The sequence below is a fragment of the Myodes glareolus genome, chromosome 3 (genome assembly GCF_982192425.1).
Source record: "Myodes glareolus chromosome 3, mMyoGla1.1, whole genome shotgun sequence".
NCBI classification, from domain to species: Eukaryota; Metazoa; Chordata; class Mammalia; order Rodentia; family Cricetidae; genus Myodes; species Myodes glareolus.
In genome coordinates, this window is record NC_142028.1 from 78,211,119 (window position 1) to 78,282,005 (window position 70,887).

General features: G+C 42.9%; 2 protein-coding genes across 3 annotated transcripts; one reads left to right on the top strand and one right to left on the bottom strand.

Annotated features, from left to right (window-relative positions):
* Positions 1-11,464: 11,464 nt before the first annotated feature.
* LOC146895152 (cytochrome P450 4B1) lies at positions 11,465-29,203 on the top strand. 2 transcript variants are annotated; one of them, XM_087904715.1, is made up of 12 exons: positions 11,465-11,709; positions 18,305-18,446; positions 18,633-18,677; positions 19,818-19,945; positions 23,292-23,416; positions 23,650-23,801; positions 23,916-24,022; positions 24,799-24,989; positions 26,660-26,793; positions 27,903-27,967; positions 28,065-28,147; positions 28,501-29,203. In XM_087904715.1, the coding sequence occupies exons 1-12, from the start codon at positions 11,530-11,532 to the stop codon at positions 28,676-28,678; spliced, it is 1,530 nt and encodes a 509-aa protein (XP_087760841.1). In that variant the 5' UTR covers positions 11,465-11,529; the 3' UTR covers positions 28,679-29,203. The 2 variants fall into 2 exon arrangements, with proteins under 2 accessions (XP_087760841.1, XP_087760842.1); XM_087904716.1 differs by lacking the exon at positions 11,465-11,709 and adding an exon at positions 13,741-13,880.
* An 8,660-nt stretch (positions 29,204-37,863) lies between these two features.
* Positions 37,864-48,934, bottom strand: LOC125412557 (cytochrome P450 4A10). The gene is made up of 13 exons (XM_087904717.1): positions 48,651-48,934; positions 47,339-47,483; positions 46,812-46,856; positions 46,298-46,425; positions 44,859-44,983; positions 44,332-44,486; positions 43,812-43,918; positions 43,520-43,710; positions 43,290-43,423; positions 41,459-41,523; positions 41,241-41,317; positions 38,752-38,925; positions 37,864-38,327 (listed from the first exon to the last, which is right to left on the bottom strand). Exons 1-12 carry the CDS (start codon positions 48,837-48,839, stop codon positions 38,757-38,759), a joined length of 1,530 nt encoding a protein of 509 aa, XP_087760843.1. The 5' UTR covers positions 48,840-48,934; the 3' UTR covers positions 37,864-38,327; positions 38,752-38,756.
* Positions 48,935-70,887: the final 21,953 nt, after the last annotated feature.

Here is a 70,887-nt window from a genome sequence, read left to right on the forward strand (position 1 = left end):
ATAGGCCCAGACAGAGTTCTTTATTAACCAATGATATTCACAGCATACAGAGGGCAATCCCACATCATTGTACTATTTCTTGTAAGAAGTCCAAACTCATGATTGTGTTAGTGCTGTAGATATGTAATGGCAACCCATTCTGCTCATCACACGTACAAACAGAAGTTGAATCTTTAAGTGGTATTTTATCCAGATAGCCAGGAATCTGAGAAGATAGTGAGTTATGGTCCAAAAGATCTGTCTTCCATGTCAACTTTAGTCAGCAAATTTTAGAGGAAGGGGAAGCAGAAGCAGTTAATCAATCATCCCAGAGTTTGGTCACCTCTGTGGTCAGGTGCTTTGTTTTATTTCTGAGATTTGTGTTGATGTTTTCCCTTATCATCTCCCCAGAGCAGGAGAAGGTTCACAAACACCAAGGCCATTGAATCTTGAATTCTTCTCATGTCAGTCATTTGGATGCCATCTAGATTAATGGTTAAAGTAGAGCAAACAAACCATTAACAGTGTGTTCACGCAGATCTCTTCTTACAGAATAAAGTGCAAACATGTTCTTAGGTAATTTGCTGTGCCCTTATCATTGTGTTCCCATCAGAGCTGTTATCCTATCGAAATGAAAGCAGAAGCTGAGAACTGGAGAGTTGGCTTGGTTAAGAATGCTTGCTGCTCTTCCAGAATACCTAGTTTTGGTTCCCAGCACCTACTTTGGACAACTTACAGCTGTCTGTGACTCTAGCTCCAGGGGATCTAGTGCCCTTTTTGGCCTCCATGGGCACCTTCACCCACACATACGCATACACATACACATACATACATGTATACACCCAATCTTTAAGAAGTAGAAGCTGAGTTTATTGTTATATTTGTGTGTACGTGTGTGTATGTGTGCACACATGTGTCAGGGTACATGTCAAGGTCAGTGGATAGCTCTGCGGAGTTGGTCCTCTCCTGCCAACCTTACCTAGGTTCTGGGGATAGAACCTAGGTCAACAGGCTTGTGCAGCAAATCCCTTTACTTGTTATTTAGTAGGCTTCTGTGCTGTTCTGTCCAATGATGCTACTCATTATTGCCTTTTAAAATTTGCGTTCATTTCCTTTTTTTGCACAAGCCCCCTAAGATGCAAAGTTTGCTAGAAGACTTTACCAAGCTGGTGTTAGTGGTGCTAACCCTCCAGCCCTTGAGCTCTGATGACAACTCCTATAATATTAACTTGAGATCTCCAAAGATTTTAGCCTCTCCTCTTCCCTCCCTTCCTCTTCTCTCTTTTCCTCTTCCTTCACCCTTTCCACTTCTTGACACTTATTTCTTTAAAGTTCTGGAGGCCAGAATCTGAAATCAAGGTACAGGACTTGAAAAGAAGGACTGGGTCCTTCTAGAAGTTTGGAGGAGACAATGGGCTCCATACCCCTCTCTCAGCTTCTAGCAGGCGCAGGCATTCCTTAGCTTGGACTCTATCAGTTTGATCTTTGCATCTATTGTGAGTTGACTCTTTTTAAACAAATTGTATGAAAACGACTAAATAATAACAACAACATTTATGATGGGATTATCAGAATTTAACAAAGGAACCTCACCAGAAGTGGAGGTACAAGACCAGAAATTTTAGCAAAGCTACATTTGATATAAAGACATTTCTTTACAAAATTTATTTTAAAAATGGGGCATGTAAAGAGAATAATATTTCAGAAAGAGAAAAAAAGAAGAATGAGAATAACTTATAAAAGGAAAATTATGCTTTATAAAACAGAATAAACAAATAAGTAAGTAAAATAAAAAATAAAGTAAACTTTTCAGGACTTTCCCTCAACTCAAAGATAAAAAGTAGCCCACACTAAAATATATTTTAAAATATTTTTATTATTTTAATTATACATATGTGTGTGCCTGCCACCAAAACAGTAACATGTGGGAGGTTCTTACATATTACCAAGCTCTGTTGCTGCTCAAAATGCAGCCTTGCTCCCTTCTGGATCACAGCTTCTATGGGATGACTCTGAGAAAACACCCCCAGAAGACTCCGCTGTATCTAAGAAGGCTAATGGGTTAGTTGCCCAGAAGGAAGGAGTGAGAGCAGCCGTGAATCCTGAGCCTTTGGCGTTCTGGTACCATGTGTCACCTGCTGGTAAAAGACTGAACAAGCTCTCCAACCTCTCATGTATATTTTCCGCTATACTGTGCTAATTCACGAAATCGACTCTCTGGGAATTTTAAGATATCTTGAGAGACTTGTTTAAAATGTCCTAAAATGCTATTTCTTGTGTACATAAGAACGTGTAGCACGACATAGTCAGTCTTATCCCTGCTATGAGAAGAAATACACCACGGTAATAGAGGTCCAATCCATTAAGCTTTCAAGGGGCTAAGCACCCTCCAGCCCCTTCTGTGGGGACACCCACCTGCCCACCTGGATACGAACATGTATCTTTTCCAGTAGTGCCTCACCTACATAGTGATGGGCTTTGCTTCAGGGACGTCACAAAAATCAAGGGCAGTTGGTGATTTTTAGTTCTGTGTTTGTCTTGGTATAAAAGACACTGATTGGGAGAAAAGCACACCCTGATTTTTTGCAGTGATACAAGGAAAGGAGAGGAAAGGTGATTGCAGTCTCTGTAATATTCTGCAGATTTGTGTAGAAAATATTTAAATTTATGATACTTGAAAATGACAAATTTATAACATCAATTCAGCTGCTTTATACAGCCTAATGCAGCTATCTTATATAGTCTAAACCCACCTGTTTAGGTGGGACACTCACACTCACACCCACACACCCACACCCACCCATTCACCCACTTACACACACACACACACACACACACACACACACACGGAGAGAAAGATCTTATGGAATAATAGGTTTTCCTATAAGAATCTTTATTTTTGTTTATTTTATATTTATTTTATTTTTATGGTTTGAATGTTTGACTGCACGTATGTGTGCGCCTGGTTCCCATGGAGGTCAGAGAAGGTGTCAGATCCCTAAAAATGGAGTTGTAGGTGGTTGTGAGCCAACACGTGGGTGCTGAGAACCAAACCTGGGTTCTCTGGAAGAGCAACAAGTTCTCTTAACTGCTGAGTCATGTTTCCAGACCCGAGCCTATGTTTTTTCGGTTTTGTAATGTATTTTTGCAAACTAATGTGAATAGCAAATCAATCTTATTGGTATACCAAAAAGAAGTATCTGATGAAGCAATAAACTAAACTGATTTTATTGGAAGTATTCTTTTGTTACCCAACATGTTATTTTTATTAATTATTTGGGAATTTCATACAAGGCACCCTGATCACACTTGCTTCCCATTCCTTCCAGGTCCACCCTCCCACCCTTGTTCCTCCCAAGACAACCCCCAAACCACTAAGTTCAATTTGTATTGTCCATATACTCATTGGGGCATGGCCAAACTTCCACAACAGCACAGATCAGGATCATCAACATGATTTCCAGAGGGTGCAGGGATTACTGAAGTCTTTCAAGGAGGCTTAACACAGAAAATGAGTCATTCTTCATCTCTGATACCTTGTTTTTCAGAGTCAGGGTGATTGCACAGTGTGCCCTTTGCACTGGCTGCCCTGCCAGTACCTCAGGCATGACCACTGTGTTTGTAGCCCATACTTTCTTCCCTCCAGCAGGGAGAGCAGCTCAAACTGGCAGCAGCAGCAGCGGCTCCATGCTGATGGCTAGGCCTGCAGGCCAAATGACCGCTGCATCTCTTGTTCGGATTCTCTCCACTGATTCATGCCTGCTCCATTTTGTCATCTTTTTTTCTTATTTGAGTCTATATTTTAAACCAATGGTGTTATTGGAAATATGAATACGGATGGAATTTAAAGTAGCTATGATTCACTGGGCAAAAATTCTAAATACTAAAATTCAGGTTTATAGCAATTTTATGAAAAGTAGCAATCATGGAAAATATAAATTGGATTTGCAACCTAAGAATATATATCTGTAAAAATGTTTTTTCTTATTTTTTGATATTCCCAGCATCCATGTAAAATAATCCAGGCTTGATGGTACATATTTGTAAGCCTAGTGCTGGGGAGACAGAGACCTGATAATCTCCAGGCTTGCTTAATAGGGAATCTGGCAAAGCAGGTGAGCACCAGGTACAGGGAGAGACCTTGCCTGATGGAAAGCAATGGAAGAAGACACTGAACATTGGCCTCTGTTCTCTGCATACGTGTACACACACACACACACACACACACACACACACACACACACACACATACCCTCACCCCCACCCCCACCACACCACATCACATGGAAAACATGATCACACCATCCTACACAGAAGGACAGGAAGCTCTGGAGAAGGAGGAATTCTGAGTCTATGTTTTCTCTGTCATGCTACAGTCTTAAAAGGACATAGCAAAGCCATCCTTGTGGTATGTGTGGGGGCGTGGACACATTTTTAAATAAGGCTTGTTTTCTTTGGAGTTTTAACTCTGGATCGGGCCTGTAGAATAATTGACTTGGCCCAGCCCGGCTGCTTCACATTCCTGACTGGTCTCCTGCCCTCACCAGTCCCACTACCCCCTTCTCCCTTCACACTTTCATGACCACGGTACTCATCCAAAGCTGGCTGGGGTTGTCTCTGTGCAAATACAGTCTGAGTGAAAGGGTAAGACATTGGTAGAAAACAAAGATTAGAAAATTCCAGATGCCAGGTTATGGCAGGAATCTCCCCCGTTATTTCACCCACTTCATACACTAATGATCACATCTCACATAATACAGCAGCTTTCCAATGTGCATAGGGGGTTGCCATGGTCACAAGTTCCTTGTAAGAACCAGTGAAGAGGGCTGGGTGACTAAGAGGTGATGGATCAGCAGACAGAGGACAGGGATTTGTAAAGGGTCTGGCATTTCAAAGCTCCTCAAGTGTTTCAGTGTTCACTTCCAGTGGAGAATTCTTCTCCAGCACATCTTTTTTCTGTGAATATTATTTACATCCCTGATGCCTTTGTTAAGAATCTATACCCAGGGCTGAAGAGACAGCTTAGTAGTTAGGAGCATTTATTGCTTTTACAGAGAGGATCCAGGCTTGATTTCCAGCACCCACATGGTGGTTCACACTCATCTGTAACTCCAGTTCTAGGGGATCTTATGCCCTCTCTGACCTCAGTGGCACCAGGCACTCATGTGGTGCACACACATGTATGCAGGCAAAACACACAAACAAAAAATTCACAAACAAAAAAGTCTAAAAAAAAATTCTGTACCCATGACTTCAATTTATCTAACTTCACAGAGAAGCTTGAGTGTCAGTTAAGTGTTCAGAGAGCTGTGGATAGCAGTGGTGTCATATTGTGAGTGGATGCTGGCCCTGTCCTCTCCACTTCTACATCACAGTATAACTTTTGAGGTTGTTTCGTGAATATAGTTCTGGCCCCACCTACTGCATTTATGCTCTGCACAAAACAAGGGAAAGGTGGGTTTGGTCTCTGGAATGCAGCAGGTTGGAAAGATTTGAAGGCTATAATGCACACTCAAATGGCTGCCAGGGAGAAAGTGCACACATTTAAAAGGAGTGTAGATTAAGGTTTGAGTTGGTGTTTTTGGAGAGAAACGCGCTGGCTGGAGGCTTCCTGGAAGACAAAAGCTCCCAGATAAAGGCAGCACCTTTCTCTCTCATCTTTCCTTCCACGTCTACAGCCCCTGTTTTCCTCTGACAACTAACAAGTCTAGATTTCAAATACTCTTTTTGAGGCTCTAAAATGGAGCCTTCCAGTCTTGCTGCAGTCTTGCATCATGTAGGCTCTCAGCCAAGTGCCATTGAATAAGGAATTTAAGCCTGGGATTTGGGCCAATGGCATATTGGAAAATGTTTAACAGCTGGCTTCGCAGGGGAGAAAGTTCTTGTTAAGTTTCACATGTCTGTGGTGTGAACGCTCCTGCAATGGTCAATTTCAAGCTGCCTGTGTGATGTGGCTGAACCTGAAGTTGAGAAGAGATGCTTCTGACTCCTAGTTTTGGTCTGTTATAGCACACCCCTGGATTGTGACTTAGCTCCAAACCTCTTTTCACAACTGTTCTCTATGGTGGCCTTGAGAGGTAGGACAAGGTCAGTGGATGGGCACTTCAGAGAAGTATACATGACTTCCAAGGATCACTATTCATGTGGTAAGGTGTAGGTACCTTTCAGGGTAAAACTAGAAATTAACTGTTATTCAGACTTTGGTTCTGGTCATGTGGCCACTTGTCTTTTGCCTTAGAAGTATGGGTGGTTGCTAGACTTTAGCCAGGGAGTGGGTGTAAGTGTTACAGCTCTGAAGAAAAAGTTATCCCAACAGAAGTGTTACAGCTCTGTTCCAGTGGGGGACGGTTTCCCCAGGGAGTTTGTTACAACTCTGAGCTCTGGTCAGGAGAAATGTTACAGCTCTGCTCAGCTGAGTGTAACTACACTTTGCTACAGCAAGGGAAGGTTTCCCCAGCCAAAGTGTTACAGCTCTGCTCTGCTCCTGCTTCCAGGAGAGCCATTACAGCCCTGTTCTCCTAAGGGAATTTTTCCCACAGAAATGTAGCAGTTTTTCTCCTGCTCAGGTGAAAGTCATGACATTCTCTGCATCCCCTCTGCTCCAGAGAAAGAAACTCGTTACCACAAACCTCACTCAAGAAATTTATTGGGAGGGAGGAATCCAAGAGAGTGACTTGCCTTTGCCAGGGTGGAAAAAGGGAAACCCCAAAATGAACAGATACAGGGTTTATATAGGATTTCTTAGGGGTGGCGCTTTCCAAGATGGAGATTTTTCAGGGTGGTGATTGGTAGGCTCTCAATTCCCTAGCTTGGGACAAGCTCAGAGACTGGTTGGTTTTCATGCTCAGGGATTGGTTGGATTTCAGTTCCTGACTTGGGAAGGGACAGGGTATATTTCTTTGGCTCTAGTCTCAGGGCCAGGGGTTTCTTTCACTGGCCCTTTTTACCCTATGGTGGGGAACAGGGTTTGTGTGATAGATTCATCATGAGTTATGGACCTTGTTTTTAGCATAAAAAGATAAGTAGAATCTCTGAGGCTACCAGAGGTGTCCTCTTTCTAACTTCATCTCCTAGACTGCCAACCTTAGCTGAGCCTCAGGCTTCTCCCAGACCAGTCCAGAATCATACTTTCTTCTACCTCACTACCCAGACTCCTAAAAGAAACAGTGCTTTGACCATTTTGTCTCCCCTCTAAGTGTTTAGCATGCTCTACCTCATACCTTCCAGAGTCAACACACACAAACACACACACACACACACACACACACACACACACACACACTAACACACACACCACACACACACACACACGAAAGAGAGAGAGAAAAAGAGAGAAAGAGAGAGAGAGAAAGAGAGAGAGAGAGAGAGAGAGAGAGAGAGAGAGAGAGAGAGAGAGGTGATCTTTCTGGAACCTCCTTCTGACCACCCCTTATTCTGTGCTCTTCTTATGAGAGCTTTCCCTGGGTCAAACTCACAGTCCTCTGTGACCTCACCTTCAGTGCTGCTCAAAAGAATTTAGGTTAATCCCACATGTTCCTTCTTTTTTAAAATTCATTTTACATACCAACCACAGTTCCCCCTCCCTCCTCACCTCCCCGCAACACCTGCATCTACTCTTCATCTACTTTTCAGAAAGTTTAAGGCCTCCCATGGGGAGTCAACAAGGCCTGGCACATTCATCTGAGGCAGGACCAAGGCTCCCCACATCAAGGCTGAGCAATGCTTTTCACCATACAGAATGGGCTTCAAAAAGCCAAATCATGCACCAGGGATAGACTCTGGTCCCACTGCCAGGGGTCCTACAAACAGACCAGGCTACAAATCTGTCACTCACATGCAGAGGGCCTAGTTTGGTCTCATGCAGGCTTCCCAGTTGTTGTTCTAGAGTCCATGAGCTCCCACAAGTTCAGGTTAACTATCTCTGTGAGCTTTCTGATCATAATCTTGACCCCCCTCCTTACTCATATAATTCCTTCTCCACAAAGAAGCCAAAAACTGTACAATGGAAAAAAAAAGCATCTTCAACAAATGGTGCTGGCATAACTGAATGTCAACATGTAGAATAATTCAAGTTGATCCATATCTATTGCCTGGCACAAAACTAAAGTTCAAGTGAATCAAAGACCTCAACATAAATCCAGGTACACTGAACCTGACCGATGAAAAAGTCTGAGGGAGCATTGGACACACTGGCACAGGAGACCACTTCCTTTTTACGACACCAGCAGCACATGTTACTTCCTAGGTTAATTTCATGTGCCTCAGGCTAATGCTCTAAATAAGTTTTCACCCCATTTAGCAAGACCTCTGCCAATTTCCTGAGTTTTCTCAGATATGTCATGTATGATTCTCAAGGTTATAAGCAATAGAAAACCTAACCTGAGTTCAAGCAATAAAAGAATTTATTGGTTCATATAAGTAAATGGGTTAAAGTCATTTGGAGCTATTGGCAAAGTTTGATCTAGGAGTTCAAGCAATGTAATTAGTGACTATGATTTGAATGTGTTTCCTAGAGGTTTATATATTAGAAGTTACCACGGTGGTCATCTTAAGAGGTAGTGGGACCTTTAAAAGTAGGCTCTAATGGGAAGTTATAGGTTATTAATGGTGATACTCCCGCAAGGAATTGATGTAGTCTTGTGCGATCCCTGGTTAGTTCTTGAAAATGCTTGTTATAAGAGAATGCTAGACTTCTGAATCACACTGGGGTTTACTTTCTTGCAATGTGATTCCTATTTATTATATTGCATTTGCCATAATGCCATCTGACCTGAGGTCCTTCCCAGACCCAAGCTGATGGTAGTGCTGCGCCTTTACACTTCTCAACTGTTAGTGAAACAGTCTCTTCGCTTTACAAATTATACAGCCTTAGGTATATATTTTTTTATAGTAATAGAAAAATGGATGAATACTGTGTCAGTTTGGGTATTTCTCAATTTTCTTACTTAGGTGTTGAGTACATTCTTGTTCAGCTCTTCCCATATCAACAGTATGTGAGATTATATTTTTCCAGATCAAATTCAATGAGACAGACAGACGGAGAGACACACATACTATCCAGACTCCTTAATTTAAGATAGAAGTTAAGCTTTATTAGCTTTGGTTGGATGTTATTGGTTCTGTATTTATCCTGGAGCTAATGAATCTATGGGGAAGATGAACAAATACAGATATCTTTAATTATACTACCAAATGTCCAGGGGTAGGTAGGATCAGGACCTTGCAGTTGACCATGCAGTTGATGCATGATCTAGACCATGATTTTGGCCACAGAATGACCTGCCTTTTGCTCTAGAAGGATAACTAGCTGTCAGACTGTAGCAGGAAGTAGACAGCAGGGTGAGACAAACTGACTATAATTCTGTTTCTATAAACACAGGACCATTCTGGAACTGGGGGTAAGGCCAATCTCAATATACTCCTGAGATGTTAAATTAATGGTACAGCTGAGAAGAGGGGTTCAGGAAAATGATACTGGATACTCACTCAGCCGAAGTCTACTCTAACCACTTAAAGCTTTCCAGGCTAGTCCTTTTCTAGGTGAACCCCATATGGCCTATGACCTCTTCATCAGCTTGGCACGCCCTTAGGTCCTTCCTCAAACACATCCTTTATCATACTTCCTGGTGGGGTCATGCTGATATACAAATTTACTATAAAATGCAAAAGTCAGCAGATAGCTCATCATGTTTGCTAATTCTCTGACCTGGGTAAACTGTATTTTCATTGGAATAAAGTGAAACCTGGATATGGATTTTTCAGAAGTGAGATAGACCAATAGAGAAGGAACTATCGGGGTTCCTTTCATCTTATTATCTCATGCTTCCCCACCTGTGGTTAGGTCTGGCTCCCCTATCTCCTTAACAGGGAGGAGACTTGGTGTCCTCTGCCAGAAAGGACAAGAGGCCACATTGCCTACTCACTGTTTTCTGAGTCAGAACCTACTGTTGGAGTTCCAAGTCCACCTATGCCCTCTTTTGACCCTGTCACCTCTGCACCACATTCCGTCTTTGTTTTTCTGTCACTATGGAAGATCTGACTTCTACAGATTGACCCTCCTTTATGCCCTTCTATCTCCTGATTTGGTTGACTTTGGGGGGACATTAGTAGGAGGTTGGAAAGTGGAAAAAGAAAGGATTCGGGGCATAGTTCCCAGTGCCAGCACTATTTCTAGCAAAAGCAGTTCCAGTTGATTTTTTTTTTTCTTTTAGTAATTTTATTAAATTATAAAAAGTTTCCATTTACGCCCCTCCTCCCAACGCCCTCCCACTCCCCCCCTCCCTCTCCTCCTCCCTCTTTGTCCCCAAGGGAAGTCAGGGTCTCCTGCCCTGTGGGAAGTCCAAGTTCCTCCCCCCTCACTCCAGGTCCAGGAAGGTGAGCATCCAAACAGACTGGATCCCAAAAATCCAGTATATGCAGAGGAAACCAGTCCCAGTGTCATTGTCAATGGCTTCTCGGAAAGACTGCAGGCCAGCCACATTCAGAAAATCCAACCACATTCAGAGAATCTGGTTGGATCACATGCTCTTTCAGTCACGGTTGATTTTTGGAGACACCATTCTTGCTCCTTCATACAAGAGTGTTGATGGGATCTTGTTGCTAATTTACAGATGCCATGTCAGATCTTGTCTGGGGCTTTACAGCCCTATCTATCCCCTGAAAGGACCCTAACATCAATATTGGTGGTGAATTCTGGGTTCTGTAGTTGCCCATAATGATACAACTCTACACTGGAGGGAAAACAGCAGGCACTCCCTGTCAAGGCAAGGGCTTCGGTTAAGATTGTCGTTCAGCAGAACTCTTGGCTCTGGCATTCAGAGTAGCCATGATCTTTCTGGGAAACTGGGAATTTCTCTACTCATCACCAGGCCTGAGTGGCTGCATCTACTCATGAGGGATTTGATGTTTTATCCTCATCATCTTGAAAATATGTTCTATGTTCCTGTCCAATCTTCAGTATGGTTTTGGGGGTAGTAGTTCATCCTCCTCTGATCCTTCTGGGGCTGTGACATTGTCCCTAATGTGATCCCACAAAGAGGAACTAAAGACGTTATGAAACAGGCAAAAGGATGAATTCCATCATGGCATCATGTGAAGGGGACAGTGGAAACTGCCTAATGAGGAAGCACAGAAGACCTTATCTGGGAAACAGACACATAGAGCCAGTTCCTATGACCCCTTTGGGTGGGTTAAGTGAGATAGTGTGTATAAAATCTCTTAAACATACAAGGTACTTATAAATAAAAAGCCAGTTGCAATGATCACACAAAGAACTGCCCTCTGTTCTCTTCTTCAAGAAACCAAGGTGGGGTGTTCACGGTCTGGTCTCTATTAAGCTGTGTTTTGGTCGAAGTCAGTCAAGTTCGCTCTGTTGCCTATGATCTTTGAGGCAGTTATCTCCACCCTATGGCACTCAGCCCAGTTTGGGCTGTTGCTGGCTGTCGCGTGGGGCAAGGGGGTGGGAACTGTCAGGATGCCTGTGTCCAGAGTATAAGGCAACCCAAAGGCAGCTGGAGGCAGTGGGGGAGCCTGGGCCCTGTGAGTATAGCCATGGTGCTCAGCTTTCTCTCCCCGAACTTGTCCCGCCTGGGCCTGTGGGCTTCCGTAGTGATCCTGATCGTAAGCGTCCTCAAGCTCTTCAGCCTGCTGGTGCGGAGGCAGAAGCTGGCCAGGGCTCTGGACAGCTTCCCAGGGCCCCCTACACACTGGCTCTTTGGTCATGCCCTTGAGGTATGTGGGGATGGGGATGTGGGAGAATCAGGACTAATCCTCTGGAGGCTGGGAAGGGAGGCCATCAATTTGGGCAGGGGGTAATGCTTGGAACCAACACTCCTAGTCAGCTTTGCTACTCCTGCCTCTCAAGCCGAGTTCGGAAGCAACACAGCTTTTCCGAGTTAGAGCTTAAGAAGGCCCCAGGTGCTTTCCCATTATTCTGAGGGCCAAAGTGTAAGTCTGTGTGGAGGCTTGTCGGTGGCTCACACAGGGGAGAGACTAAACCCTCAAAGCGCCACCCAACAACTAGGCAGTCATGTTTAGGTTTCTTAAGTGTCCTGCTATGTGCAGTGTAAAGATTTCCAGGACCAATGAGGAAATTAAAGACAGAGAAAAGCTCTGCCTCCTGAGACCTCCTAGCATGTCTGAGAGATCGGTCCCGCAGAGCCAGGAAGCTTCTGTGTCCTCTTCGTGTGACTGAGCAACTACACCATTTTCCCAGGCTCAGATCCTGGTTGGTTCTCCTGTGAAGGCATCCCAGTTGGGGTCACCTCAGCATCCAGCGTCAGGAACTCCTCCTGTTGTAGGGATCCAGACCTTTTGGGGGGTTTGGAGTCAAGTTGGAGAAGCAAATGCCCTTCCCACCCCCAGCTTCTGGTGATTCTAATATGTCAGGTTGGAACTAGGAACTTGAGATTAAAAGTCTTTCTTTTTTTAAATTTTTTTTTTTTAAAGTTGGTCAGTGGTAGTGCATGCCTTTAATCTCAGCAATCGGGAGGCAGAGGTATCGGTGGATCTTTGTGAGTTCGAGGCCAGTCTAGTCTACAAGAGCTAGTTCCAGGACAGGTTCCAAAGCTACAGAGAAACCCTGTCTCGACCCCCCCCCCCATAAAAAACCCTTCCTGAGTGTTTTGAGCTCCAGTTAGGGAGCCCAGGCATGGATACCAGGGATAAAGTCACAAAAAAGGGGTATAATTCTTTCTCCATTCTTATTCCTCCGTCTCTCTTTTGGAATTGACACTGTAAATGAACTTTGTCTCTAATCTTATTCTTTCCCCATATGGAGAACCTGTTGGGGATAGCCTATGAACGTCCCTGTACCACTAAGCATCCAGGATTTTAAAAAGGAAGGTTTGGGTGAAAGAAAGCAGACATTAGAGCTGTCCCTGTTCCCAGGAGTGTGGAGGTGCCTCCCCAGGCCCTCCCTTCTTTTCATCTTAGCATCTTTTATCTTTTCTGCTAGCCTGAGACTTCTGGAGAATGGAGATCTGGTCTGATTTATTTCTGTGTCCTCAAGGCACAGCATGAAACTTGACACAGACCAGACCTGGCTGAATGAAAGACCGCAAAAGGCTAGATTATCGGGAGAGTGCCCGCAGAGGCAGAGAGTGGTGGGGAGGTGAGGTGAGGGGGTCAGGAGGACTTGGGAGCGCCCCGGTCAACTCTGGGAGGTTGAGGTCACTCCCTGAGGGAACTTGAGAAGGTCTTCAGCCCTTTCCCTCTGTGCCCGTCTCTTTGTGCTTACCTGCTTTTTTCATAGTTGGGGAGGAACCCTCAATCAGTGGACTTCCATAGCATGTGATCCTTCCTCTCTCAGAACTCCATACCAGAGCTGGCTGCCCTCTTTTCCCCAGGTGCTCCACCCCACTTAGCAGTACACAGCAAGCCTGGAACATAGCCTAACTTCAGCTTCTTGACGCCAGTACCAGTATCTGGAGGGCTTTGGCTTGACACCAGGACGGGCATGCCAAGATTGGAGTGGGGACTGATCTTGAGCACTATACAAGTTCCCTGGGAACCATCAGAGGCACACTACCATGGCATTTCTTCCAGGGCTTGGCACCTCTGCTGTGGGTTGTATTCACAACTAAACCTGAGAAGCATGAAGGACAGGGTGTGGATTTGTTTCCCTAGTGTGAATCAAGATGAGGAAGTTGAGATTCAAAGGGGACAAGGTGTTCACTTAAGGACATATAATAGTTCAGGATTCAAATCAAGACTGGAACAGGGACCTCTTGCCTTTAAATCCAGAACACAGTGAATCAAAAGAAGCAAACAAAGAGCTAACCAAATAGCCCAGCAAACAAACGAAAAAGCAAAGTAACTGAAAATTGATTCTAAGGATGGGCATGGGAATGAGAGGAAGAGAGCGTGTGGGCGAAGGGCCTGGCTGTGCAGTTCCTACCAGGGTGAGTTTCCCTCTTCTTGACTGCCAGCTACAATCTGCAGGCATTATTAGCACCTACCTCTCATCCTTTTCAGATCTCAGAATGTGTCCTTTTGAGGCAGGATGTGTCCTTGTCTTGAGGAGCACAGGGAATGCTTTGTATATAACAGATATTCCCTGTGGGCTTAAGTTTGAGGAGTTACTGAGAGCTGAAATATCTAACCTGTGTGCAGTGTGTGTGTGTGTGTGTGTGTATGTGTGTGTGTGTGTGTGTGTGTGTGTGTGTGTAGGGGGAGTTTCCAGCTCAAGGAAAGGCAATCAATCCTTTGTGGCATCGGAGGCATCATCTCTGACTCTGTTTATTACATTTCACTGTGTACAGAGAACTCTGGTTCACTCTATTCAGCCAACACTGATCACGGACCTTTACTCTGCCCTATTTGATAAGTCATCTCTCCTCTCTGTGCTTTGTTGTTGATAAAGTGGGGTAGTCATCTTCAGACTGCTGAGTTAGATGAGTATCCACAGGGCAAACTATATGGACATAGCAGACAGCTGGGCAGTTAAATGTCAGATGTGAAATTTCTGTAGAGGGTGCTTGATGCTTGATGCTTCCTTTTTCTTCTTCCCTTCCAAATCCATCTGATCATTGGTTTCCTTCAGTCCTCCTAACAAAGATGCCTGAGCAACTCTATGAAAGAGGAGACAGAGGGACAGGGATGGGGTGAAGTGCAAATAGCAGCCAAGGGGTCAGGGTGAAGGGCGAGCAGAAGGGAGGCCAGGGTTACTCCAGAGCTGGTGCTTCTTGTTTTGGTTGGTTCTTCCTGGAAGGTGCTCCTACTCTTCTGCTTTATTTAAAATCTTTTAAAAATTAAATATTTTTAGTTGGAATGGAATCATACCACTATGCCTTTCCATTTTTCCAGCGACTCCCGGCTACCCTCCCTCAAACCTCTCCTAGGTCCCCCCTCAAATTGATAGCTTCATTTTCTTTATTATTGTTCCATATGAGTGTCTTCACATAGGTGTGCACATGTGCATGTGCGTGCGCGCGCGCGCACACACACACACACACACACACACACACACACACACACACTTCCCCTCAGTCTGTTTTTATTGTTGATATGATTTCAAGACTGATCATTTTGCATTGGAAAAGTCATAAGGGGTTCACCCCTGCGAGAGGTTAATTCTCCAGTTCTCCCTCAGAGAGGCTCATTCTCAGTCTCCCAACAGTCTCTAGTTGCTTGTAGCTTTAGTCTAGGGGTGGGACCCTGTGAAAATTTTCCCCTTCATCGTTAACAAGCCCATTGACATTTTCCTGGTTTTGTTTATATAGCTATTTTTAGAAGAGATTGTTTCACATCTGATCTCCTGATATTCTGTCTTTTATTTAAAATCCCAGCAATGACTTGGAGTCATGCATGCTGGGCTCTGAGAGACTTATATATTATAGGAAGAGAACCTAAAGAAAGGGTCAAGATGATTGACACTAGACACCCAGGACACCAAGGAATAGCCATCTGGGAGGAGAGCAACTAGGCTGATCCCCACAAAGCTTCTCTGAGTGACTCAAAGGGTACAGCAGAGACTCATGGGAAGGGTGTTGGCAGTTGGCATCTAATTCAGGGACTGAGAGATCTTGTTCAGATCTGGGCAGTCCAATGATGACTGTTGAGTTAAATTTTTATTCTGGAGATACCTGAGCTCCTACATTGGGACCTAGCATGTTGGGGAAAATGAGTCCCTGTCTTCTATCCTCAATTGTTTGTTTTTCTAGACCTTCACCTCTGTTTTGCAAGCAGATGAATGTGTGTGTGTGTGTGTGTGTGTATGTGTTACGTATGTATGTTCACCTGTGTGTGTGAAGACCAGAGGCTGATGTTGGGTGTGTCCTATGGCTCTCCACCTTATTCATTTTTTTGAGAAGATTAAAAAAACTTGCTTCAGTTTATTTTATGTATGTGGGTATATCTGTGTATCACATGTGTGCCTGGTACTCATAGAGGTCAGAAGAAGGTGCCAGAGCCCCTGGAAACTGTAGTTACAGACGGCTGTGAGCTACCATGTGGATACTGGAAACTGAACCCAGGTTGTCTGGAAGAGCAGCCAGTATTCTTAACTGCTGAGTCATTTCTCCATCTCCTTTTAATTTTTTTTAAGAATTAAAAATTACATAAGTACATGCGCGCGCACGCGCGTGCGCGTGCATGCGTGTGTGTGTGTGTGTGTGTGTGAGAGAGAGAGAGAGAGAGAGAGAGAGAGAGAGCGAGCGAGCTTTTGTGTAGTGTGGGAATGTGTACATGTAAATGCAGGTGCTGACAGAGTCCAGAAGAGGGTGTCAAATTCCTAGGAGCTGGATTTACAGGAGGTTATGGGCAGTTCCATGTAGGTGCTGGGAACTGAACTTGGATCTTTTTCAAGAGCAGTGTGACTTTTAATTACTGAGTCATATCTATTGCCCCATCCATTTCACGTTTGGAGACAAGATCTCGTATTAAACCTGAAACTCTCCCTATTTTGGATAGACTGGAAGGTCAGCAAGTCCCTCCCCAGATCTCTTTATCTCACCCTGAGATTACAGATGTCAGCTACCATGTCTAGCTTTTAATTTAGGGGCTAGGGTTCAAACACAGGTCTTCATGCATGCGAAGCAAGTGCTTGCTTTACTGAACCATCTCCCCAAACAGATTACTATAGTCCTCAGGCAGTCCCCAAGAGAGCTGTGGCTACATAAGACTGGTGAATCAGGGAGCTTGTTCCTTGGACACTAGCAAACTGACCTTTATGTTCATTAATGAATGGCCTGAGCAGATATGTGACAGGAAGAACAGCAGGACAAGCTCAGTCATGATCCTTGGTCTGTTGTGTCATGTGAGACAGTTCTGTTGGTCTTAGAATGCACCGTTCCTATCTGTAAAAAGGTCATGGTTCAATTAAGCTTCATCAGTGTCCCTTTCTGACTTAATTTTTGGAGTCTAACTTACTCATACTCTTGGAGGGCAAGACCTTCCTATTGTTCACTGTTGCCGGGGTCAACACTGGTGCAAATGAATGGATTAGGCAGGTTGCCGGAGAGCTGGGTGTAGTGACATATGTCCATGTCCTGTTTTCCCCCTGCTTCCTTCCTTTGGGAGAAAACAAGCTGTCCTAGATCTGATAGTGAGTGTTCAAGCTTAGGGCATCTGAGGATACATCTGAGATATCTGTTGTGCAACTCAGAGACATTTCCCAGCAGCCACATGTCCCCTAGAGGAACAGTGTCTCAGCAGCTATTTTGAAGGATTGTAGCTGCAAAAGCAGGATCAGACACTGTGAACTGTTCTCACTCTCTCTGGGCTCCTGGGGACAATCAGGGCCCATAAGAGAAGGCTGTCTCTAGGAGGGTCATGATAATTTATGACTGAGGGGAGGCCTTCTGTCTGTGGTTGGGATGCTACAGAAGGGAGCAGGCATAGCTCCCTGGAGGTGGGAACTTCAGGGAACAGGATGTAAGGGAACCCCATGTGGGGCAATTAATCCACTCAAGAGTGATAACAGACAACCAATTAAGCCAATTAAGAATATCAGAGCTTTTTCATTCTGGCCAGCAACCAAGAGTGCGCTAAGATCTCAGAGCATCTTGGTGCCGAAGCTCAGGGGTATAGCATTTTTAAAGACAAAAACCACAATGACATCAATGTTAGATGAGGGTCAGAGGAACCTTGGAACATTTGTTTCAGCAGAACCTAGTAGTTATTTAGACATAACATAGCAATTATTTTTTACTTACAAAGGAATGTATTATTTGGGTTAATACATCTGGAGCATGGTCCAAATAAAAGAAATCTTGAATGTGTTGCCAAGACAGACATTGCTAGTGGGAGGGGAGAGGCTTGAGAATTCTCTAAGTGGACACAACATGGAGTCAGGACAAGATGGTGTTGCCTTAGTTCCTTCGAGCGCAGGCGGCAAAGAAGAGAGACCCAGCAGAAGGGAGAAGTCCAGGGATTCACAGCTATAAAGGGAGGGGCGTCATGAATGTCCCTATACCTAGAGGTAAAGATGATCTTTATCACTTTTACTCCTGACACTGCACACATTGGGCAACCTTTTGGGTTGAATCCAGTGTTCAGAAAGATGACTCTATAGCGAGATTACACCAGGTTCTGCAAAGGAATGGAATTGAGAACTGCAGAGAAGGCGCAGATGGTAGTTGGAAATGAAAGTACGATAATCTCCAGGGTCTTCGAAGGGAGTGGCTCGGTGTGACAAGCATTCCTGGACTTAGAGCAGCAGCTCTGGGGCTGGAGAGGTGAAGTGTGCAGGAGACAGGGATACGGGAGGAGAGGAGGAGGTTCCAGGGTCTGCCTGGGCAGCATCCTTCCTTCTTTTTCCAGAAATCTGGGGTCTGCTGGCCTCACTGGATTCCTGAGCGGTCATTGTCTTCTGTTATTGTTTCAGATCCAGAAGGTGGGGAGCCTGGACAAGGTGGTATCCTGGTCCCAAGAGTTCCCCTATGCCCATCCACTCTGGCTTGGACAATTCGTTGGTTATCTGAACATCTATGAGCCTGACTATGCCAAAGCTGTGTACAGCCGCGGAGGTGAGGTACCTTGGAGAGAGGGTGGGGTTTCCTGGGAATGATAGGCTCAGGTACCAAGTTGGGGAAGGTCAGGGCTTGTGTCTAAAGTCTTGGATGAGAAAGATCAAATCTCTACCTCTTTCATCCCTATGCCTCTCATCTGGGAATATTGTGTTTCTCCTTGACTGACATCCGTTTGTTCTGCAGACCCAAAGGCTCCAGATGTTTATGACTTCTTGCTCCAGTGGATCGGTAAGTGAGCATCTATTTTTCTGTACCTTGCTTTTGCTCCATTATGCTAAGTGACCAGAATTCTGCCCTGCCACACTCAGCTGGTTATCCCTCCAGTGTACTGCTTTGCTCCTGAATGCCTGTCCTGAGCTTAGCATCTCTGTGGAGAGCAGGGGAGCCCATTGCAGGAGCTAGACTTTGCCTTGCTGGATATTCTTCTTCCTCCCTTCCAAGCAGGGGTAAGGCAATGTGTATTTGAAGAAAAGCTTCCTAGAGGAGGCAACCCTGGAGCTGATCCTGTAGGATAGTATAGTAATGTGTTTCCTGGAAGAAGGGTCTGAGAAAAGGTGTAATCGTCATAGAATCATGGAGGCTGCAAGCTGTCTGAGTGATTGAAAGGCAGACTTCAATTAGTAGATGAGGCTTGTCAGGGAAGATGGACCAATGTTGGCTATCAGTATGTAGACTGATGTTGAAAGTGAAGGGAGTCACTGGGTCATCTACTTCTTTTAATTAATTAGTTGATTAATGAATTTATTTCGAGACAGGGTTCTCACTATGTTGCCTTAACAATTCTCTATCAGGTTGGCTTTGAACTCATAGAGATCCACCTGCCTATAACTTCTGAGTGAGTGCTGGGATTAAGAGTGTACACTACCATACCTGGCCTTATTCTTACTTTTACTTTTATTTAATCTCTATGTTTGTCTTTGTAGATATATGCCACTTGTGCATAGGTACTTAGGTTGGATCCCCTAGAAAATGACTTATCTCTGGTTGTGAGCTGTCATGTGTGCTCTGGAAATTGGCCCCAGGTTTTCTGTAAGAGCAGTAAGGGCCCTTGATCACTGACCCGTCTCTCTAGTCTCCACTGAGTCTTCTTGATCCAGGGCCACATTCTACTCCAAAGTTCCTATTATTTATTTATTTACCCTGGAAGCTAAAAAAGGAATGGTTAGTAGGGAGGTAACTACCAATAGTCTAGACTATTGACTTAGAGGTCCTGACCAGTGGGGGCCAGAGATCTATACTGGTTCTTGTAGTGCCTCCCCACAGGGTTTTCCAGGTTTGGGAGTGGTAGCTTCTGTGGCTGATCCCAGCTCTCATGGATAGATGAGGATTGCCTAGACTCCATAGCCTCCGTCTCTCTTTCCTTCTCAGGGAAAGGCTTACTGGTTCTCGATGGGCCCAAATGGTTCCAGCACCGCAAACTGCTCACACCTGGCTTCCACTATGATGTGCTGAAGCCCTATGTGGCCATATTTGCCGAGTCCACACATCTCATGCTGGTGAGTCCCCTCCCTGCGGCAGGCTCCTGGAATTGTGGGCTGCCAAGCTAGGCTTCTCTACCCATCCCATTTGCCTTGGTTGAGGGTGAGTGGTGCTCTCTTTTGGAGAGAGGGTCTCTGTCCTCATTATTCCTGCAACAATTGTGCCAAAGAATTTTTAAAGTATATCCTCATGATTCTATTGATTTATGTTGTTATACCCCCTTCATCTCTAATTTTAATAATTTGGATATTTTCTCTCTGCCTTTAGTTAATTTGGATAAGGCAGTAGTTCTCAACCTGTGGGTCATGACCCCTTTGGGAGTCGAATGACCCTTTCACAGAGGTCACATATCAGATATTCTGCGTATCAGATATTTACATTATGATTCATAATAGTGGCAAAATTATAGTTATGAAGTAGCAATAAAATAATTTTATGGTTGTGGATCACCAAAACATGAGGAACTGTATTAAAGATCACAGCATTAGGGAGATTGAGAATCACTGGGATAAGGGTAAGTCAACCTTAATGATTTTTTTCAAAGATGCAGCTCTTTGCTTCATTAATTTCTTTTACTTTTTGTTTATTTCTGTTTTATTCATTTCATCCCCAAGTTTTTTTCTTGCTTTCTATGCTTTTGTGTGTGATTTCTTCATTTTGCCTAGAGTTTTCATGTGTGCTGCTCAGTTACTAGTATGAAATCGCCACGACCTCGTGGTGATGCACAGATTAATGGATATCGGTTAAACTAAGATGTAAAAGTTAGCAAATAAGAAGCTAGAGCTAATGGGCCAAACAGTGATTTAAATAATAATATTAAAAAGAAATCTCTCCATTTTCTTATGTATGAACTTGCCTTTTAGAACTGTCTTCATTGAGTCCTGTAAGCATGGGTATATTCTTTCTAAATTTCTGTCTTGGCTCATTTTTTATTCAGTAATGTGTTGTAATTCAGTAGTGTGAGTTTGTAAGCTTCCTGTTGTTTCTGTTGTTGCTGATATCCAGGTTTTGTCTGTGGTGATCTGATTGGATGCTGAGTGTTATTTCAGTTTTTCTGTATTTGTTGAGACTTGCTTTGTGTCTGAGTATGTGTTATTTTAGAGAATGTTCTATGAGGTACTGAGAGTAAGGACTATTCTTTTGTGTTTGGTGAGACAGTCTGTAAATGTGTTGGGTTCATTTGGTTTATAATTTGGTTCATAAATGCTAAGAATTGAAAGGTCCTGTTGTGTATTTTGTCTTTGATGAGCATAGACTGTCCTTCCCTATCTCTTCTGATTAGTTTTGCTTTGAAGTTTATTTTGTCAGATATTAAAATTGCTACATCAGTTTGCTTCTTAGATCCATTTGCTTGAGACATTTTTTCAACCCTTTACCCTGAGGTAATATCCATCCTTGAGGTTGAGGTGTGTTTCTTGGGTGCAGCAGAAGGATCCTGTTTTCACATCCATTCTGCAATGTGTGTCTTTTTCCTGGGAAATTGAGACCACGAATGTTGGGTGATATCAGTGAGCATTGTTTTTTGATTTCTGTTATTTTGTTGTGATGTGTGTGTGTGTGTGTGCGTGTGTGCATGTGTGTGTTTTCTTTCTCTTTAGATTTGCTGGCCTGGGATTATTTGTTCCTTGTGTTTTTTCCAGGTGTGATAAACCGCTTTAGATTGAAGTTTTCCTTGTGTACCTACTATGGGGCTGGATTTGTAAATAGATACTGCTTAAATTTGGTTTTATCACACAATGTCTTGTTTTCTCTATCTAGTGTGATTGAAAGTTTTGTTGGGTGTAGTATTTAGACGTGGTATCTGTCGTCTCTTAGAGTTTGTAAAACATCTAACCAGGTTGTCCTGACTTTTAGAGTTTTCACTGAGAATTCAGATGTACCTCTCATAGATCTACTTTTATATGTTACTTGAGCTTTTCCCCTTGCAGCTTCTATTATTCTTTATTTGTTCTATATATTTAGTGTTTTTATTATTTTTATGTGCTTTCATTTCTGGTCCAATCTATTTGGTGTTCTGTATGCTTCTTGTATCTTCATAGGCATCTCCTTCTTAAGAGCAGGGAAATTTTCTTCTATGATTTTGTTGAGAATATTTTCTGTGCCTTTGAGTTGGGATTCCTCTTTTATTCCTCTTTTATTCCTGTTATTGTTGAGTTTGGTATTTTCATAGTGTCCCAGATTTCCTGTATGCTTTGTGCCAGGAGTTTTTTTTTTATATCTTATATTTTATTTCCTTGAGGTATCCCTTTCTTTTATCTTGCCTCAAATGGCTGAGATTTTCTTTTCTGTCTCTTGTATTCTGTTAGTAAGTCTTGCCTCTGAGGTTTCTGCTGAAATTTCTAAAATTTTCATCTCCAGACTGTCCATAGTTTGGATTTCCTTTATTTATTCTATTTCCACTTTCAGGACTTGAATGATTTTGTTTCATTTCCTTCCACTGTTTATTTATGCCTTCATAGATTTCTTTAAGCGGTTTAGTAATTTCCTCTTTAAGGACATCTATCATATTCGTAAATGCTATTTTCATTGTTTTTCTCGTGCTTCAGCTATGGGCCTGCAGTGATAGGGTTGCTGGGCTCTAGTGGAGACAAATAGTCCTGGCTGTTATTGATTGGGTTCTCATGCTGGCCTCTAACCGTCTGGGTTTGGGAAGACTGCAGTTCTAAGTGCTCTTGTCTTTGTTGTGTGGGTGTTTTGTTCCTTAGTTTCTGTTGCCCTTTCTGGTTCTTATGAGGGTGTGGTGGCTGTATATTGCCTGGTAGAGGATTCTTCTCAGATTCTGATAGGCATTGCCATGGGAGAGGGATCCTGGTAAAATGTGTTTCTGTGTATTGGGAACTTAGGAATAGAGAAGGCCTGGGAGGAATGAGGGAGTCTACAGGAGGGAGGAATTCAGGGTGTAACAGCAGGATGTGCTTTAGTCCCTTGGGAATAGGGCCAAGAGTGAGGAGAGGCACCAGAGCCTGCTGGAAACCTGGGGCTGAGACTGGGGTCTTGGACTTGGAGGAGGTGTGAGAGTGGAGATCAGAAACTCAACCACCTTCTTTGGCTTATGTACTTCTCTGGCAGGCTTGCCTGGCGGGTTCCCAGGAAGTGCCTGCTGAGGCTGGGCACTGGAATAAAGCCATGAGTTGGGGGAAGGGTGTTTGGAGGAGACTTGTGTGATCCACTGACTATGCAGGCAGGGGGAATAGGGGAGACCACAGCAAGTGGTCTGCTACAGAGCCAGGGATGAGAGTGGGGGAATGGATTTGGAGGAGTTGAGACAGAAATGAAGATCTGTATTTAGCCTACCGGCTTCGCTGGCCAGGCAGCCCAGTTCTTCCACAGGTTACCTCCTCTCTCTCTCTCTCTGAATTCCAGGACAAGTGGGAGAAAAAGGCTAGTGAAAATAAGAGCTTTGACATCTTCTCTGACGTAGGCCATATGGCGCTGGACACCCTCATGAAGTGCACCTTTGGTAAAGGAGACAGCGGCCTAGGACACAGGTCAGAGGCACCTCTACCTAAGGCTCTCAGATAAGGAAGGTGTAAGGGTGCTTGCTCTCTGGTTGGAGATGTCCTGCCTTAATTTACCCAGGCCCTACTCATGGTGGAAGATACATTGGGTGTTAGTGAGGAGGTTTAAGGAGACAAGAAGAGGAGCGGGAAGTATTTTAGAAGGGATTCCTAAAAGAAATCTGCTCAGGCCTCTTCCTCTCCCTCCGGCCTCTTTTGTACAGAGACACCAGCTACTATACGGCAGTCAGTGAGCTCACAGAGCTGGTGCAGCAGCGCATCGAATCCTTCCAGTACCACAATGACTTCATTTACTGGCGCACTCCACATGGCCGCCGCTTCCTGCGGGCCTGCCAGATAGCCCATGACCATACAGGTGGGCCTCTCCTTCAACTCCCTCTCCCCTTGCTGCCTATGCCAACCAGGAAACCTTGGTTCTTCCTCTGGCACAGGACCAAAGCAGGCAGTGACACCTATGCTCTTGGTCTAGATCAGGTCATCAAGCAGCGGAAGGCAGCCCTGCAGGATGAGAAGGAGCAGAAAAAGATCCAGCAGCGGAGACATCTGGACTTCCTGGACATTCTCCTGGGTGTTCGGGTGAGTGCATGGTGCCCACCTTAACTGACAGCTGGTCCCAGGGAGGTTTTTAGACTCTCCTTCTAAGGATGACTCCTCGCTCAACAAATATAACCTACTGCTTGCCCATGGCACATATCAATGAAGGTAAAATGTGCAGCATACATTGTGATTGGGCTGTCACACTAGGGAGCTGACTGACTGTGTCCAATGGTGGCAGCTTGCAAACATTTCTAGACTTCCATGATTCCTAAAAATCTTGGCATTGCAGAACTTTAAGGTTTATATTTTATTTCATTTCCTTCCTTCCTTCCATCCTTCCTTCCCCTTCATCCTTTCCTCTGTCCATCTCTTCTTCCCCCCTTCTCCTACCCTTCCCTCCTCTATTCCACAAAACTCAGTGCCTATCCTGAAACAATTTCTGGGCTAGGAGGCAGAGGTAAGAAAGAACTGGCATGGCCATCCATCTGCATATAGTATAGTGACCGGGTTAGGGGAGGTAGTGGGTGGATGTTGACAAAGATGTTTTCCCTGTCAACGAGAAGCGGTGTCCCTGATGAGCAATACGGAGGCTAAGTAAAGTTAAAGGTCATGTGTCCAGAGGGCTCAGGAAGGGTTTCATGAATGGGAGACATCTGGGTTAGGATTGGAAGGGACAGAGGAAACTGGAGGAAGACTCCAAGTCTACCAACAAGCGTTCATATGCTTCTTCAGATCTATATCTGACAGCTACTCTTGGGCATTCTTTTTAGCCCTTACTCAAAGGCCTTGAGCTGTCCCATTGTGCTTCCTCTCAGGATGAAAATGGGACCAAGATGTCAGATGCAGATCTCAGGGCCGAAGTGGATACATTCATGTTTGAAGGCCACGATACCACCACTAGCGGCATCTCTTGGTTTCTCTACTGCATGGCCCTTTATCCTGAGCACCAGCAGCGATGTAGGGAGGAGGTCTGTGAGATCCTAGGAGACAAGGACTCTTTCCAGTGGTGAGTGGACCTGAAAGTGAGTTCAGCTCCTCTTGCTCAGCCCAGGGAGGGGTTGTGCCTATCCTGCCAGTGCCTGCCAGGGACAACCCACACCTCTTCTGGAAACGAGGTGATGTGGGCAGCAGTTGTTCCCTCTCTTTGGTTCTGTAGCTTTCTTGGGGGGGCGGTTAACAAGAGAGACCCCCCAGACCAATCTCCCCAAATGGAGGCTTTTCAGTGTCACATAAAATTGTCAAGAGAGGCTGAATTTCATAATGACAGAATATGAATCCCTACTGGACTTCTGGATAGAGTAGAGGGGCCTGAGAAAGAGGAGGCAGTGGGAGATGACAGAGGACGAACAACTGGGAAAAAGTCACTGCCTTGCCACTTGCCACCTGTCTTTGGATGGAAGTACATAGGCCCCCCCTCCCCCCAGACTCCACATCTTTCATCACAGTGAAGGAGGCAGATCCTCAACACCACCACTTAAAAATTTCTGTGTGTTTATCCTTGTTTCTCAACTCAAGACTGAAGTTCTGAATGTGACACCAGCTGAACCAATTTCTCTTCCAGAGTGGTCTCTGAGAGTCCCACCCAGACCTCTTCTGTTGCTTCCTCCTCTGAGGCCTTTGTAGTCTGACAGTCACCCCATCCTACTGAGTTCCTAGTCTGGGAGCAGGACACCCAGCAGGGATAGAGGAAATGCCCATCAGTGTCTGCAGTCCTGTTCTCCTAAGGGGGAACTGATCACTAATTCCAGTGTCAGAGATTTGAAGGATGGAATCTCCATAGCTAATGTGTACTTGCTGGATGTTGGAAACCTTCCAAGGGGTCCAGCCATGGGCACAGTGCTCCCTGGATTGTGTTGTAAGTGTGAAGAGGAGAGGAGGAGACAATTCGCTGCTCCTGGGGAGTTTTCAGAAAGTCAGACTCACATGACTGAAATCCAAAGAAGTCTGCAGGATGGAGTAACACTGAGTGATGAGGATGTTGAGGGTAGAGGGTGAGGAGGGAAAGACTTGAGTGGACTTTATAAAGAAGGTTAAAACTCAGCAGAAGAGAGCTGTACTCTCTAGCTAGATCATCATGAACATGTCTGAGGCAGGGAATTAAATACTTAGTTTATTATCTCTTAGTTTTATCCAGAATTTGAAGTGACTTAGAGGATTCTTATTTAATAAAAAGTATATGAAATCATATTAGGGGGAGAGTGACTTGAAGTTTGGGGTTCTGTAAGAAGGTATTACATAGTTCTAATGGTTGAACCTCACATTTGGGCCTGAGCTTCCTGGTGGCCAAAGAGGGTATTTATAAGAGTTTGTCAGTATTCAGCCATGGACATTGGTTCACTCACCTAACACTATCAGACCACCTTTTCCAGTCTAGTCCCATAAGGAATGCCACTTGTGGGACTTTTGATAAGGCCCCAAATGACAAAAAAGTGGCCTTGTCTTTGCGGGTTGGTTGCCCATATGTCTCTCGGATCCTGTGCCTTCTCTTCCTAGATAGCTAGGTTTGTATGACCACCCAGTGTTATATTATACTTAGATATTTGAAACCCTCTTGACTCATCTGTTGTAAGTGTGGTGGGGGCAGAGAGTGAAAATCATGGGGAAATAGGAAATGCGGCCTACCTTCTCCTGGGATCCCACTGTTCCCAGTTCCCAAGTGTCCTGTGTTGCTGGCAGGGATGATCTGGCCAAGATGACCTACCTGACTATGTGTATGAAGGAGTGCTTCCGCCTCTACCCACCTGTGCCCCAGGTGTTCCGCCAGCTCAACAAGCCAGTCACCTTTGTGGATGGCCGCTCTCTGCCTGCAGGTGGGTTGGGGAAATAGTTGGGGTGGAATGAAAATCCTCTCTACGCTCTGATATTGCCTGCGCCATTGGACAATCTTGACATTAGGCTTTGTGTGCACCAGCCTCACTGAGAGAACTTGTCTGCCCCAAACCTCCACTTCCTCTTCTGTAAAATATGACTGAGGGTATAAATATAAATGTTCATTTTCCCCTAGGTTTCAGGGTTGTTATGTGGATTCATCTTTCCGTAGATTGATGTAGCAAGAGCTATTTTTTTTGTCTTCCAAAAGATTCTGACATGAATTATTTTTTTGAGGCAGTAACTGTGGAGGTTGGGTTTTCCTTTTGACCATTGCTGCAGTAGGACCCAGGCATGGCTAATCACTGGGTACAGTTGCTGCATTGTTCTCAGGAGGAGAGGAGTTCTTGTAACCTGAAATTTTTCTCTTTTCCTTTTGTTTAAAACTATATAAAATCACTCTACTATGGTGCTACTTAACAAGAAGATTGTAATGACATGCATAAAATAAAACAAAAATAAATTGAGGATAGGAGGGTAGGACAGAATATATTTTTCATAGTTGACAGAGTTAAAAAGAGAGAATGGTCATCAGGGTTTTCATGTACCCTGTGCCTACTCTGACTACACCCTGGACAACACCAGGCGATGAGTCACATAGACTACGATGCAGCCTCTGTACAGCGTGACTGCTCTGTGCTGTGGCTTCATAAAAATGTTCAGACCTGAGCCTGACATGGAGCAAGCATCAAATGAAGGTTATCTCATTATTATTCATAGCATAATAAATTTCTGAGAGCTAGTCATTTGACAGTCAAAAGGCTACAATAAATAGCTGCTATCTGTATTACTTCGCGGTGTCCTGGGTTCACTGTTCTTGTTTCCATTCCACAGATGTCTGGGTTAGACACTGTTCTCAGTACCTGGCTACAGGAGCTGTTGATTATGATGATTAAAATACTTTGAATGTGACCAAGACCTCAGTGTGACTGTCAGTGCACAGAGAGAGGCTAGTGTCCCAGATAGGGGGACATCGGGGAATTCAGCCTAATGTGGAAGTGAGCCTGGCTGCCTCATGACCCCTTCTCATCAGTTTCTTTTTTGCTTACAGGAAGCCTGATCTCCATGCACATCTATGCCCTCCACAGGAACAGTGCTGTGTGGCCTGACCCAGAGGTACTGAATCTCTGGGCTTTGAGGGTGGACAGGGAGTGGACTGTGGGGTTTCCTCTGCAAGGATTAGGTGAGTATTTAAGAATGTCCTCTCTCGTAGGTCTTTGACCCATTGCGCTTTTCTCCTGAGAACGTGTCAGGACGCCACCCCTTTGCCTACATGCCTTTTTCTGCAGGACCCAGGTAGGAAGAGGGACAACATTCTCAGGCCCTAAAGACTGGGAGTGAAAAATTGAAGGCCATCACGGGAGAGACATCATTATGGAGCATGCTGTGACGGGGGAGGGGGTTGTTATTTTTCCTGTTCCTGGGAAATGGGTGAAATAGATGTTCCCTTCTGTGGGAGATTGTAAGCCAGAATTCCTAGTGGGACGATACCCTCTGGGACCCTTTACAATGCTAAGATTTGCCTTTTAAGCCCACACAAATCAATCAATCAATCATTATGAATTCACAAATAGTTACTGCTTTTTTGTGGGCCTCTAAGAACACTGGATAGCCAACAGCTCGATGCCTCTTTTTGCCTCTTGCTGCAGGAACTGCATTGGGCAGCAGTTTGCCATGAACGAGATGAAGGTGGTCACAGCCCTTTGTTTGCTGCGCTTTGAATTCTCTCTGGATCCCTCAAAGCTGCCCATCAAACTTCCCCAGCTGGTCCTGCGCTCCAAAAATGGCATCCACCTCCACCTCAAGTCACTGGGCTCTGGGAAATAGGTCTTTGGAGATCATGACTTGGACAGTACAGGCTGTGGCTTTTCCTGGGACATTGCCCTTTTAGATTAAGTGTGGAGTTGTCATGGATCCCAGCTTTTGGGGGCTTAAAGATGTGAAAGCATTGAAACTGACAGTCTCATGGAAGGCAGTCCCTTGTAAACACGTGTGTCTAATGACTCAGTGCCTGGACTCTGGAGCTCATTTCTTTACTCCACAAACATTTGCTGAATATCTGGCTGTCACAAGAAGCTTCATATCTTTCTTGTAACTCTATGTCTTTCTAAAACAAACAAACAAAAAATCAGAACCATACATACCAAGCCTAGAAAAACCTTAGTGAAGACAATGGCAATTGTCTTGAGATCTATGGAGAAGGGATGTGAAGAAGGGATTGCTGGATAGAATATGGTCCTTCACTGATGTGTATGTCTTTATCTGCTTCTGGGTGTATTTGAAATATAATGAAAAAAAGAAAAGTTGATTCAACTAAATCTGCACAAAATAAAGAATAATTGTAAATGCAAACTCCCACCACCAAAGTGTCAGAACATGAATGGTGTCTTTACTGGTGTGACGTCTTCCTTGGGGCATCTCTGTGGGACTCTTGTCATTCCTAACAGTGGTGTCTCATAGTCACACAGTGCTCTGCCCTTCGCAGTATTTCTAGGGAAGGTGCTGCAGTAGCATTAAGGTGGAATCCTGGGAGAAATGAAACTCCTTTCCATAAGGAATGACAGTGCAAAGAAGAACTTTTGGGGTAGAGGTCAGGGTGGGGCCCACGTGATGACTGAGTGTATTTCCCTGGCAGTCCCTGCAGCAGCATCTTGATGGCTGTGGGAACCGATATATCTAGGGTTTAAGGTCTAAGGTTGGTATAAGGTTCCAATCCAGGAATTAGCTTCATAGGGAAGGAAGGACACTCAAATCTAGGACGAGAGGTAGAAGCTAGGAATTTTGTCTCTGATACTTGGTGAAGTCTCTAGGACAACCATATTCAATGAGTGTGGAGGGTTTCAAATGACCCTTTTATATTGGTTTGGCTAAGGGCATTGGAAAACACAGATGTTCACATTATGATTCATAACAATAGCAAAATGACAGTTTATGGTTGGGGGTCACCACAACATGAAGAATTCTGTTAAAGGGTTGCAGCATTAGGAAGATTGAGAACCACTGCTCTGGGTGTCCTGGGTTATGTGCCATATACTGTCTTATTTTTTTTAAAGTAATTTTATTAAATTATAAAAGTTTCCATTTACGCCCCTCTTCCCAACACCCTCCCACTCCCCCCTCCCTCTCCTCCTCCCTCTTTGTCCCTAAGGGCAGTCAGGGTTTCCTGCCCCGTGGGAAGTTCAAGTTCCTCCCCCCTCCCTCCAGGTCCAGGAAGGTGAGTATCCAAACAGACTGGATCCCAAAAATCCAGTATATGCAGAGGAAACTAGTCCCAGTGTCATTGTCAATGGCTTCTCAGAAAGACTCCAGGCCAGCCACATTCAGAGAATCCGGCCACATTCAGAGAATCTGGTTGGATCACGTGCTCGTTCAGTGGCAGTCCAACTGCCCTTGGTAAACTCTCATTAGATCCGACCCCTTGTATCAGTGGGTGATAGCATCCCTCGCAGTCCTTTGTCATTTTCTTCGTCCTTCTGCTCCTCATTTGGATCTTGGGGGGCTCAGTCCGGTGCTCCAATGTGGGTCTCTGTCTGTATTGCCATCCAACTCCAGATGAAGGATCTATGGTGATAAGCAAAATATTAATCAGTATGGTTATGGGCCAAGGCCGGTTCAGGCACCCTCTCCTCTGTCCAGAGAACAATCTGGGGATCTCTCCTTGGACCTGGGATCCCATATATAATCAAGTTTCCTGTAAACCCTAAAATGACTCCCTTAGTTGAAATATATTCTTCCCTGATCCCATATTCATCCTTCCTCCCTTCCCCCCATCCCGGTCAACCAAGCTTTCTCCATTCCACCCTACTCCCTTCTCTCTAACCCTCTCCCCTTCCAACAACCCCCCCCCCCATGAACCCAAGGTTACCTGGGACTCTTGACTATTTCCTACCTCCTGGTGGATAGCTAAATAATCTTCATCAGGTTCGTATTCTTATTTAGCTTCTCTAGGATCACGAATAATAGGCTCAAAGACCTTTAAATTATGGTTAGAATCCACTTATGAGTGAATACATACCGTGTTCCTCTTTTTGGGTCTGGCTTACCTCACTCAGTAAAGCGTTTTCTATGTCCATCCATTTGCATGCAAAATTCAAGATGTCATTATTTTTTACCGCTGAGTAAAACTCTAATGTGTATATGTTCCACACCTTTTTTAACCATTCTTCTATTGAGGGGCACCTAGGTTGTTTCCAGGTTCTGGCTATTACAAATAGTGCTGCTATGAACATAGTTGAACAAACACTTTTGAAGTATGTTCGGGAATCTCTAGGGTATATTCCCAAGAGTGGAATTGCTGGGTCCTGAGGGAGGTTGACTCCCAGTTTCCTGAGAAACCGCCACACTGATTTCCACAGTGGCTGCACAAGTTTGCATTCCCACCAACAATGGATGAGTGTTCCCCTCACCCCACATCCTCTCCAGCATAGGCTATCACTGGTGTTTTTGACTTTAGCTATTCTGACAGGTGTAAGATGGTATCTCAAAGTGGTTTTGATTTGCATTTCCCTGATCGCTAAGGAGGTTGAGCATGACCTTAAGTGTCTTCTGGCCATTCGAAGTTCATCTGTTGTGAATTCTCTGTTCAGATCAGTACCCCATTTTTTAATTGGGTTAATTAGAGTTTTAGTGTCTAGTTTCTTGAGTTCTTTGTATATTCTGGAGATCAGACCTTTGTCTGATGAGGGGTTGGTGAAGATCTTCTCCCACTCAGAAGGCAGCCTTTTTGTCTTACTGACAGTGTCCTTTGCTTTACAGAAGCTTCTCAGTTTCAGCAGGTCCCATTTATTCATTGTTTCTCTTATTGTCTGTGCTACTGGGGTCCTACTTAGGAAGTGGCCTCCTGTGCCTATATCTTGTAGACTACTTCCCACTTTCTCTTCTATCAGGTTCAAAGTGGACAGATTGATGTTGATGTCTTTAATCCATTTGGACTTGAGTTTTGTGCATGGTGATAGATATGGATCTATTTTCATTCTTCTACAGGTTGACATCCAGTTATGCCAGCACCATTTGTTAAAGACGCTTTCCTTCTTCCATTGTATACCTTTAGCTCCCTTGTCAAAAATTAGGTGTTCATAGGTTTGAGGGTTAGTATCTGGGTCTTCTATTCGATTCCATAGGTCGATTTCTCTGTTCTTATGCCAATACCAAGCTGTTTTCAATACTGTAGCTCTGTAATAGAGTTTGAAGTCAGGGATAGTAATGCCTCCAGAAGTTCCTTTTTTGTATAAGATTGTTTTGGCCATCCTGGGTTTTTTGTTTTTCCATATAAACTTGATTATTGTTCTCTCAAGGTCTGTGAAGAAGTTTGATGGGATTTTGATGGGGATTGCATTGAATCTATAGATTGCTTTTGGTAGAATTGCCATTTTTACTATGTTGATTCTCCCAATCCAAGAGCAGGGGAGGTCTTTCCATTTTCTGGTATCCTCCTCAATTTCTCTTTTCAAAGGCTTAAAGTTCTTGTCAAATAGGTCTTTCACATCCTTGGTTAGAGTAACCCCAAGATATTTTATGCTATTTGTGGCTATCGTGAAAGGTGATGTTTCTCTGATTTCCCTCTCTGCTTCTTTATCCTTTGTGTATAGGAGTGCCACTGATTTTTTGGAGTTGATCTTGTATCCTGCCACGTTACTAAGGGTGTTTATCAGCTGTAGGAGTTCTTTGGTAGAGTTTTTGGGGTTGCTTATGTACACTATCATATCGTCAGCAAATAACGAAAGTTTAACTTCATCCTTTCCAATTCGAATCCCCTTGATCTCCTTCTGTTGTCTTATTGCTATTGCTAGAACTTCAAGCACTACATTGAAGAGGTATGGAGAGAGTGGACAGCCTTGTCGTGTTCCTGATTTTAGTGGAAAGGCTTTGAGTTTCTCTCCATTCAATTTGATGTTAGCTGTCGGCTTGCTGTATATTGCTTTTATTATATTTAGGTATGATCCTTGTATCCCCAGTCTCTCCAACACCTTTATCATAAATGGGTGTTGAATTTTGTCAAATGCTTTTTCAGCATCCAATGAAATGATCATATAGTTTTTTTCTTTCAGTTTATTTATATGATGGATTACATTGATAGATTTGCGTATGTTGAACCATCCCTGCATCTCTGGGATGAAGCCTACTTGATCATAATGGATAATTTTTCTAATGTGTTCTTGGATTCGGTTTGCCAGTATTTTATTGAGAATTTTCGCATCGATGTTCATGAGTGAGATTGGCCCGTAATTCTCTTTCTTGGTTGTGTCTTTGTGTGGTTTTGTTATTAGGGTGACTGTAGCTTCATAAAAGGAGTTTGGCAGTGACTTTTCTTTTTCTATATTGTGGAATACATTAAGGAGTATAGGTATTAGTTCTTCCTGGAAGTTCTGGTAGAATTCTGCATTGAAACCATCTGGTCCTGGGCTTTTTTTGGTAGGGAGATTTTTGATAACAGCTTCTAGTTCTTCACGACTAACAGGTCTATTTAGATTGTTCACCTGGTCTTGGTTCAACTTTAGTATATGGTACTTACCTAAAAAAATGTCCATTTCTTTTACATTTTCCAACTTTGTGGTATATAAACCTTCGTAGTAAGATCTAATGATTCTCTGAATTTCCTCTGTGTCTGTGGTTATGTCCCCCTTTTCATTTCTGATTCTATTAATTTGCATGTTCTCTCTCTGCCGTTTGATTAGTTTGGATAGGGGTTTGTCAATCTTGTTAATTTTCTCCAAGAACCAGCTTTTTGCTTCATTGATTCTTTGAATTGTTTTCTGTGTTTCTATTTTGTTGATTTCAGCCCTCAGTTTGATTATTTCCATTCTTCTACTCCTCCTGGGTAAATCTGCTTCTTTTTTTTCTAGAGCTTTCAAGTGTGTTGTTAAGTCTCCAATGTGTGCTTTCTCCGTTTTCTTTAGGTGGGCACTTAGTGCTACGAACTTTCCTCTTAGCACTGCTTTCATTGTGTCCCATAGGTTTGAATACGTTGTGTCTTTGTTTTCATTATATTCAAGGAAGACTTTAATTTCTTTCTTTCTTTCTTCCTTGACCCAGGGGTGATTTAGTAGTTGACTGTTCAACTTCCATGAGTTTGTTGGCTTCCTGGGGGTACCATTGTTGTTGAATTCTAATTTTAATCCATGGTGATCTGACAAGACACAGGTGGTTACTAATATTTTTTTGTATCTGTGGAAGTTTGCTTTGTTACCAAGTATGTGGTCAATTTTCGAGAAGGTTCCATGAGCTGCAGAGAAGAAGGTATATTCTTTCCTATTCGGGTGGAATGTTCTATAGATGTCTGTTAAGTCCATTTAATTCAGTACCTCCAAAAAATCTCTTATTTCTCTGTTAGGTTTCTGTCTGATTGACCTGTCCATTGGTGAGAGAGGAGTGATGAAGTCTCCTACTATTAGTGTGTGTGGTTTGATGACTGCCTTGAGATCTAGAAGAGTTTCTTTTACATATGTGGGTGCCTTTATATTAGGGGCATAGATATTCAAGATTGAGACTTCTTCCTGATGAATTGTTCCTGTTATGAGTATGAAATGTCCATCTCCATCTCTTCTGATTGATTTTAGTTTGAAGTCAATTTTGTTAGATATTAGAATGGCCACACCCGCTTGTTTCTTAGGTCCATTTGCTTGGAAAACCTTTTCCCAACCCTTTACTCTGAGTAGGTGTCTGTCTTTGTGGTTGAGGTGTGTTTCTTGTAAACAGCAGAATGTTGGATCCTGTTTTCGTATCCAATCTCTAAGTCTGTGCTTCTTTATAGGTGAGTTAAGTCCATTGATATTAAGTGATATTAATGACCAGTGATCAATGACTCCGGTCATTTTTTTGGGTAGTAGAGTGTATGTGTTTTCCTTCTTTGAGTTGTGCTTGTGAAGGGTCGCTAGATGTCTGAGTTAATGTAGGCAGTGTTGGGAATGTTGGATTCCTTGGGTTGTGATTTTCCTTCTAGTATTCTCTGTAAGGCTGGATTGGTAGCTACGTATTGTTTAAATTTGTTTTTATCCTGGAATATTTTGTTTTCTCCGTTGATAGTGAACAATAGCTTGGCTGGGTAAAGTAGTCTGGGCTTGCATCCATTGTCTCTTAGTTTCTGCAGTACCTCTATCTAGGACCTTCTGGCTTTCATGGTTTCCATAGAGAAGTCTGGTGTAAGTCTGATGGGTTTACCTTTATAAGTTACTTGACCTTTTTCCTTTGCAGCTCTCAATATCCTTTCTTTAGTCTGAATGCTTTGTGTTTTGATTATTATATGACGAGGGGATGTTTTTTTCTGATCCAGTCTATTCGGTGTTCTGTATGCTTCTTGAACCTTCATAGGAATATTGTTCTTTAGGATGGGAAAGTTTTCTTCTATAATTTTGTTGAGTATATTTTCTGGACCTTTGAAATGCAATTCTTCTCCTTCTTCTACTCCTATTATTCTTAGATTTGGTTTTTTTATTGTGTCCCACAGTTCCTGAATGTTTTGTGATGAGAATTTGTTGGATTTGCTGTTTTCTTTGGTCAGAGTGTTTAATTTCTCTATGGTGTCCTCAGAGTCTGAGATTCTTTCTTCTATCTCTTGTATTCTATTGGTTATGCTTGTTTCTGATGTCTCTGTTCGTTTACCCAGATTTTCCATAGCCAGCCGGCCCTCGGTTTGTGATTTCTTAATTGACTCCATTTCAGTTTTCAAATCTTGAACTGTTTCTATTACCTGTTTGATTGTTTTTTCTTGGTTTCCCAGAATTTCATTTACGGATTTACTCATTTCTTCAAACTTTTTGGTATATTTCTCTTCCATTTCTTTACTCATTTCCTCAATTTTTTTTGTTATACTTATCTTCCATTTCTTTATGGCAGATTTTCACCTCCTGTTTAAGTTCCTCTATTATTTTCATAAAGAAGCACTTAGAGTCGATTTCTTCTATTTCTTCTGAAGTGGGGTGTTCAATTCTTCTAGTTTCGAGCTCCCTGGATTCTGGCGATGTCATGTTGCCTTTCAGGTTGTTGGAGGAATTCTTGCATTGGTGCCTGCCCATCTCCTCCACTCTGGATGAAACTCCTCAGCACTTTCTGGATAGAACTCCTCAGCACTCTCTGGGTAGGACTTCACAGCACTCTCTGGATAGAGCTCCTCAGCCCTCTCTGGGAAGAACTCCTCAGCAGTGCAACAGGGCTAGCTGGTCTTCCCAGGACCCGGGAGACAAAGGGCCCGCAGCATTGGGGGGAGGGGAGGAGTCCCTTGGAACACCAAAGACCCTGCCGCAGAAGCTGAGGGGGGAAGGGCTGTGCTCTCTTCCCGGACAGGCAGGCAGGCTGCCCAGGCTAGCACCCACTCAGCTCTCTGGAAAGAGCTCCTCAGCAGTGCAACAGGGCTAGCTGGTCTTCCCAGGACCCGGGAGGCAAAGGGCTCGCAGCAGTGAGGGGAGGGGAGGGGTCCCTTGGAACACCAAAGACCCTGCCGCAGAAGCTGAGGGGGTGCTGTGCTCTCTTCCCGGACAGGCAAGCTGCCCAGGTGAGCACCCACTCACCTCTCTGAGAAGAACTCCTCAGCAGTGCAACAGGGCTAGCTGGTCTTCCCAGGACCCGGGAGGCAAAGGGCCCGCAGCAGTGGGGGGAGGGGAGGGGTCCCTTGGAACACCAAAGACCCTGCCGCAGAAGCTGAGGGGGGTGACTGTGCTCCCTTCCCGGACAGGCAGGCAGGCTTCCCAGGCTAGCACCCACTCAGCTCTCTGGAAAGAGCTCCTCAGCAGTGCAACAGGGCTAGCTGGTCTTCCCAGGACCCGGGAGGCAAAGGCCATATACTGTCTTATTATCAATTCTTTCCCACTTGAAAGAAGGCTACATCTTGGCAATCTGCCCCAGGACACTTGCTAACTCCTATCAAGCCACATCAAGACACAGATCTCCTTGTAAACTCGAAGATGAGATGCAAAGGTTCCTGTATAGTGTGCCTGTTGGCTATAAGCCTTAAGCAGCTAACTTGCCTTTCTGTCCTAGCACCAGATAGACCTCTCTGAACAAATGCAGTAAGGTTTCAAAGTTATTACTCAGTGCTGATTGCCTAGTCATAACCACCATGTGCCTCTGGGTGGCACCTGAATCTAAACTTTATCATTTTAGATCTTCAGATCTAAAATCTAGGAGTACCTTAGCTGAGGCTTCCTTACTCTGATAACTTTTGTTCAAAACTCCATCATTAATGTATGTTCTTCTTATTATAGGTGTCAATCCAAATAAATTTTCATCATTAATACCAGTTCTTTTTGAGTATGTGTTTCAGTGAGAATAAAGCCAAGATCTCTGACTCAGATGTTTGGGTGTGATCTCTTGTACACCAGAGTATATACTTGTGTGTGTATTGGGACCTCCTGGGTGAGGTGAGTGGACACTGGAACTGGTGGCCATCACAGATGACCCCAGGTTCATCTTTCTGACTTTTCACCCACACCCAGAGGCTCCCCTGTTCTTGAGCATACAATGCCCATGTGGGGGGTGGAATGTGCTCTAGGTGTGCAGAGAGTGCTGGCATGAATGGCACTTTGCATGCATCATGCAGGGGAATGCTCAGGACTGTGCACTCAGGCAGTCTTGCTCATTGCTTCCAGGCAGTAGAATCACTTTCTGGTTACACATTTTATCCCATTTGGAATCCTGTGGTTAGAGGGCGTGTCTTTGCCTGGGTACCCAGCATTCTGTTCTGTGCTCTCACTTTCCTTTGTTCTCAGCATGGCCAGCATGAGACTTTCTTGATTATTTGAGAGTTCTGCACATGTCGATTTGGGGTAATGTTCCTGCCCAGTTCTCCCCTTGGTCAGGTACTGGGTATCTAGTCTGACCTCTCCTGCCCTTCCTCAGAACCAACCTGCACTAGCCCAGCTAAGTAGAAAGTTAGAAACTAGGAAGGGCATCCTGGTTGCAGGCAATGGCTTCAAGAGAAGCCATTCTAAGAAGCAGGGCATGGCATACCAGGGAAATATGTCCATGGCATCATGGATCCTGATTCAGGAGCAGTTTGAACGTGGGAACATGACAAACACTGTGTGTGACACTAGGAATTTTATTGCCCAGATGAGGAAAGATGAAGAAAGTTGTGTGAAGGACAGTCAGGTAGAGAGAGACTATACAGGAGAAATGTAGACAAACCAACCAGGTAAAGACTATGTCAGGCTTGCTTCACAACAATGTTCAAGCCCTAAATTAGGAATCCCTGAAGGTTCCCTCATAATTTCAAAGAACTTAATATGCTACATTGAGAAAGACATATTATGCTGGGAGAATTAGCTTGGATTTTTTAGTGGGCTTGAAGATGTCACAAGAGTCTTCACAAAAGGGAAAAAAATTAGAAGAGAGGGGTTCAGAGGAGAGTTCTGTGTCAAGGAATGATAGTTTATACTGAAGAGTAGAGGAGGGCGACCCTCCAGCGAACTCTCCAGAAGGTTGGGCTCACCAACAACTTGATTTTCTGCCAGTGACACCAAGTTCAGACTTCTGAGATCCAGAACTGTTAAGATAATGGCATTCAGTTATTACAGACCACCAAGGTTGTGACTGTTGGTTATTTGTGCAATGAAAAATCATGTAGGGAAAATAAGACAACAGAAAGGTAAAGGGCAAGGAGAGAAGGCTGGAGGACAGAGAAGACTAGGGATCAGATGTGGGTAGTAAGAGACAAGAAAGACAAATAGGGAATCTAGAGGAGATAGATAGATAGATAGATAGATAGATAGATAGATAGATAGATAAAAAGAGAGAGAGAGAGAGAGAGAGAGAGAGAGAGAGAGAGAGAGAGAGAGAGAATATCAGAAGGCAACGGAGCAAAGGGGTGAGAAAAGATGAGCAGATAGAAAGCCAGATGGTGACAGGAACAGATGACATGAAGAGGGGATGTCAGGCAGCATGCTCATCGAGTCTGTCCTTGCCCCTACCAGAATCAGTGGATCTTCTTGAGATGCAGGTAGATCCCATTCTTGGATTTCAACACAAGTCGTGGTAAGGGGACTGGGACCCTGGTGCGATCTGGCAGCAGCTCAAAGCGGAGCAGGGTCAGGGCCACAACCACCTTCAGCTCATTCATAGCAAATTGTTTCCCAATGCAGTTTCTGGGTCAGAAAGGGACAATAAATTTCAATGACTTCTGACCTGAGCAGGGAGGAGCCCCTGAAATATCCCAGAACAGCATTCAGGGGCTACCTTCATAGGTCCAGTCTAACCTCTGACATTACAGACCATTCCCACTTCTTCCCCAGGTTGTGGCTCTCCTGACTTTTGATTCAGCCTCTATGTATTTCAAGGCTAGTTTGACCCTAGTTCTTTTAGAGTTATGAAGTCTGTTAGGCCAGTATTGTAAGCATTAGAGCTTAAACTTGTGAATTGTTTATGAAGTTAATCGTTGCTTAGTTTATTCCATCCAGGCGGATCTCGGGCATGGCTTCCAAGGAGTGGAGTCGAATTTCAGTAGCAAAATTTCTAAGGGGGACTGTGTTGGGGATCTTCAATTAGCTGTCCCATCTAGCTCCTACTTAGGGTACCTCTGCCTCCTTAATCAGCATCTATAGCCATCTAACTGTACTTCAGAAATGTCCCTTGTTCCTGCTTCAGTTTTCTTTCCTGGGCTTCCCTGGTCTCCCTGACTCTTCCTCCACGAAGATCCTTTGTGCCTCCATCAGGTAGGGCTTTATTCAGATGCCTAGCTGCAGCCATACCCTTGACTGGCTGGTGCCCTCATCTATTTTCTACCATCTCACTTCCTACTTCAGATCAGGTTGTTGATGTGTTTGACAATGTCTCCTCTCCCTCTGGCTGCATAGTACCAAAGCTTGGGTCAATGATCAGCTGGCTTTCATTTCTTTGACTCTCTGTGTACTTCTGGGGCTTCCACAACCCCATCAGTGTTATAATAATGACATGCCACAGTGAGGGAATGGGATGATGTTAGAAACAACGAATTTCCCAAACTGCTCAATGAATAAATGAACGAACTGAGGAAGAACTTATTTTGACTACAGATATATTTGTCTTTGTGGAATACAGTTTTGAGTTGGAGGAAGGAGTAGGAGAATATCATTCATTCTCCTGTTTTTATCTAATATAAAACCTGGCACCTAAGAATACTTTAGTAATTTATTTTAAATTTAAAATAGTTATTTTTATTTGTCTCTAAAATGTAATTTATTTGAATTTAAGGAATAAAAGTGGAATTAAATACAATGGAAATTACAAAGCATATGAGCAAAGCAACGTGTAGTGGCCTGTACTTTTTGAGCCTGGGTAATCAGGAACTCCAGGCAAGCCTGAGACTGACACAGCAACGCCAGCAGCAGCATGTTTCATTACAACTTAAGCTGAGTTACCCAAGACTCTCTGTCTTCTAGCGTCAGTGACATGATTTGCTGTGAGTGGCAGGGGGAGCATTCAACCTCAAGTCCATCAATGCTAGACAGCCTATGTTGGACGTACAACTGGCTTATAGCCTGCTCTGTGAAATCTGATTTGCCCCCTGAGGAATTCATGAATTCTGAGCCTATGCAGTACAGGCTCAGAAAAACCTGCTTCTGCTTTGTCATTAAAGCTAACAGTGAGTCAGATCCCATGGAGACTTGAGGATTTTACTGGAAGCCACTGGAAAGCCTTCAACTGGTTCAGTAGCTATTTCAAGAGTGTTTTATATTTCATTCACCAGTAACCTTAATAAATGCTATGTGGTTTATATAAAAGAGAGGATTTTCTCAGAAACATTTTATTCTCCTCCACTTTAATGCTTTTGTCTGCAGACAGATCACATATCTTCTAAGTGTGACTTTAAGGTATATATAATATCTTTCAAAGTTTGGCCTTGGGCAGTTACAAGAGGGATGTGCACATTGGCACTGATTCTTTGATTGAGTGGGAGAGACTGCACAGGTGAAATCCATGTATGTGGAATAAACTTTCCCTTAAAAGACTTTCTATAACACATCAAGCGTCTGACTGGACAGTTGTCCAAGGCTGACACCCAAGCAAAATTATCACTTTCCACAGTGATTCTCAGGAAATATGCTTGGCCTGACTGAGTTATGGAAAAGGGCATGACACATAAGAATCTGAAATTTGAAAAGCTGGACACCCAAAGTTAAAATCACAGGAAAAAAGATCAACTTAAAGTCCTGCCCCTAACATATGAGAACATGTGCAAGTCTGTGACATCTACTGACAGAGAAATTTGACTGGCCAATGGGGAGTACAATGGGTCAAGGTCTTCTCAGTGTCTCCTCTAATGCTATCCTCCTTTTGTGTTCAGACACATTCCCAAGATGCTTTTCCCCCATATCCACCAATATAATATACCTGGAGATGTCATGTATTCATGAGGTCAAAAACATCAAGTTTTTCTGGAAATATCCCCACAGTATACATCAATGTACACAGCATGTCTCACCTTGCTCCTCCTGAGAAGGGCAGGAATGAATGGCTGTGTCGGGGAGAATCTGGTGCAAACCTGGAAGGGTCAAACACCTGCAGGGACATGACACCTTTTTCAGGACAATAGAGGTTAAACTGCTGATTTCAACCCACCGGGAGACAAGATGCTAGAGGTGGGGACAGCAGGTTTTGGTCTGGAGGGATCTCCCCCTGCCCTCCTGTGGAGCCTCCTACCTCTGGGTTTGGCCACACCTTCGGGTTGTGGTGGAGTGCATAAATGGAGAGCGTGACTGAGATACCTGTGGGGCAGAAAGGAATAGAGGAGATGGTGGGTTATACCCAGGATGTGAACCTTGGATCTCGAGGCAGTAGGGGACATGCCTGCACAAAAGGTCTTGCTAATAAACATCATCACTATGCATAGATGTGGGTGACTTGGAAATGAACTTGAGGTACAAATGAGGAGTATAAAAATGGAGTTAAAGGAAGAGAAGCAAGAAAAACATAAAACCGAGTTTTGGGAGTGAATCAGCTTAGAACTTAGGTTTGATGAAGGATTTCTGCGACAATGCCCAAGAATTCAGTACCCAACATCGTCCCCCTCCCCCCCCCCCCGGTTGTTTTAGTTTGGCTTTTCAGGTGAGTTAATAATATTTCAGAGAGGGGTTATAGCTCATCAGCAAAGTACTACGTGGCCTAAGTAGGATTTTGACAGAATGAGGTGTAAGACAAAGGGTGATCTCCTGACACTGCAAGGGTTTATCTAGTATCTGGTCATCAGTTCAACTCTGCCATCAACCTGAGCGTTTATCAGGGACATGACCATATGTGACTCATAACATGGGATTTATTGATCTCCTTCATTTGCTTTGACCCAGGAATGAAGCATATCTACCTAGCCTCTGTCTGATTTTTTTTTTATCTATTGGGTACATCCCAGCAAATAGCTTTGAGAGATAAAGTCAGAATTTCATATTTAAACATTTCTTTGTGAAGAGTTTCCCAAGGATTGAGTAATTATATGTGTGTGTTTGTTTGTTCTGTGCATGTATAAATTCAAAATAATCAGTGAAAAAATATTGAAGGTAAACCTTATTCAATATTTGGCTTAAGAATTATAGTTGCTAGTTGTGTACCAGGTCATTTTCTCTGTGCTTGATGACATAAGTAAGTTGTGTGTTCAACAATATGGTCTTACCATCAGGTGATGGAGAGCAACCAATTGCCTTAGAAGAGTCTGTAGACACATTATATACTGATTTATACATAAATATTTATATAAATATATAAATAGCAATTCTACACAGATAAAAATTCTGCAAATTGTATCAATTATAGAGGATGATAAAAAGATGTACATTTGGGATGGAGAGTCAGATAAACTGGAAAAGTGTTTGTTGTACAAGCATGGGGACCTATATTTGATTTGCAGAAACCATATGAAAAGCTGTGTTACTGGAACATATTTGTCTTTGAATGCTGTTGAGGTGGGAACAGGCACCCACTAGACATCCAGCCTAGTCTAATAGGTGAGTTATAGATCATTGAGAGACCTCCTGACCTCAAAAATATCAAGGTGGATGGTCTGTGAGGAGTGAAACAAATGACCTTTGGCTTCCACTTGTATGTGTAAACATGCATGTGTGTTCCTAGCCACAACATGAAAGCACACACATGTGAAAGTGAGGACATATGAGGGATATGAGCCTGGCTATGAAATTACACAGTGCTGTCATCTGGAATGTGTCTAGAGTGTAAGAATCAAAGAATATCAGTGTTCCCCAACTGGAATAGATACATCATGATAAGGACGTGGATTCAAAAGGAGTGACATTTGACAAATAAGCGATGCTTACAACTATTCATGCAAAGCAGCAGGATTTGAGATCATTTTACCTGATAGGAAATCATTTATGCTTATGTGCCACTTTGGAAAATGTACTTTATGATTAAGAGGAACTTATCTAATGCAAAGGAAATGGTCGCCAAGCTGGATTCAGGACTGTTAAAGATCCTCCCTTATCTCTGGATTGAGTTTAGATCAATGGATCTTGGAAACTCATACCTTTGGGTAAAGAACGCCCATCAGGGAAGGTGACAGGTTTGATGAGCTCTCTGACAATGCCTGGGACAGGTGGGTAGAGCCTCATCGCCTCCTTGATGCACATGGTGGTATAGGGCATCTGGTCAAGGTGATCCCTGAAATAAGGTCCATTCTGAAGTTCAGGTAGACTGGAGACCTGAGACTCCTCCCTACCCAAAGAATAAGGGTTCTTCCACCTCTTGAACTCTTACCAGGTGATGGAGGATCCATCTCCCAGGAGACTCTGAACTTCTTCCCTGCATCTCTGTTGGTGTTCAGGGTGTGTGGCCAGAGCATAGAAGATCCAGGAGAGTCCACTGGCTGTGGTGTCATGGCCCTCGAACATGAATGTGTCCACCTCAGCACGGATGTCCTTGTCAGACAAGCTATCCCCATTCTCTGTCTGAGGGAGACAATAGGTGTCATCAGAGCTGTGCTTGTTCCTTGCTGTGTGTTCCCAGGCAGACTCTCTGTGATATATGCACCTCTGTGATACACACTCACTCTGGCAAACAAGAGGATGTCCAGAAAATCCAAACGTCTCTTTTTCTTGATCTTCTCCAGCTCTCCCTCATCCTGCAGCTGATCCTTTCTCAGCTTGATCACTCCATCTGTTCCAGAACATTAGTATCACATAGACCCCAAGCTACAACAACCCCAAGTAGTACCATGTGTTTCCTTGCCTAAAACTAAACATGAATCAGCAAGTAAGAAGTGGGCAGGGTTAGAAGACCATTAATTACCATCTGATATAGGCCAGACCTCCTCTCAGGACCATGGGCCAAGGAAGTTCTGCTTGAGGTGCTGTGTTTGATTTCACTAAACATTACCAGTATGATGACACCCACACAGCCTCTGGCATTCTAACATTCCAACTCAAACATTTGCAGTTTGAGAATATCCACATGTGTGTTACCCTGGCACTATAGGGGCACTGATGGACCTAGATCTGCCTAAGAAGTCATCAACAGCCCCTTCGAACTAATCTTGGGAAAGGAGGGGAGACAAGAGCTACAGACAGAACCTGTATGATCGTGGGCAAGTTGGCAGGCAGAGTCGGCCAAACGGCCATTGGAGGACAGACTGTAGATGGTGTCATTCTGATGAAAGAAGTTTCTCACACGGGAATAAAATAGGTTATTCAGGTCTGCAATGGCCTGGATGTAGGTCTTGTAATTTCTGAGGAAGAAGATACAGAATATATTAAACCGTGGAGAGGTCTGACCTGTGGATAGATAGACTCTGGGAAGAGATATGCTATATGGTTGATATAGATGGCACTGATGCACACATTAATTCTGTCTTATAACCCTTGTAATTTTCAAGACTGCAGAAGGTGGCATGAATATGTCAGTATTCACCTCATGAAGGGATCAGTAGTCTGTGGCTGGGGCAGGGTTGGATTGTGTCAGGAATTGATCTGGAATGGGCTCAGACTCTTGATTTTTTTTGTGGAGGCAAGCATCCAAACTGCCTCACCTCCTGCATGTCAGATGAGGCCATCCCTGTAGGTGAGACCAAAGGCCTTGAAATTTGATGGTTTTAACTCACCCGTCCACCTGGACACTACCCTTGTGGCTGAAGGCACACTTCATGACGGTGTCAAGGGTCATCAAGGAGATGTGTTGGAAGACCTCTATAGAGCTGTCCTGTGCAGCCAGCTGTTCCCATTTGTCCTGCAGTGGGAAGGGGAACATTGACCTAATTTCCACAGAAGACTTGTGCTCACTCTATTGTACTGTGGGACAATGATCTTGTACCCTGTAAAGATTAGTTACTTGTATTGGTTTAATAAAACACAGATTGGCCAGTAGCCAGGCAGGAAGTATAGTTGGGGCGACCAGAAGAGGAAAGGCTCAGGCTTCATTAGTTATCCAGACACAGAGGAATTAAAAATGAGAATGCCTCACTAATAAAAGGTTCCAAGCCACATGGCTATCAAAGACGAGAATTATGCGCTAATATAAGATGTAAGAATTAATTAATAAGAAACCTGAGCTAATTGGCTAACTAGTTTATAATTAATGTAGGCCTCTGTGTCTTCTGTGGGTTTCAATGGCTGCTGGACTGGGAGGGACAGAAACTTCTGTCACCAGTACTGTATTATTACTGTTATATTATCAGATACTGTGTTCTTTGTCCTTCAATTTAGATAATAGAATATACAGATTTCAAAACTAATCTTTGCAAAGGATGCTTAGCTCTTGTAAATTACTTCAAAATTAAATTCAGAGACCCATAAGTTAGGAAACAAGTTTCAAATGTTTGCAATGAGTTAAGATGTTTTATCTGACAAACAATGCTGTTTTAGGGAGTAAAGACGATGATACACCAGCATTTGCAGAGCTGAGCCCAACCCGAGACAATGGTATGACTTCCATGTATTGAGCATAAGAAAGCCCAAGTAGCCACTGTGTGCACTTCTAACGGGACCACCAGTGACTTCAGTTACTATGTATTCATCAAATGCTTGTGGAGAACAACAGTCAGAATACAGATTCTGATTGAATGTTTGTGGTAGGGCGTGTTTGGCTTTGACAGTGTGAGTCTGGTGTCCGTTTCCCTGAGATATCACTCAAGTCCACGCAGAAGCACTGAGACACAGAGAAACACTGGCTCGGTATCGTCCTAGGAAGTTTCTCTGAAGTTGAGGACATGAAGAGGTAACTGGAGTCTCTATCCACAATGATGCTCTTTGCCTTGGGCAATGAACAAGTATGGCCATATTCTGGTACCTGGAATATTTCTGTTTTACCTATGTTGAAAGAACCTGTGTTCATACTAGAAAAAATGTGTGGAGCTTGTTGGAGTACACTCTGAGGAGGTGAAGAGATTGAGAGAAAGAAGAGACGGGAGTGTAAGGAGTAAGAGGAGGAGGAGGAAGAGAAGCAGCAGCAGCAGCTGTTTTAGTACTAGCAGAAGCGGCTGCTGATGTAGAAAGGCTACCAGGGCTGAGGGGAGTAGAGAAGAAGAATTTCAAATGAACTCACGAGCATCAACCGCACAGAGTCGGCCATGGTTTTCACATAGGGCTTCAAAATGTCATAGTGGAAGGCTGGGGTCAGCATGCGCCGGTGCTGGAACCACGGCTGTCCATTCAGCAAGAGCAAACCGTAGCCTGGATCAGAGATGGGTGTACATGTGTGTGAGATGGAATCAGAGAGCCCGTTAGATAAACTGTGTGTGTGTTTGGGGTGGGGGGGCTCTATGAATTCACTGGCCTGTGTGACTGGCATACACTCTGCAATGATTATACCTGTGAGATAAAAGTTGCAAAGGAGTTGGGGTGTGGTAGATCAACAATGGATATACACAATGATTAGCTAGGCCTGTTTGAAGCAGTGAAGGGTCAGAAGCCTAGCTTCTACTTCTTTGAGGCCAGGGAGAGGAGGGCTAGATCAAGGCAGTGGTAGCCTGTCACATTTTGTTCTCTGTGAAACAGAGTCTCAGGTCCAATATACTCTAACTGGGGCCAGACCACATTCTCCATTCAGACACACATACCAATCCAAGGAGCCAGCAATCTGTAGGCTCCATGTGCCTTTGGATCTGAAACAGAAATAAGAAATGGGAAAAGTCAGGCAGCTCTGAGCAGCTGTTTCTCTCTCTCTCTCTCTCTCTCTCTCTCTCTCTCTCTCTCTCCCCCCCCCACCCCCGTTTGTGTGTGTCTGTATGTGTGTGTATGACCGTGGATCATGTCTTAGTTATCCTATGATACCAGAAGGCAGGTAACAATTAGAGATTTCAAACCTCAAACCAATATGCATTTTAAATGTGCTTTTCAGACCTGGAACAATTTACATTACTTATTTTAATTTGATTAAATAGCAAAGAAAAATAATGACTTTTGGCTAAAGGCTTGAAATTTCAATACTGAGTGCTATTGACATGTTCCGGGTTTTTGCCTGGGAGAATCATTGTTAAGGTGTGTAGGGCAATGGCCTGGTACTACTTTCTTCAGGAATTCAACAGCCTTGGGCTAGTTACAAAGACAACTGTACAATTTTTTTTTAAGAATGATATACTCTCACCTGATCGCCCTAGAATCACCTTCATGTAGTCAGGGTCATAGACAGTAAGATAAGCTTTGCTCCCCCAGAACCAGCGAGGAAAGGCACTTGGGAAGTTCTCCACCGTCTTCATAATCAGCTGTAGCTCCTGATCACCCCGCAACTGCTGTTGAGAGAAAGACGAAGCATTGGACTCTAGTTAGTTTTTTTATGCAGTAAATAGCAGAACAAGCATAGGAACATAGTTCTAGACTTTTCAGAAGTATTAAGGATTTGTAGTATTTCACGGAATATCTGTGCTATCACTCAGAGCTTTGCTACACTGGGGACACAGGGGATTGGTGCTGCGCTGGAATTGACAGTGCTGCTGGGTGGGTCCTCAGCTCTGCACACAAGCACCACATCCCCATGTCCTTCTAAGAGTATTCATTGCACAAAACTTTGTTGAATGCTTCATCATATATCCTCCTACTTGGCTTTGGTCCTTATTTTCTGGGTGACAGTGCAAGGGGTCAAGACCTTCCATTCCTAATATATAGGGTGTTGTACTATCTCATTCCTGGGAGATCTCAGACATGTGTGTCTGGTTCTTGAACTGAGTCCTGTAGTGTAGGGAAATGGTGTGTTTATGAAAATTGCTTACAGTATGGGTTGTGAAGGAGAATAGAGAACTAAACAGACCCTGAGGAAATTCCGACATGGGTGCCCTCATGTGAGGCCACTACACAGCCTTATTCCTTTCTGTGCCATGACTTCAGGATTTTAGTCATAATTTTTCCATCCTGAATTCCCTTGCAATGGGGGGAGTCATCTGGGCCAGCTACCTACTCATCCCAGCAGTGTGAACTCTTCCTGTGCCTGACAGCTCCTGAGATGGTGCCATGGCCACACCAAGAACACCACGGGGCCAGGCTTCCATCTCACTGATGTCTGTGTTCCCAGCAAGCCCTGAGCTTGGGAGAGAATAACCATGAGTGACTATGCAAGGAACCACCTAGAAGCTGTTTGAAAACAGCAGAGGGTGTTGAAGAAAAGGAGACTAGGTAGGCTGAACCACAACCTTCATGTGCAGGGCTCTTAGTACACAACTGGCTACAGCCAGACAGGTTGAGCCACCCTAATGCTGGAATGTGTCTCAACCTGAGCTCTGTGTCTCACGAAGTACTTGGACTTCTTATACAGTCAGCTTTGTCCTGTGAACTTGATGGCCAGTCTCTGAGACCTTGATCCTCCCTGCACCTCGATCCTCCCTGCACCTCCATCTGCCCTGCACCTCCATCCTCTTTGCACTTCCATCCTCCCTGCTCTCCCTCCCACCCTTCCCTTTCCATACCTTGTGTCCAAAGAACCAGTGAAAGGGTGGGGATGGGAACTGCTGGAAAGCCTTGAGTAGCCATTGTCTGTGCAGGTAGAACTGGACCGCTTTGAGGAGCAGTAGAAGCAAGCCGAGCACGGAGGCCACTTGCAGGAAGCCAGAGATGCTGTCTGTGAGTCTGGTGGGGCTCAGAGCAGAGACACTCATGGTGCAGCCACTTCTGGGTCACAGACTGCCCTCACTCTTATGAATCCTTTCTACCTCCTGTATAAATCCTTTAGGACTGCCTGCCTCTCAGTGGGAGGGAGAAAGGTTAGGGCAGACAGAGTTTACTCTCACAGTGCAGTTGGTTAGTTAAGGTGAATGATTTACCTTGAGAGGCAGAGAAATGATTTGTCAGCTGCCAGTGGTCAAGGGCCAAACCTGCAGCCACCCTTCTCTCTTTGTATTAGTCAAAAACATTTATATATTTGCCATTTTATTTTTCTTTTCACCATATATTTCTGTATATATTTATAGGGTACTGTGTGATATTTCAACATGTGGATACTCTGCATATTAGGTAGGCACAGTAATTATCATTTCTTTCAATATTCATCCATTCATTTTTTTATCCACAATTTTATTTACAGTTTTTAAAATTCAAACAATGTTATCATATAAATTAACCATCTTGATGAAGTGGTGTATGATATGGGGTCACGATACCCTGAGTCTTTCCCCAGGCTTCATGTCCTAATTCTTCACTTGTTGCTCTTGGGAGTTCCTTGACTTCCCACAGCAAACCCAGAGCCTACATAGTTTCTACCTAATTGTCCAAGTTAAGTGGATTGTGAGCGGTTGCTAGTTCATACTGCAGAGCATCTAGGCACTGCTGCCCTTCTCTCTCTAGGCCTCATGGGCAGTCCACGCTTTGCGATGCCAAAGGCTCTGGTGAATGTCTTGCATCATTTCTGAGCCATTCATCTGCTTCTTGAAAGAGGTTGAGCCTCCTAAATGGGTGCTGAGCACACCTTCCAGCTCCAGTTTCTTTTGACTGGATAAATATGTGCATCACCTCAAGGGATTTCCCCTGAACATGTTAACACACACACACACACACACACACACACACACACACACACACACACACACACACACACAGTTTTTTTGCTATGTTAACCTTTATGTCTTCCAGTGTCAGCATTGATGTTTATGATTCTATTATTTCTACTGCTTCAGTTCAGTCTGGGTTCCATTTCTGTGGGGTAATAGATAAAATGAACCTGGTTTTTCTTGACATCATATTTTTCTGATTGTGGACTCTTTCTGACAAACTTTCTGTCATAATGACCCAGGTAGCCAGGCTAGGCAGGGTCATGGGTGCCTTTTCAGCACCATGAACTTCAGATCTTCCTTCCTCATCCGTGTCTTGCGTTGTTTTTCTGGAACCAGTGGGTTTCTTTCCATTCTTCCACACTATCTTATGAAGTTTTGTGGACAGCATATAGTTGAATTTGACTTTTAAAATCTATTCTGCCAATCTAATTCTTTTAATTGGAAAGTTTAATCTTTTCCTGAAAATTATGTGTTCTGAACTCTAATGCTAGTCTACTAAAGCCTTGCTTGTATGTGAGTTGTTTTATGTCTTTTGTTTTTAGAATTTCTTTCCTTGGACTTTTAAGAGCTTGAAAATAGCTTAACTTTGACAAGACTATATCAGTTTAATCTAAGCAGTGTCCTTTGAATTTATTGCACTTAGAAGCTCATGTATTTGTCAATATTTGGTAGACTTTTAGATATTATTTAACTAGACTTATTTATTTGTATGTGTGTTGCACATGCATGTCATCATGTGTGTCGAGGGCAGAGCACAACTTACAGGAGTCAGTTCTCTCCTGCTATCAGGTGAGTTCCAGGGATGAAACTCATGGCATCAACTCGGAAGCAGGAACCACTAAGCCACCTCACCAGTGCTCATGAAGTAGGTTTCTTTTCATCCTGTAACGCCTACAATGTGTGTACTTTTACCTAGAGTGCCTTGTCCACCTTTTATACTTTATTCACTGACTTATCCTGTTTCTTTCTCTTTGTTTTGTCTAGTTCGGTTATTTGTCTAGCCTGTGTTCAAGCTCTGAATTCGTCCTTCTGTATGATGTAATCTGGTATTGATACTCTCAGTGGTATTTTTATTTCATTTATTGAATTCTCTGTGGTGTCTCTTTAATTCTTTTCTTTTCTTTTTTGGTTTTTCAAGACAGGGTTTCTCTGTAACTTTGGAGCCTGTCCTGGAACTAACTCTTGTTGGTCAGGTTGGCCCCGAACTCACAGAGATCCGCCTACCTCTGCCTCCCAAGTGCTGGGATTAAAGGCGTGCGCCACCACTGCTTGGCATCTTTTTCCTTTTTATTTAAAAAATTGTTTTTTATTTTACGCATGATCCACGGTTCCCCTCCCTTCACTTCTCCCACTGCCCAACTTGCCTCTCATTCTACCCTCATCCACTCCTCAGAGGGGGTGAAGTCTTCCTTTGGGAGTCAAGAAGTCTGGCATACCAAGTTGAGGCAGGACCAAATTCTTCATCCCATATCCAGGGTGTTTGGTCCTTTTAATGACATGTATCTTTCTTTTTTTTTAATTTTAATTTTTACATTTTTTAAAAAGAAAACAAACCGTTCTTTTTCATTATACATATCCAATCCAAGTTCCCGCTCCCTCCCCTCCTCCCATCCCCTCCACCTACCCTCACAGCCCCTCATCTACTCCTCAGAGTGAGTAAGGATCATTGCTTTGGGAAAGATTCAAGGTCCTCCCTACTATATCTAGACTGAGCAAGGTATCCATCCAAAGAGAAGAGGTTCACAAAAAGCCAGTACAAGTAGTAGGGATAAATTCTGGTGCCAATTCCAGTGGCCCTGCAGTCTGCTCCAGCCATACAACTGTCAGCCACATTCAGAGGGACTAGTTTGGCCTATGCTTGTTTCTTCCCAGTCTGGCTGATGTTGGTGAGCCCCCATTAGCTCAGGTAGACTGTTTTAGTGGGTGTACCCATCATGGTCTTGACCTCCCTGCTCATATTCTCATTTCTTCCACTCCTTAAATGGACTTTGGGAGTTCAGGCCAGTACTCCAATGTGGGTCTCTGTCTCTGTTTACATCAGTTGCTAGATGAAGTTTCTATGGTGATATTTGAGATATTCACCAGTCTGACTACAGGGAAAAGCCAGTTTGGGCACCCTCTCCTCTATTGCATAGGGTCTTAGGTGTGGTCATTCTTGCGGATTCCTGGGAATTTCTCTAGAGTCAGGTTTCTTGCTAACCCCACAATGACTCCATCAATCAAGATATCTCTTTCCTTGCTCTCATCTCTGTCCTTCCTCCTTCTTGACTATGTCATTTCCTCAAGTTCTCCTAGCCCCTCTGCTTCTCCCCTCCTAACCCCCTTATTCCCTCTCTTCTCTCTCCACCCCTATGTTCCCAATTGTGTAAGGTGATCTTGTCTATTTCGATGTTTCAGGTGGATCTATATATGTTTTTTTTTCTAGAACTCACTTTGTTACTTGGCTTATCTAGGATCATGAACTACAGGTGCAGTATCCTTTGTTTATAGCTAATGCTCACTTATGAGTGAGTACATACTATATTCATCGTTTTGCATCTGGGTTACCTCACTCTGGATTTTGTTTTCTAGTTTCTTCTGTTTGCATGCAAAATTTAAGATGTCTTTTTTTTTAACCACTGAGTAGTACTCTAATGTGTAAATGTGCCACATTTTCTTTATCCATTCTTCGGTTGAGGGACATCTAAGTTGTTGCCAGGGTCTGGCTATTAAAAATAATGCTGATAGGAGCATAGTTGAACACATATCTTTATAGTATGATTGAGCATCTTTATTTCTTTTAATACTTTCTCAAGTGATGAATTTTTTGTTTGTTTTTAATAAAGTCTGTATTCTTTCAAATCTTTTCAAGTTTCTTTAGAATCATTGTTTTATGTTTTTTCTTAAGGCATTTCATTGATTTCTTTCATAACATTTACTGGAAAGATATTTTTTATTATGTTAGCTGTGTCTGCATTTTTATTGCTTTGTGTTTGGTTGATACTTGCCTCTGTTGCTTTTGTAGGATAGTTTTTTCTTTTTTCTTTTTCTTCAAGAGTCTTTCTTCTGAAGATGTACCCAGGGTGTCAGTAAGGTAGTAACACTGGTTTTAGTGCAAACATTGTAGTCTCAGAGAAGCTTCTTCACCTACAATATCAACATTGATGATACCTGTGTATGAGCGTGTTTCAGTGGTCTAACGCTTAAGTATTTGTGCTTTTATTTTTTTCCTGACAGGTTCCCTTAGGAAGTTCGCCTCTCCATAACTGTGAGGACAATGCCTGCTTTTGTGACTCAGGGTGGGTAGGTCACATTTTAGTTTCTGTTGTTTACCCCAGGTATGGCTGATTTGGTGAACCCAGGAAAGCAAGGCATGAATGACACCGCACTGGAAGAGAGGATATTAGTTTGTTTCTGAGAGCCTCAAGGGACGAGGCTGCTGAAAGATTACAAAGGCACATCATTTGGTGCATAGTAGTGAAAAAGGCCATATATCAGTGTCTGGGGGCTGTGTGCACCAGGACCCTCTGGAGGTTTTTCAGGTCAGGGTTTCTCTGTGTAGTACTTGACGTTCTGGAGCTCTCTTTGTAGACCAGGCTGGTCTCACGCAGATCCACTTGCCTGTGCCTCCCGAGTACCAGCACTAAAGGTTTGCATTACCTTGTCCAATCTCTGTAAGTTCTGATCAGACAGAACACAGCAAGTCTGGCAGCAGGAATTTGGTAGTCCTCAGTATCTGTGCTGTTCCTGCACGACCCCAGGGACAGACCTAACTGGGTGTTGAGGGAATGAAGAAATGACGAACACATATACAGAGACACAGACACACAGGTCTAGCTGGGATTCAGTGGACTGGAGTCTCTGGTGGAGAAGCTGAAGTTCTCCTTCACCAGTTCAGTGTGTTTGTTTATATGGTTGAACAGAGAAGCATGGGTTTTCCCACAACTCAATCAAGGGGGCAGGTTTAATTAATCACGGTGGTCAAAGATTCTTTAGGGGAGCTTTCTTCATGCTCTCCAGGGAAGACAGACCTGGTGGATGCTTTCTGCTCACACTACCAATATCTGCATATGAAACAGAGGAGGCTCTGCTGTACCTCTGAGCCTCACATCTAGGAAAGTGAAGCTTTGCCATTTTCCTACAGGTTTGAGGCTGGGCTCCTTGACATGGCCATGCCCGTGTCAACAACACACATTCACTCAAGGCTTCATCTATTCGGGGCTTTTCCCCTCCCCACAATTGTCTGAGGACCACGCAGGGGCTAAGGTATAACAGCAGGCTCAGCTAGGAGATCAGTTAATGTTCATTGACTGCACACTGTTTCTTCATGGAGACTTTACTCACTGAATTGATCAGGGCTGGCTGCCCAGGTACTTCTAGGGCTTCTGGTGAGAGGAAAGGGCCTCTAAGCAGTTTCGTATGACCTTGGTAGGGCAGGCTGCTTTGTAGAAATTTAGGAAGTTGATTGGTGCTGATTGGTTACATCGTGGGATTCTGGGGGAAACGGTAGAGTTCGAGATGGTGTCCTGCAGGAGAAGGCTGAGTGATGGCTGTGCCCGAGCTAATGCTGTAGTGTGAGATTACCTGACAGTGCTGCAAACTGGGCTCTGGCTTCTCTAAGAGCAAGTGTTTTAGATGCTTGTGTGTTGAACTGGAACTGCTCAATGCATTCATATTGGCGTGAAGCCTAGTTTTGATCTCATGTAGATATTGTGTCCTCCATCATTTTCCTATTTTTTTTCTTTTTGGTCTTTCAAGAAAGGGTTTGGAGCCTGTCCTGGAACTAGCTCTTGTAGACCATGCTGACCTTGAACTTACAGAGATCTGCCTGTCTCTGTCTTCCGAGTGCTTGGATTAAAGGTATGCACCACCACCACTCTGCTTCATTTCCTTCATTACAAGGACATCTTGGGTCTCTGGGCTCTGCAATCTTTGTTTCTCCCTTCATGCTCTATTCTAGTGGAATAGAGCTTGATTTACTTGGTTTTGGCCTTGTTAAGAGCATGGCAAATACATCTCTTCAGATGTTTTGCTGTTTTGCTGGTGACTTTCCCCTGAACACTTAACTGTGTGTCAGGCAGGGTGGTAGGGACTGCACACATAACAAGAAAAAGAAATACCAATCTTGGCTTAAAAGACCTCAGTCTAGTTTATCAGATGTTGTATAAATATGGGTTGTTCACCCTTGTCCTTATTTTACTGACGAGAAACTGATAACAGAGAGGCAACATGTTACTGTAAAAAGGAAACCAATCATTGACAGTCTATGGTGAGGTCACCTTCCCTATTGGACTACAAGACTCCCTCCCCAGAAGCTCCTGACATGCTCCCAAGTGTTTTCTCCTCTTCCTTCCCTAATAACAAGGGATGTATTTCTCAACCCATGGGGCTGAAGGTCCTTTCTTTCTGTCCTAAATTCCATGCTCTGCTAAAAACTAGAGCAAAGGGGAATGCAATAATTTACCCTCCCATCTCACTGAACTTTATCCTAATTTCATGACTACTCTCGGTACCTACATGGTGCTCTTCCCCTCTGACCTTGGACTTTTGGATGGTGACCTTTTCCCTCTTTTGCTCCAGAACCTATTTCTTTTACTCCTAAAATGAGCCAATAGATGAAAGAGTTTTGGAGTGTGAACTTGGCTCTCATTACAATTGTGTCTTTTTTCTTTAAAATTATTTGAGTTTTTGAGAATTTTATATAATGTAATTTGGTAATATTTTTCCCCTCTCCCAATTCCTCCCAGTTCTGTGCCCCACTTCCCTAATACTCCTTCCTCTCTGTGCCTTCTTCTCCCACCCCAATCCTGTCAAGTTCAATTTGTGCTGCCCATGTACTCCTGGGTGTATGGCCATTCACTGCAGCATGGTTGATCTACCAGGGTTTGACTCTCTTCTCTACATCTTTGCCAGAATTTGTTGTCAGTTGTTTTCTTGATCTTAATCATTCTGTCTGACATTAGATGAGTCTCAAAGCTAGCATTTCCCTAATTGTTCGGAGTGTTGAATACTCTTAAAAGAGATTTTCTAGAAGTTTTATTTCTTCTTTTGAGAACTCACTTTTGAGATCCATCGCCTATTTCTGAATTATTTTTTTAGAGTATAATTATACCATTTTCCTCCTTTCTTTTCTTTTTTGTCCTTTTCAATAATCCCCTTTCTCTCTTTCAAATTTATTTCCTCTTTTCTTTCATATGTTTTCACACAGACATACATACTACATTTATATGTATATGCATGTGTGTGCGTTTGTGATCCTAAACACATAAATTACACCTGATCAGTCTATATAATGTCATTTGTATGAATGTTCAGGGGCTGACTATTTGGTATTGGATACTTAGTTGGTGTGCTCTTCTCTGTTCTCAGATTCCATAGTGGCCTGTAGTTCTGTGTATAGGGTTGAGTTCTCAAAGCTTCTCCCTTCCATTTTAAGCAAGTCTTATATGATCCTTGGAGGAAAACTTACTACTTTCAATTTCCTAAATCAATGTAATTTCTAACTGTATTGTAAATACTTATAGTAATAGACAATTTTCACTCTCATCCTTATCAAAACTTCTTCCTTTTTCTACTCCTCTTCCTTTTTCTTCTTTAGTTTTTCTCTTTCATTCTTTTCTTCTCTTCCTTCTTCTATTGTTTTTCTTTTCCTCCTCCTCATCTTTTTCTTCTCCAACAGACAGATACTCTGCTAAAAATACGGAGAATAGTGATTATGGGGTTTTTTTTAGCCCCCATTAGTACATATACAACTCAACCTACAAACCTAAGTCTTAGGGAATATCACAGAAGTGGTTATGTGGAGAAAACAGTGTAAGAGTCAGAAGAGCAGATGCCTGCTATTAGAGAGTGCCTTCTAGATATGTCAGGAAAGGTGTATCCATGAAATCTCAACAATACAGTTACCTAAACACGATCTGCAAAATCAAAACACCAGTCTATATGTCAACATGGATGTGGAAAATGCCACAAGAATTCATCACTAGATGAAGAACTTGTGTGCAGAACCCTGGGCCCAAGAACCAGCCTCACAGAGTATGAGTAAACCTTCCTCTGGTGTGGGAGAATTGTCTGTATTCTGTCAATCATGTTTTAAATAAATGCTGATTGGCCAGGCATGAAGTATAGGTGGGTCAACCAGACAGGAAGTAGAGGAAGGGTGATGAGAACAGGAGAATACTGGGAAGGAGGAAGCCCATTCCTCCCCAGTCCTGCCCAGATCACGTAAGAAGCAGGATGTGACCTGCCCCGCTGAAAAGGGTACTGAGCCATGTGGCTAACATAGATAAGAATAATGGGTTAATATAAGTTATAAGAGTTAACAAGAAGCCTAAGCTAAGGGGCCAATCAATTTATAATCTAATGTAGACTCTCTGTGTGATTTTCTTTGAGGGCTTACCAACTATGGGAACTAGGTATGACAGAAACCCCCAAAAGCAGGCCCTCATACTAAATTCCTCTGTGCCCACACCTCAATTTTCTCTTCTGTAAAGTAGGGCCAATTGTGTAAAGAGAGTACAAAGTTTATTTTTCTAGATTTCAGGGTAGTTATGTCATTTAATCTTTCTGTTTGATTGAAGTAGCAAGAATTATTATTCTGTTTTCCAAAAGAATCCAACATGGTATTCCTTTGAAGCAGTGATTTTGATAGTTGGGCTTTCTTTTTGACCATTAGTGAAGTAGGACCCAGGCACAGCTAATCATAGTTACTGTATTGTTCTCAGGGAAGGGGTTCTTTTAACTTGAAAATTTTCTTTTTCTTCTGTTAAATTCATATCAAATTGGTCGGGTGGTGGTGATGAATGCCTTTAAGCTTTCAATCCTAGCACTTGGGAGGCAGAGGCAGGCAGATCTCTGTGAGTTTGAGGCCAGTCTGGTCTACTACAGCTAGCTAGTTCCAGGACAGGTTCCAAAAGCTACAGAGAAACCCTGTTTAAAAAAAAAACAACACACAACAACAATAAAAAACAACCATATCAAATCATTCTACTGTGGTGTTAATTAACAAGTACATTTTAACTATGTGCATAAAAATGAAAACAGAGTGGGAAAGATGTTTTTCTTAGTTGTCAGGATTAAAAAGAGAAAATGATTATCAGGGTTTTCATGCACCCTGTGCCTACTCTGACTGCACCCTGGACAACACCAGGAGACGATTCACATAGACTACGATGCAGCACCTGTACAGCGCGTCCACTCTGTGCTGAGGCTTCATAAAAATTGCCAGATAGAGCCTGATGTGTAGTAGGCATCAAATGAAGGTTATCTTGTTATTATTCACAGCATAATTACTTCCTGAGCGCTAGTCAATTGACAGTCAAAGGCTACAATAAACAGCTGCAGCCTAGCTGACTTCGCTGTGGCCTGGGTTCACTGTTCTTGTTTCCATTCCACAGATGTCTGGATTAGACACTGTTCTTAGTACCTGGCTACTGGAGCTGTTGATTATGATTAAATTACTTTGAATGTGACCAGTGTCAGTGCCAGCTCAGTCACTGGCAGTGCACAGACAGAGGCTAGTGGCCCAGGTAGGGGGACATCGGGGATTCAGGCCTATTGTGGAGGTAAGCCTGGCTGCCTCATGACCCCTTGTCATCAGTCTCTTTTCTGTTTACAGGTAGCCTGATCTCTATGCACATCTATGCCCTCCACAGGAACAGTGCTGTGTGGCCTGTCCCAGAGGTACTGCATCTCTTGGTTTGGAGGGCAGACAGGATTTGGGCTGCGGGGTTACCTCTTCCAGGATTTGGTGATTGCAGTCAGAGATTGCTCATTTGTTTCTTGGCTTCCCAGAACTGAATAATAACACAGAAGCTATGTGAATTACAACTTTGTTTGGCTGATAGCTTGGGCTTCTTGTTAACGAGCTCTTACATCTTAAATTAACCTTTTTATTTTAACCTGTGTATTGTCATGAGGCTATGGCCTACCTAAGGTTCTGACTGGTGGTGGCATCTTTCTCCTTCTGCAGTTACATGGTGTCTCTTTGACTCCACCTACTTTCTCTTCGTATCTCTCTTCAGATTTCCTGCCTGACTTTACTCTACTAAGCCTTTGCTTGAAACAACTTCTTTAATAACCAGTGGTATTAAACCATATTCATAGCATTCAGAGAGGGATCCCACATCATCACCCCTTTTCTGTCTAAATAAAAAGGAAGGTTTTAACTTTAACATAGTAAAATTACATTTATTGATTGTTTCTTTCAGTGTCTGTGCTACTAGGGTTATATTTAGGAGGTGGTCTCCTGTGGCAATGCGTTCAAATGTACTTCCCCCTTTCTCTTCTATGAAGTTCATAGTAGTTGGTTTTAGATTGGAGTCTCTGACCCATTTGAGTTTGTGCATGACAATAGAAATGGATCTATTTTCTTTCTTCTACATGTTGATATCTGGTTATGCCAACACCATTTGTTTTATATGCTTTCTTTCTTCATTTTATATTTCTTGCTTCTTTGTCAAAAATCAGGTGTTCGTAGGTTTGTGGATTGATAGTTGGGTCTTTGATTCAGTTCTATTGGTCCTCTTGTCTGTTTTTATGCCAACACCAGCCTGTTTTCAGTACTGTAGCTCTGTAGCAGAGTTTGAAGTCAGGAGTTGTGATGCCTCCAGAAATTTTTTTATTGCACAGAATTGTTTGTCTTTCCTGGTTTTTCTTTCCATATGAAGTTGAGTATTATTCTTTCTAGGTCTTTACAGATTTTCTCTGGGATTTTGATGGGCAAACCATTGAATTGGTAGATTACTTTTGGTAAGATTTCCATTTTTACTATGTTAATTCTACCTGCCTAAGAGCATGGGAGATCTTTCTATTTTCTGGTGTCTTCTTCAATTTCTTTCTTCAGAGATTTAAAGTTCTTGTCATACACGCATTTCACTTGTTTGTTTAGAGTTACTCCAAGATATTTTAATGTTATTTTTGACTATTGTGAAGTATGATTTTTCTCTGATTTCTTTCTCAGCCTATTTATCATCTGTATAAAGAAGGGATACTAATTTTTTCGAGTTAATCTTGTATCCTGCTACTTTACTGAAGGTGTTTATGAATTGTAGAAGTTTCTTGATAGATATTTTAGGGTTCCTTATGTAAACAGTCATATCATCAGCAAATAGTGAGAGTCTGATTTCTTTTCTGATTTGTATTCCCTTGATCTCCTCTTGTTGTCTTATGGCTCTAGTTAGAAACTCAAGTGCTGTATTGAACAGATATGGATAGCGTGGACAACCTTGTATTGTTTCTGATTTCAGTGGGATCATTTGAGTTTCTCTCCATTTAGCTTGATGTTGGCTGTTGGATTGCTGTATATTGCCCTTATAATGCATAGGTATGTTCCTTGTATCCCTGTTCTCTCCTAGACCTTTATCATGAATGGATGTTGTATTTTTTCAAGATGATCATGTGGGTTTTTCCCCTTTGTTTATATGGTGGATTACATTGACATAATAATATGTTGAACCATCCATGCATCTCTGTGAAGAAGCTGACAGGATTTTTCTTTGGATTATTTTTTTTGATGTGTTCTTGGATTCGATTCATGAGGGAGATTCGTCTGTAATTTTCTTTCTTAGTAATGTCTTTCTGGGGTTTGGGTATCAGGGTAACTGTAGCCTCATAACAATAGTTTGGCAATGTTTTTTTTCTCTTTCTATTGTGTGGAAAAATTTGAGGAGTATTGGTATTGTATCTTCTTTGATAATCTTGTAGAATTCTGCACTGAAACCATTTGGCCCTGGGTTTTTTTTGGTTGGGAGTCTTTTTCTGACTGTTTCTATTTCTTAACAGTTGTAGGTCTATTTAATTTGCCTATCTGGTCTTGATTTAATTTTGGTAAGTGATATTCATCCAGAAAATTGTTCGTTTCCATTACGCTTTGCAATTTCGTGGAGTACAGGTTTTTGAACCTAATGATTCTCTGGATTTCCTCCATGTCTGTTCTTATGTCCCCCTTTTCATTTCTGATTTTGCTATTTGGATATTCTCTCTCTATCTTTTGATTAGTTTGTATAAAGGTTTGTCTATTTTGTTGATTTTCTCAAAGAATCAACTCTTTGCCCATTGATTCTTTGTATTGTCTTCTTTGTTTCTAATATGCTGATTTCAGCTCTCAATTTGATTTCCTGTCATCTAGTTCCCCTGGGTGAGTTTGTTTCTTTTTGTTCTAGAGTTTTCAGGTGTTCTGTTAACTCACCAGTGTGAGATTTTTTCAGCTCCTTTATGTAGGCATTTAGTGCTATGAATTTTCCTCTTAAATTTGCTTTCATTGTGTCCCATAAATTTGGGTATGTTGTGTGGTCATTTTCATTGAATTTTAGGAAGTATTTGGTTTCTTTCTTTATTTCTTCCTTGATCCATTGATGATTCAAGTGAGCATTGTTTAATTTCCATTTGTTTGTGGGCTTTCTGAAATTAGTGTTGCTGTTGAATTCTAATTTTAAGCCATGATGATCCGATAAAATACATGGAGTTATTCCAATATTTTTGTGTCTGTTGAGTTTTTTTTAAACCTAGTTTGTGGTCAATATTTGAGAAGGTTCCATAAGGTGCTGAGAAGAAGGTATATTCTTTTATGTTTGGATGGAATGTTCTATAGTTGTCTGTTAAGTCCATTTGAGTCATACCATCTGCCAGTTCCCTTATTTATCTGTTAATTTTCTGTCTGGCAGACATGTCCAGTGGTGAGCATGGGGTGTTGAAGTCTTTAACTATTAGTGTGTGGGTTTTAATGTGTGATTTATGCTTTAATAGTGTGGTTTTTTTTTGCATATGAGGGTTTCCTTGTTTTGTGGGCATAGATATTCAGTATTGAGATTTCCTCTTGATGTGTTTTTTTCTATGATTAATATGAAATGTCTTTGTCTCTTTTGATTGATTTCAGTTTGAAGTCTATTTTGTTAGATATTAGGATAGCTACACTAGCTTGTTTTTTAGGTCCATTTGATTGGAAAATTTTACCCTTTTATTCTGAGACAATGTCTGTTTTTTTTTGTCTTTTTTATATAAAAGTTTATTAATTTATAAAAGTTTCCATTTCAGCCCCTTCTCCCAACACCCTCCCACTCCCTCTCCTCCTCCCTCTCCATCCCTAAGAGCATCAGGGTTTCCTGCCCTGTGGGAAGTTCAAGTTCCTCCCCCCTCCCTCCAGGTCCAGGAAGGTGAGCATCCAAACAGACTGGATCCCAAAAATCCAGTATACACAGAGGAAACAAGTCCCAGTGTCATTGTCAATGGCTTTTCACAAAGACCCCGAGCCAGCCACATTCAGAGAAACCGGCCACATTCAGAGAATCTGGTTGGATCACGTGCTCGTTCAGTCCCAGTCCAATTGGCCTTGGTGAACTCTCATTGGATCAGTCCCCTTGTATCAGTAGGTGAACGCACTCCTCACGGTCCTGCCTTTCTTGTTCATGTTCTCCCTCCTTCTGCCCCTCATTTAGACCTTGGGGGCTCAGTCCAGTGCTCCAATGTGGTTCTCTGTCTCAATCTCCATTCATCAACGGGTGAAGGTTCCCTCTGGTCTTGCCTTCTTTGCTCACGTTCTCTTTCCTTCTGCTTCTCGTTTGGACGAAGGGAGTTAAGTCCAGTGTTCCAATGTGGGTCTCTGTCTCTATCTCCATCCATCGACAGATGAAGGTTCTATGGTGATATGCAAAATATTCATCAGTATGATTATGGGCCAAGGCCGGTTAAGGCACCCTCTCCTCTCTCCAGAGAACAATCTGGGGATCTCTCCTTGGACCTGGGATCCCCTTTATAATCAAGTCTCTTGTAAACCCTAAAATGACTCCCTTAGTTGAGATATATAATTCCCTGATCCCATATCCATCCTTCCACCCTCCCCCCATCCCAATCCCCCGAGCTTTCCCCATTCCTCCCCTACTGCCTTCTCTCTAACTCTCTCCCTGTTGGGAGCCACCTGGAGGCACAGGTGGTCCTACAGTTTGGAGGTATACCTGGCTTGGCCGCGTGGGGCTGAGCACCCTTGCCTGTACCCTTGCCTGCACATGCTCAGACCAGCAGAATGGCATTAACCAATCAGGACAGCGTTCAAGCCTCTCCACCGTTTAAAAGCAGCTGCCTCGGGGCCCAATGCTCTCTCTCTAAGCTTTCTCTTGTCCCTGCTCTATCTTCCCTTCCCCCAATTTTCCTCAATCAAAGGGCTCCAAATAAAGACGTGACCAGGGAAGGAATTCTCGTTTTTGGTGGCGTTCATTCCTGCTGGTCAGGATGCCCCCCGCATCTCCCCTTCCAACAATCCCTCCCACCCATGCACCCAAGGTTGCCTGGCACTCTTGCCTACTTCCAATCTCCAGGAGGATAACTACATGATTTTCTTCAGGTTCACCTTCTTATTTAGCTTCTCTAGGATCACAAATAATAGGCTCAAAGACCTTTAATTATGGCTAGAATCCACATATGAGTGAATACATACCATACTCCTCTTTTTGGGTCTGGGTTGCCTCACTCAGTAAAGCGTTTTCTATGTCCATCCATTTGCATGCAAAATTCAAGATGTCATTGTTTTTTACCGCTGAGTAAAACTCTAATGTATATATGTTCCATACCTTTTTTAACCATTCTTCTATTGAGGGGCACCTAGGTTGTTTCCAGGTTCTGGCTATTACAAATAGTGCTGCTATGAACATAATTGAACAAATATTTTTGTGGTATGATAGGGCATCTCTTGGGTATATTCCCAAGAGTGGAATTGCTGGGTCTTGAGGGAGGTTGATTCCCAGTTTCCTGAGAAACGGCCACACTGATTTCCACAGTGGCTGCATAAATTTGCAATCCCACCAACAATGGATGAGAGTTCCCCTCTCTCCACATCCTCTCCAGCATAGGCTATCATTGGTGTTTTTGAGTTTAGCTAATCTGACCGGTGTAAAATGGTATCTCATAATTGTTTTGATTTGCATTTCCCTGATCGCTAAGGAGGTTGAGCATGACCTTAAGTGTCTTTTGGCCATTCGAAGTTCTTCTGTTGAGAATTCTCTGTTCAGATCAGCACCCCATTTTTTAATTGGGTTAATTAGAGTTTTAGTGTCTAGTTTCTTGAGTTCTTTGTATATTTTGGAGATCAGGCTTTTGTCTGATGAGGGGTTGGTGAAGATCTTCTCCCAGTCCGAAGGTAGCTCTTTTGTCTTACTGACGGTGTCCTTTGCTTTACAGAAGCTTCTCAGTTTCAGGAGGTCCCATTTATTCATTTATTATTGTCTGTGCTACTGGGGTTCTACCTAGGAAGTGGTCTCCTGTGCCTATGTCTTGTAGACTACCTCCCACTTTCTCTTCTATCTGGTTCAAAGTGGTCAGATTAATGTTGAGGTATTTAATCCATCTGGACTTGATTTTTGTGCATGGTGATAGATATGGATCTACTTTCATTCTTCTACAGGTTGACATCCAGTTATGCCAGCACCATTTGTTAAAGATGCTTTCCTTCTTGCATTGCACACCTTTAGCTCCCTTGTCGAAAATCAAGTGTTCATAGGTTTGTGGGTTAATATCTGGGCCTTCTATTCGATTCCATAGGTCGACTTCTCTGTTCTTATACCAGTACCAAGTTGTTTTCAATATTGTAGCTGTGTAATAGAGTTTGAAGTCAGGGATGGTTATACCTCCAGAAGTTCCTTTATTATATAAGATTGTTTTGGCCATCCTGGGTTTTTTGTTTTTCCATATAAAATTGATTATTATTCTCTCAAGGTCTGTGAAGAAGTTTGATGGGATTTTGATGGGGATTGCATTGAATCTATAGATTGCTTTTGGTAAAATTGCCATTTTTACTATGTTGATCCTCTCAATCCAAGAGCAGGGGAGACCTTTCCATTTTCTTATATCCTCCTCAATTTCTTTCTTCAAAGACTTAAAGTTCTTGTCAAATAGGTCTTTCACTTCCTTGGTCAGAGTAGTCCCAAGATATTTTATGCTATTTGTGGCTATCGTGAAAGGTGAAGTTTCTCTGATTTCCCTCCCTGCTTCTTTATTCTTTGTGTATAGGAGGGCAACTGTTTTTTTGAAGTTGATCTTGTATCCTGCCACATTACTAAAGGTGTTTATCAGCTGTAGGAGTTCTTTGGTAGAGTTTTTGGGGTCGCTCATGTATACTATCATATCATCTGCAAATAATGAGAGTTTAACTTCTTTCCAATTCGAATCCCCTTGATCCCCTTATGTTGTCGTATTGCTATTGCTAGAACTTCAAGCACTATACTGAAGAGGTATGGAGAGAGTGAACAGCCTTGTCGTGTTCCTGATTTCAATGGAATGCCTTTGAGTTTCTCTCCATTCAGTTTGATGTTAGCTGTCGGCTTGCTGTAAATAGCTTTTATTATATTTAGGTATGATCCTTGTATCCCCAATCTCTTCAACACCTTTATCATAAAGGGATGTTGAATTTTGTCAAATGCTTTTTCATCATCTAATGAAATGATCATATGGTTTTTTCTTTCAGTTTATTTATATGATGGATTACATTGATAGATTTGCGTATGTTGAACCATCCCTGCATCTCTGGGATGAAGCCTACTTGATCATAATGGATAATTTTTCTAATGTGTTCTTGGATTCCTTTTGCCAGGGTTTTGTTGAGAATTTTTGTGTCAATGTTCATGAGTGAGATTGGCCTGTAATTCTCTTTCTTGGTTGTGTCTTTATGTGGTTTTGGTATCAGGGTAACTGTAGCTTCATAAAAAGAGTTTGGCAATGACTCTTCTGTTTCTATATTGTGAAATACATTAAGGAGTATAGGTATTAGCTCTTCTTGGAAGTTCTGGTAGAATTCTGCATTGAAACCATCTGGCCCTGGGCTTTTTTTGGTCGGGAGGTTTTTGATAACAGCTTCTAATTCTTTGTGACTAACAGGTCTATTTACATTGTTCACCTGGTCTTGATTTAACTTTGGTAAATGGTATTTATCTAAAAACCAATCCATTTCTTGTACATTTTCCAACTTTGTGGCATATAAACTTTCGTAGTAAGATCTAATGATTCTCTGAATTTCCTCTGTGTCTGTTGTTATGTCCCCCTTTTCATTTTTGATCTTATTAATTTGAGTGTTCTCTCTCTGCCGTTTGATTAGTTTGGCTAGGGGTTTGTCAATCTTGTTGATTTTCTCCAAGAACCAACTTTTTGTTTTGTTGATTCTTTGGATTGTTTTCTGTGTTTCTATTTTGTTGATTTCAGCCCTCAGTTTGATTATTTCCAGTCTTCTACTCCTCCTGGGTGAGTCTGCTTCTTTTTTTTCTAGAGCTTTCAGGTGTGCTGTTAAGTCTCCAATGTGTGCTTTCTCCGTTTTCTTTAATTGGGCCCTTAATGCTATGAACTTTCCTCTTAGCACTGCTTTCATAGTGTCCCATAGGTTTGAGTATGCTGTGTCTTTATTTTCATTAAATTCAAGGAAGACTTTAATTTCTTTCTTTATTTCTTCCTTGACCCAGGGATGATTCAGTAGCTGACTGTTCAACTTCCACGGGTTTGTAGGCTTTCTGGTGTTCGAATTGTTATTGAATTCTAACTTTATTCCATGGTGATCCGACAAGACACAGGTGGTTACTAATATTTTTTTGTATCTGTGGAAGTTTGCTTTGTTACCGAGTATGTGGTCAATTTTCAAGAAGGTTCCATGAGTTGCAGAGAAGAAGGTATATTCTTTCCTTTTTGGGTGGAATGTTCTATAGATATCTGTTAAGTCTATTTGATTCATTACCTCTAGTAATTCTCTTATTTCTCTGTTGAGTTTCTGTCTGATTGACTTGTCCATTGGTGAGAGAGGTGTGTTGAAGTCTCCTACTATTAGTGTGTGTGGTTTGATGACTGCCTTGAGTTCTAAGAGTTTTTCTTTTACATATGTTGGTGCTTTATATTAGGGGCATAGATATTCAGGATTGAGACTTCCTCCTGATGAATTGTTCCTGTTATGAGTATGAAATGTCCATCTCCATCTCTTCTGAATGATTTTAGTTTGAAGTCGATTTTGTTAGATATTAGAATGGCCACACCCGCTTGTTTCTTAGGTTCATTTGCTTGGAAAACCTTTTCCCAACCCTTTACTCTGAGTAGATGTCTATCTTTGTGGCTGAGGCGTGTTTCTTGTAAACAGTAGAATGTTGGATCCTGTTTTCGTATCCAATCTCTTAGTCTGTGCCTTTTTATAGGTGAGTTGAGTCCATTAATATTAAGTGATATTAATGACCAGTGGTTGTTGATTCTGGTTATTATTTTTTTTTGTGTGTGTGTAGTAGAGTTTGTGTGTTTCTCTTCGAGATGTGGTTGTGAAGGGTCACTAGATGTCTGGGTTATTGTAGGCAGTGTTGGCAATGTTGGATTCCTTGGGTTGCGATTTTCTTTCTATTACCTTCTGTAAGGCTGGATTTGTGGCTACGAATTGTTTAAATTTTTTTTTTATCCTGGAATATTTTGTTTTCTCCGTTGATAGTGAACAATAGCTTGGCTGGGTATAGTAGTCTGGGTTTGCATCCATTGTCTCTTAGTTTCTGCAGTACCTCTATCCTTTCATGGTTTCCATAGAGAAGTCCGGTGTAAGCTTGATAGGTTTACCTTTATAAGTTACTTAACCTTTTTCCTTTGCAGCTCTTAATATTCTTTCTTTAATCTGTATGCTTTGTGTTTTGATTATTATATGGCGAGGGGATTTTTTTTTGATCCAGTCTATTTGGTGTTCTGTATGCTTCTTGAACCTTCATAGGAATATCATTCTTTAGGTTGGGAAAATTTTCTTCTATTATTTTGTTGAATATATTTTCTGGGCCTTTGATCTGCAATTCTTCTCCTTCTTTAATCCCTATTATTCTTAGATTTGGTTTTTTTTTATTGTGTCCCAGATTTCTTGAATGTTTTGTGAAGAGAATTTGTTGGATTTGCCGTTTTCTTTGATCAGAGCATTTATTTTCTCTATGGTATCTTCAGAATGTGAGATTCGTTCTTCTATCTCTTGTATTCTATTGTTTATGCTTGATTCTGTAGTCTCCGTTCATTTACGTAGGTTTTCCATATCCAGCCGGTTCTTGGTTTGTGTTTTCTTCATTGCCTCCATTTCAGTTTTCAATTCTTGAACTGTTTCCTTTACCTGTTTGATTGTTTTTTCTTGGCTTCCCAGGGTATCATTCACAGATTTACTCATTTCTTCAAACTTTTTGTTATACTTCTCATTCATTTCTTCAAACTTTTTGTTATACTTCTCATCCAATTCTTTAAGGGAGTTATTCATATCCTGTTTAAGGGACTCTAATGCTTTCATAATGGCACTTTTTCCAACTTCTTCTGGATTAAGGTGTTCAAGTCCTTCTATTGTAGCGTCGTTGGGATCTGGTGTTTTTGTGTTTTTTTCATATTGTTGGAGGAGGTCTTGCTTGGTGTCTGCCCATCTCTTCCTTCAAATGCTCTCTATTGGATCTTCTGGTACTGGGTCAAGTTCCCTTGTTGGGCAGGGACTTCACTGACAGAAGGCCTACTTTCCTCAGGCAGGCTGTTGAAACCCAGGCACTCCCTCTTTCCAGGTTGTGCCTACAGCCCAGACCCATTGCGCAAGGCAGCTGAGCTGGGGAAATTTTATGCCCCCTCCAATGGCTGTCTGCTCGAAGTCAGTGCCCCTTGCTGGTCAGGAATGTTGTTGAACTGACACAGGGCCTACCTGTCCTCAGATAGGCTTTTAAAACACAGGAACTGCCTCCTGCCGGGATGCGCCTACAGCCCAGGCCCAGCGTGCAAGGCAGCTGAGCTGGGGAAATTTTATGGCCCCAGGGGGAAGGGAGAAATATAGGAAGGTGTACCTGGATGGACACTGGGATGGCAGGCAGGAGAGCTTAGCAGTGTGGAACCACCACTGCAGGGTGCCCTGAGAGTCTAGGGGGTCGGGGAAAGCCTGAACTCTTCCTCGCTGGGCTCCTGCGGTGGGCCAGAAGCCGACAATGTCTGTTTTTGATGTTGACATGTGTTTCTTGTATGTAGTAGAAGGATGAATTCTGTTTCTTGTCTTCAATCTCTGGACCCGTGTCTTTACAGGTGAGCTGAGTTCATTTATATTAAGAGATATTAATGACTAGCGATTGCTAATTCCTCTTATTTTAGTTGTTGTTGTTGGTGATGTTATTTTGTGTTTTTTTTCACCTTCTTTGGGATTTACTACTGTGAGTCATCTATTGTCTGTGTTTTTGTGGATGTAGCTAACACCTTCTTTTACAACCAATGATAATAAAACGTATTCATAGCGCATAGAGGGGAATCCCACATCAGTGAGTGGGATTTAAGAAAGTCCTGTCTTGTAGGTTTTTGACCCATTGTGCTTTTCTCTTGAGAATGTGAGAAGATGCTACTCCTTGCCTACATGCCTTTTTCTGCAGGACTCAGGTAGACAGAGGGACAACATTCTCAGACCCTTAAGACTGGGAGTTAAAATTGTGGGAGGCATCATTATGGAGCATTCTGTGACAAGGGGGCCTTTTGCTGTTTTTTCCTGTTCCTGGGAAATGGGTGGGATAGATATTCCCTTCTGTGGGAAACTGTAAGCCAGAACTCCCAGTGGGATGATACCCACTGGGACCCTTTACCATGCTCCTAAGATTTGCCTTTTAAGCCCACATCAACAAATCAATAAATCATTATGCATCCACAAATAGTTACTGCTTTTTGTGGGCCTCTAAGAACACTGGGTAGTCACAGCTTGATGCCTCTTTTTGCTGCTTGGTACAGGAACTGCATTGAGTAGCAATTTTCCATGAGCGAGATGAGGGTGGTTACAGCCTTTTGTTTGCTGTTCTTTGAATTCTCCCTGGATCCCTCAAAGCTGCCCATCAAACTTCCCCAGCTGGTCCTGGCTCCAAAAATGGCACCCACCTCCACATCAAGTCACTGGGATCTGGGAAATAGGTCTTTGGAGATCACTGCTTGGATAGCACAGGCTGTGGTTTTTTCCTGGGATGTTGCCCTTTTAGATTAAGTGTGGAGTTGTCATGGATCCCACCTTTTGGAGGCTTAAAGATGTGAAAACATTGGAACTGACAGTCTCATGGAAGGCAGTCCCTTGTAAACACGTGTGTCTAATGACTCAGTGCCTGGGCTCTGGAGCTCATTTCTTCACTCCACAAACATTTGCTGAACATCTGGCTGTCACAAGAAGCTTCATTTATTTCTCATAGCTCTATGTCTTTCTAAAAGAAAAAACAAAAAATTAGAACCATACATTCCAAGTCTTAAAAATCTTAGTGAAGACAATGTTGCCCTAAGATCTGTGGAGGAGGGAGGTGAAGGAGGGATGGCTGGATAGAATGTGGTCCTTCATCAATGTGTATGTCTTTATCTGCTTCTGGGTATATTTGGAATATAATGGAAAAAAAGAAAAGTTGATCCAACTAAATCTGTACAAAATAAAGAATAATTGTAAAAGCAAACTTCCACCACCAAAGTGACAGAACATGAACGGTGTCTTTACTGGTGTGACGTCTTCCTTGGGACGTCTCTGTGGGACTTTTGTCATTCCTAACAGTGGTGTCTCATAGTCACACAGTGCTCTGTCCATCACAGTATTTCTAGGGAAGGTGCTGCAGTAGAATTAAGGTGGAATCCTGGGAGAAATAAAACTCCTTTCCATAAGGCATGACTGTGCAAAGAAGGACTTTTGGGGTGGTGGCCAGAATGGGGCTCACATGATAACTGAGTGTATTTCCCTGCCAGTCCCTATCTTGATGGCTGTGGGAACCTATATATCTAGGGTTTAAGGTCTAAGGTCAGTAGGGTGTTCCAATCCAGGAATTAGTCACATAGGAAAGGAAGGACACTAAAATCTAGGATCACAGGCAGGAGCTAGGATTCTATCCCTGGGACTTACTGAAGCCTCTAGGGCAACTGTACTCCACGGGCGTGGAAGGTTTCAAATGACCCTTTTACATTGTTTGGCTAAGGGCATTGGAAAACACAGATGTCCACATTATGATTCATAACAATAGCAAAATGACAGTTTATGGTTGGGGATCACCACAACATGAAGAATTCTGTTAAAGGGTTGCAGCATTAGGAAGATTGAGAACCACTGCTCTGGGTGTCCTGGGTTATGTGCCATATGCTTTCTTATTATCAATTTTCCCACTTGAAAGAAGGCTACATCTTGGCAATCTGCCCCAGGACACTTGCTAACTCCTATCAAGTCACATCAAGACACAGATCT

Excerpts from the sequence above, each read along its gene's own strand:
- LOC146895152 (XM_087904715.1), top strand. The coding sequence starts at position 11,530 with ATGGTGCTCAGCTTTCTCTCCCCGAACTTGTCCCGCCTGGGCCTGTGG. Across the intron at positions 24,990-26,659 it reads GACAAGGACTCTTTCCAGTG|GGATGATCTGGCCAAGATGA; the intron begins GTGAGTGGACCT and ends TGTTGCTGGCAG. Across the intron at positions 27,968-28,064 it reads CTGTGTGGCCTGACCCAGAG|GTCTTTGACCCATTGCGCTT; the intron begins GTACTGAATCTC and ends CCTCTCTCGTAG.
- LOC125412557 (XM_087904717.1), bottom strand. The coding sequence starts at position 48,839 with ATGAGTGTCTCTGCTCTGAGCCCCACCAGACTCACAGACAGCATCTCT. Across the intron at positions 41,524-43,289 it reads TGGGCGTTCTTTACCCAAAG|GTATCTCAGTCACGCTCTCC; the intron begins GTATGAGTTTCC and ends TCTGCCCCACAG. Across the intron at positions 41,318-41,458 it reads AGGTGTGGCCAAACCCAGAG|GTGTTTGACCCTTCCAGGTT; the intron begins GTAGGAGGCTCC and ends ATGTCCCTGCAG.